This window comes from Cornus florida, unplaced genomic scaffold (genome assembly GCF_030987335.1).
Source record: "Cornus florida cultivar Cherokee Brave unplaced genomic scaffold, ASM3098733v1 CherokeeBrave_3.0.0_Hap2_Chr08, whole genome shotgun sequence".
NCBI lineage: Eukaryota > Viridiplantae > Streptophyta > Magnoliopsida > Cornales > Cornaceae > Cornus > Cornus florida.
This window is the reverse complement of record NW_026775578.1, coordinates 73,927,282-73,999,370: the sequence shown is the minus strand read 5'-3', so window position 1 is coordinate 73,999,370 and position 72,089 is coordinate 73,927,282. Positions and strand designations below refer to the sequence as shown.

At 36.3% G+C, this 72,089-nt stretch overlaps 1 protein-coding gene and 1 pseudogene across 1 annotated transcript; both read left to right on the top strand.

Annotated features, from left to right (window-relative positions):
• The first annotated feature begins 43,482 nt into the window (after positions 1–43,482).
• On the top strand, positions 43,483–47,956 carry LOC132268124 (beta-fructofuranosidase, soluble isoenzyme I-like). The gene is made up of 7 exons (XM_059768860.1): positions 43,483–43,971; positions 44,135–44,143; positions 44,538–45,394; positions 46,518–46,679; positions 46,768–46,997; positions 47,282–47,369; positions 47,694–47,956. The coding sequence occupies exons 1-7, from the start codon at positions 43,581–43,583 to the stop codon at positions 47,898–47,900; spliced, it is 1,944 nt and encodes a 647-aa protein (XP_059624843.1). The 5' UTR covers positions 43,483–43,580; the 3' UTR covers positions 47,901–47,956.
• A 5,760-nt stretch (positions 47,957–53,716) lies between these two features.
• Positions 53,717–62,741, top strand: LOC132270463 (beta-fructofuranosidase, soluble isoenzyme I-like; annotated as a pseudogene).
• The last annotated feature ends 9,348 nt before the right edge of the window (positions 62,742–72,089 follow it).

Here is a 72,089-nt window from a genome sequence, read left to right as displayed (position 1 = left end):
GAAGAAGACCTCAGGTGCGGCTCTTGGAAACTTTATGTGGATGGCTCCTCTAACCAGATGGGGGCTGGAATTGGGGTTAAACTGCAAACCCCAGAGGGTACTTCTTTGAGTCATGCACTCAGACTTGAGTTCCGAGCCACCAATAATGAAGCAGAATACGAGGCGTTGCTGAATGGGTTAAAGTTGGCCAGAGAGCTACAGGTCAGAAGTTTGACTGTTTATAGTGACTCACAGTTGATTGTTCGGCAGGTAAATGGTGAGTACGCGACCAAGGATGACATGATGGAGGCATATCGTTCTACCGTTCTGCATAAAGCCAAGGACTTTGCAAAGATTGAATTCATACAGTTACCGAGGGAACAGAACGTAGATGCGGACCGGTTAGCATGTAGTGCTTCGAGTTCCGGTGAAACATTGGCGAGGGTGATTCCAGTAGGAATATTGACCCAGCCATCTATTTTTGAAGAACCTTTGGACTCTGACCCTTGGCAAGTCAACGTCATACCGTATGAACCAAGTTGGATTGACCCCATCATTACTTATATTCGAGATGGCGTTTTGCCTATGCAAAGGGATGAAGCTAGGAAACTCAAAAAGAATGCCGCAAAATACGCCATCGTGCATAACTAGCTGTACAGAAGATCCTACTCTGGCCCATACTTGAAGTGTGTCACCCCCGCAGAGTCGCAGCAGGTATTGCGAGCTATTCATGAAGGTGTGTGTGGTAATCATTCTGGGGGAAGATCGTTAGCGCATAAAGCAATGACACAAGGGTATTTCTGGCCAAACATGTCAAGAGATACGGAGGAGTTCTCTCGAAGGTGCGATAAATGCCAATGATATGGACCATTGATCCACCAACCACCTGAGGAATTGCACGTAATGGCCTCGCCATGGCCTTTCGCGCAATGGGGGATGGATGTGGTCGGTCCTCTGCCAACGGCAAGAGCTCAGAACAAGTATGTGTTACTGGCCACGGATTACTTCACTAAGTGGGTGGAAGCAGAACCATATCCTAGCGTGACTCAGACTCATGTGAGACGATTTATTTGGAATAATATTATCTGCCGTTTCGGCGTTCCAAGATCAATAGTCATGGATAATGGCACGAACCTCGACAGCAAGCAAGTAAGAGAGCTGCTGGAGGAGTATGGAATTAACCAGAAGTTGGCTGCAGTAAGTCATCCTCAGGCCAATGGGCAAGCAGAAATTACAAACAGAATCATTTTCGCCTGCATTAAGAAGAAGCTGGAAGACCATAAAGGGAAGTGGTTGGATGAGCTCCCGAACGTCCTATGGGCTTACAGAACCACTCCAAGGCGGCCGACTGGGGAGAGCCCGTTTGCAATGGCATATGGTACCGAGGCGGTTATACCGGTTGAGCACTTGGTCCCAACTATCAGAAGCTTAGCATGGAGTCGAGATCAGAACGACAAGATGTTAAGATTGAACCTTGATATGATAGACGAAAGGAGGGACGCTGCAGCAATAAGGTTAGCATCATACCAGCAAGTATTGGTGAATAGTCACAACAAAAGAGTGAAACACAGAGATTTTGCCCCTGGCGATCTGGTTCTGAAAAGAAAGGTGGGGATAGTAAAAAAAATGATGCCACCCTGGGAAGGCCCATACAGAATTGCAGAAGTCATAGGCAAGGGGGCATATACGTTAGAAACCATGGCGGGAAGGTTGGTCAGCAAGCCCTGGAATGCCACGTCTCTGAAGAGGTACTACCAATAAAAGCTAAGTTTCGGCTTTATTGGGTGTTGTTTGTTGTCAATCAAGTATGTATGAATGTGCAAATTCCCAAAATTTATAAAAATAACTTTTCTCTTCAATGGGTTGCTAAAAATAAAAATAAAAAATGAAAAGCCAAGTGGCAAGTGGCATTCTAGCCGAGCGCCAGGCTCTTAAGCAAGATAAGTGGCAGCTGGCACCATAAGCCGAACGCCAGACATTTGCTAAAAAAATGAAAAAGCCAAGTGGCAAGTGGCATTCTAGTCGAGCGCTAGGCACTTAAGTAAGATAAGTGGCAGCTGGCATCATAAGCCGAATGCTAGACACTTGCTAAAAAAAAATGAAAAAGCCAAGTGGCAAGTGGCATTCTAGCCGACCGCCAGGCACTTAAGCAAGATAAGTGGCAGCTGGCACCATAAGCTGAACGCTAGACACTTGCTAAAAAATGAAAAGCCAAGTGGCAAGTGGCATTCTAGCCGAGCGCCAGGCACTTAAGCAAGATAAGTGGCAGCTGGCACCATAAGCCGAACGCCAGGCACTTGCTAAAAAATGAAAAGCCAAGTAGCAGGTGGCATTCTAGCCAAGCGCCAGGCACTTAAGCAAGATAAGTGGCAGCTGGCACCATAAGCCGAACGCCAGACACTTGCTAAAAAATGAAAAGCCAAGTGACAAGTGGCATTCTAGCCGAGCACCAGGCACTTAAGCAAGATAAGTGGCAGCTGGCACCATAAGCCGAACGCTAGACACTTGCTAAAAAAAATGAAAAAGCCAAGTGGCAAGTGGCATTCTAGCCGAGCGCCAGGCACTTAAGCAAGATAAGTGGCAGTTGGCACCATAAGCCGAACGCCAGACACTTGCTAAAAAATGAAAAGCCAAGTGGCAAGTGGCATTCTAGCCGAGCGCCTGGCACTTAAGCAAGATAAGTGGCAGTTAGGACCATAAGCCGAACGCCAGACACTTGCTAAAAAAAAATGAAAAAAGCCAAGTGGCAAGTGGCATTCTAGCCGAGTGCCAGGCACTTGAGCAAGATAAGTGGCAGCTGGCACCGCAAGCCGAACGCCAAGCACTTGCCATAAACAAGCGCACAACAAAGTTAATATAAAAGAAAAGAGAGAAAAGGTATATATATATTGAAAATGGGTTTGAACAGAACGCAACACAAAGGAAAAAGAGAAAAAGAGTTCTGTCATCTCATTCATAATAAGCATTGGATTTACAAAAAATGAAATATTCAAGTCACATTGTTACAAAAAAGTATGGAATCGAAGAGTCCGGAGGAGTCCTAGCTAGCTGCCTCAGTACCGACAGCCTCCTGGTTGTGCCGACCTGCCTCCTCGGTCCCATCAGCCATCTCACCCTCATGAGGTGGGGAATCAAGATGAATAACAGAGTCATTCTGCTGGGGGCCAACGTCAGCAGTGGCTATGGGAGGTACCACAGTTGACGATTGAGGAGCGGTTAGAGGCAGAGCGGTAGGAGGAGCTGTAGTTATCCTAGAGGAAGCAATGTCCTGGCACTCATCAAATATATGCTCTGCTTCGGTGGGTTCTGGGTCAACATAGACCCCCAGAGGGTCAATCCCTAAATCCTTATCGACCTCATCTGGAGTTGAGCTGGTCTGTCCCTCATCCGGAACTCGGTCGGAGAAACCTTCTCGGAATCCTTGAGCATATCTAAGAGCGCCGACCCTTGAGAACCGAGCATGAAGAGCCAGCATCCCACCGTTCACTCTGCTGATGGTATCAATCAGAGCAGTACGCTCGTCCAGAGCTCTCTTCTCAAAAGCTATCCGAGCAGACTGTTCATCAGCCAGAAGGCACTGGAGCTCTGCCTTTTCGTCTCTGATTGAATCACGCTCAGTCTGCCAGACGCTCTTTTCAAGCTGGAGGGCATCCTTCTCATCCTGAAGAGAGTCATTCTCCTTCTTCAAGACATCTCTTTCTTGTTCAGTTTTTTCAAGCCGAGCCAATACCTCAGTATTCTTGCTGGCGAGAAGGTCGTTTTCCTTATTGGCCACCTCCAGGCTATCAGAAAACTTACGAGCCCTGGCGTTCCCCATTTAAACCTGCTTCTGCATAGCCATCATTCCGAACAAAGTCTGCATAGATATACATTAATAATGGTTAAACCGATAGTCTGGTCGGACGAAGGCAAGACCAAATAATATGAGAGGATTCATGAGTTGGAAAATAAAAGTCACCTCCATGGCAGATTGGGGAAAGAGGCTGAACACATCCTTCTGGGATAGACCTTTCGCCGCCTTAAGGTCTTTCGGAGTCCACATGCTCCTATAATACGCCATGGCAGTCTGGCCATCCTTTAGCATGGTCTCATTCGGCTTCACGAACGTCCCATCCGTTCGGGTGTACCGAGGAGCCCATGGTGGTAAAGTGGGAAGAGAAGGGGAGCCTGAAGCAGAAGCAGAGGCACCAGCTGCAACAGGCCCGGAGGGGGCAGGAGCTCTGACCGGGCGATGCAAGAGAGCACCCGGCCCAGAGACCCGGGTCCTTCTTATGAGAGGTTCCTCCTCAGGGTCGACTCCACTGTCAGGATGAGGCCTTTTGCCTCGTTCTTTGTCCCGAGCGCCCCCAGCGGCAGTAGGGGCTATAGTGATTTGTGGAGACGCGCTCGGGTTGGTAGCAGGGGTGCTGACAACAGAGTCAATAGCCACCGTGCTCGGGATGGTGTCAGAGATGGTGGCTGAGGAAGAGGCTGATGCAGGAGAGGAGGTTGCCCCAGCAGCAGAAGTGGCTGGGGGAGTATTTTTCTTCCTGCCAAAGGAGGGAATCTGAAGCCTGCTCATGGTATAGCCGAGGGATGAGAGCGCTAGGAGGTTGTCTGAAGTGAGGAGGTCTGACCAGGAAGGAATATCGTTCAGAACGTATTTCTTCAAGTAATTACTCCTATCCCTGCAAACACTGTAGCTCAAGTCATCACAAGGTATTCCTAAGGAGCGGCATAAGAAAGTACAAAAGCGAGGAACACATGTTTCGCAGGGGCAATCATTTTTGTGAGATTTGAATTTCTTATATGAGGAAACAGAACAGATGCCAAAGGCGCTCGGGATTGGGTAATCCTTTGCAGCCGGCAAAGACCAAGCCCCACTAATGCCCACGATGTTATCCCTCCAACCCTTTTCAGATTTGATTGTGTCCGTACATATGGACATCTTCTCGATCGGGTAGAGGTGGTAGAAGGGCTCGTTAGTTCGGATCTTACTGACCTTATAACACAGAAGAAGATCTATGAGGTCAAGGTCCAGACTTCTGTCACGAATCAACAGTAGCATAACGGATATGATTCTAAAGAAATTGGGGTTTACCTGCAGGGGGGATATCCCCAGTCTATTGAAGACATAATTAAAGAAGGGGTGCAGAGGGAACCTAACGACATTCAGTTGAAGGTTTGAAAATAAAACTTCGCCGGGAAGGAGGCCGGCATCGGTCATAATATTAACATCCTTAGGGCAAACCCTAACTTGGACGTTGTCAGGAAGTCTAAGTCTCATACGAAGAACATCTAGATCTACAACCATGGTGGAAGTGTTTGAAGGATCTAAAAGGGTAAAAAGAAGCCTGCCGAAAGTAAAAAGGAACAAAACTAACCTCTGAGGTAGAAAGCAACAAAGAGCACTGCAAGACCGCTGGAAGAATGACTCTTGAAGGATTTCACCGGAAAAAGCTTAGCACTGTTCTAAAAAGAGAGAGATTTGACTGATGATGGAGACGGTAAAAAGGCATGAAGTGGTATTCTAGAGCCTTATAAAGGCGAGGGGGACCCGAGGGCCGAAGCGTCAGGAAGGCGAGAAACTCATCGAGCCCCGGAACATTGATTCTGGATCTGACCGTCCGTTCCCCCATGTGGGTTTCTCGAGCCGTCAACGTCATGATGAGACGCCTTCAATAATTACCCCCTTATTAAATAAGGGGTAATTATGGGGGCAGTTGAGGAGGCCCGAGATGATATGGGCCGAATATGACTTGCAAACGCGACATTCAGTCCGTACAGATGGGTCAGGCCCATAGAAAGACACTGCCATATGGGCCGAACGCGCATAAGCCCATCAAAGATGACCAGGACTCATGGAGGAACGGGCCTAGATCCAGCAGTCCATCAACATTTGTAAATATCTATAAATAGGAGAAGTAATGGAAAGAAAGATGAGATATTTTTTTGGTTGAAATACAGGAATTCTAGAGAGAAAAAGGGGGAAGGAATTTCTTGTATCTTCACCATCCTATTCCAGCCGATTGGGAAATTTCTAAAGATTTTCCTGATGAAGAAGTCTTCCTTGTGGACATCCTCCCTCCATGGATGATGTTTTTCGATGGGGCAGCACGAGAAGACGGGGTCGGAGCAGGAGTAGTGTTTGTCTCTCCAAAAAGAGATGTTATTCCGTACTCTTTTGCACTCGCTGAAAACTGCTCAAATAATGTAGCTGAATATCAAGCCTTGATTATCGGCCTTCAAATGGCAAATGAAATGAAGATCATAGATCTCGAAATATATGGAGACTCTAAGTTGGTAATTAACCAACTTCTTCAAGAATATGAGGTTAAGAAAGATGATCTAGTGCCGTATCATCGTTATGCCTCTCATTTGTTGGAACGATTTAATAGCGTCATGCTAGAACACATTCCCAGAAAAGAAAATCAAATAGCTGATGCTTTGGCAAATTTAGCTACAACATTGGCGTTAACTGCTAATGACTTGGTTGATGTTCTTGTATGTCAACGATGGGTATTGCCACAAGTCTTGGAAGGTAAATTTGAATAAAGTAATTTGGTTTCTTGTTGGACACAAGAGGAAGAAGACTGAAGACTCCCTATCATTGATTATTTGGAACATGGAAAGCTTCCCAAAGATCAACGCCACAAGACTGAAATATGAAGACGAGCACCTCGATTCATCTATTACAATGGTACGTTGTATAGGCGTTCATATGAGGGCCTTTTCCTTCGCTGCCTCACAAATGATGAAGCCACCCATACAATGAAGGAAGCACATTCTGGGATTTATGGAGCCCATCAGTCTGGACCAAAACTTCATTTTCGTGTCAAAAGAATGGGTTATTATTGGCCCACCATGGTCAAGGACTGCATGGAGTATGCAAAAAGGTGTCAAGCCTGTCAATTCTATGCTAACTTCATACACCAACCACCGGAACCATTGCACCCTACTGTGACGTCATGGCCATTTGATGCATGGGGATTAGATGTAGTTGGTCCTTTAGACAAGTCTTCAAAGGGCCACTTGTATATCTTGGCTGCCATTGATTATTTTTCCAAATGGGCGGAAGCTGCACCCTATAAACATGTGAAAAAGGAAACAGTGGTTGATTTCATCAAATCGAACATTATATATCGATATGGTGTCCCTCGATCCATTATCACTAATAACGGGACGAATTTCAAAAATAGTTGGGTAACTGACCTTTGTGAGAAGTTTGGTTTCAAACAACGTAAGTCCTCCATGTACAATGCCCTTGCCAATGGTCTCGCGGAAGTATTCAATAAAACTCTTTGTGAGTTATTGAAGAAGGTAGTCAACAAGACGAAGAGAGATTGGCATGAGCGAATAGAAGAAGCATTGTGGGCATACCGCACTACGCATCGTATGCCTACTCAAGCAACTCCGTATTCTCTTGTCTATGGTGTGGAAGCGGTTCTTCCATTGGAATAACAGATCCCTTTGTTAAGGATAGCCATACAAGAAGGTCTTACAAGTGAAGAAAATGCCATCTTACGTCTTCAAGAACTGGAAGTATTGGATGGAAAGAGATTAGAAGCTCAACAACAGCTAAAGTGTTATCAAGCTTGACTTTCTAAAGCATTCAATAAGAAAGTTTGACCTCGGTCATTTCAAGTTCGAGACTTAGTATTAGCTGTTCGTAGACCAATTGTCATGAATCGCAAGGGAAATAAATTTGTTTCCAAATGGGATGAACCATATGTTGTTTGTGAAGTTTATACTAACGGCGCGTATCTCATTATTGATGAAGACGGAGTAAGAGTGGGGCCAATTAATGGCAAGTTCCTGAAGCGCTACTACCCATGAAGACAATGCTTCTGATCGTACGAGCTTAAATTGCACTATGGTCCTGGCCCGCATGAGCTAAAACTGTGTACGGCCCCAAAAAAAAAAAAAAAAAAAAATCATACCCCTTTTGAACTACGTGATGACTCGATCCCTCGTTTGGGGTATATAGGCAGCTTAGAATTTCATTCTAAGTTCAGTATGATCTATAAAAAAAAAAAATAAAAAAAAAAAAAAAAATTCACTCTTGGCCCGCAAGAGTATAAACTGTGAATGGCAAAATAAACAAAACAAATTCATTACTTTGTCATAATAAAATGATATTTTATTACAAGGTATGCGGGAAAAAAAAAAAAAACAACTTCTCATTAAGGCAACAAAGGGAGATCCTCAATTTCAGTTTGAGCATTTTGTAACAGTTTCTCTATGAAATTCAAGGCTTTTATATCATCATCAGTGACAATGGAGGTCTCTTCAATTGAATTTTGTTCCTCCTTGAATTTTACAATGTTAGTTTTTCTTTGGAGAATTCGGTTATTAGCTTCTTCAATGGTGGCTTTATGTCTTTCCACACAAGCATGCAAAAGTTTGATTTATGTCTCACAATTATGCAGAGCTTCTTGAGCTGATTGAACTTGTTTCACGTCTGCACAATCTAAAACAAGAGCTTCTTTAAGGTGAGAAGCAACATCGGTTTAACATCGAGAGCGTACTTCTTCAGATAAGGCATGATCATGCTTAAATCAAACTTTGTTATATTCTTCACCATTCTGAATGTATGCATCAATTCTATGGCGGAACTACGGAAAATCCACACATTGTTTAGAAATTTCAAGAAAGATCTCGTCAAACTTTGGTTTAAGAGATGGAATCTTTGAAAGCGGTGTACACCTCACTTTACTCTTAATGATATTCCTAAATGCTTTGGCCGCCGTGTGCTTAATCTCAGAAATGGCACTCCTCGGGTCAAAAGTAGTTGCAGAGGGTGTGATTCGGTGAGATGTCTGGGCATCCCTAAGGTGATGACTCTTAGTCGATAATGCAGTAGCAGTTGCAGGAATCTCTTCAACATTCATAATCATTTGTTGGCTTTGGACGTCCTTCTCAGTCAAAGAGGATTAGGGTTGTGACTGCCTTTCAAGGGACTCCACCTCTTGTAAGAGAGGGTCGTTCTCATCTTGAGTAATTGCACAGTTTCTTTTAGCTGCTAAATCAAATGCATATGGTCCATAAATAGATTCCCCACTGCATACAGGATTAGTAACCATAACAACATCTTTTCCAAGAAAGCCTTCATTGCCTTTTGTCTGAAAAAAATTGAGATAATGAAAAAGAAAAACAAATAAAAAAAAAAAATCTTTACTTAGATGGGTTTCGAACTTCTATTAACTCCTTCAAACAAGCGGTCGAAATTATGAGGAATAACAACTCGATCATATGGGAAGTTATTTACACCTACATGTTTCCAGTTACGGTCTTCATTGTCAGTTTCTTTATCTGAATGGACTAACAATTGAGAATGTTGTCGAGATTCTACTGGTGACAGAAATTGCTCCGTTGGCGGGTCTGCATTGATATTGTTGATCTTGTGAGTTTCAATGGCTTCTTGTCTGCAACCAGAGTTTGACTTGAGTCCACTAATAATGACTTTTCTAATTTGGCTGGCGATTCCTTTGGAGAAATTGTACGCTTAGTCGACAATGAAGCTAGTCTTTTAAATGGATCAACATATATGTTGGACCACCATTTAGCATATGCTTTGGTAATTAAGGACTTCTGGTGACTAGATGTTGAAGGAAGCAACGTGTTGCAACCAGAAGAGTAATAAACGGAGGAAGTCCAACACTTTAAGAGTTCTTCTAAGGTACAATTACGAATATCGTTCTTCAATTTTCCAGGAACATCTTGGTGGTATCCAAATTGTCGACTAAATCTGTATGGACTATATGGCTCAATGCTAAGACGGTCATCTTAGCGCAATGTCAAATAACATGATTGAAGATTGATTAGGTAGTCAGAGTCAGGCTTTATCATTTGGCCATTATCCACAATGAGTCGCTGTTTTAAAGATCTTTTAGACAGATGAGTTAAAATTACTCCTTCACATGATCTGAATAAATTTTATGCTTCAAAAACTTCAAAATCTTTTACTCCTCCTTCTCCTGCATATAATGTCATTTGAGGCCAGTATTTGGTATGGGGAACGGTGAAATTAGTTTGGAAATAATCACTCAACCATCCGAATACATAGTGTATAGGAAATATCGCAGAGCAACGTCCAGGATCTGGTGAGGAAACAATCTCGTTCAAACCTCTATAAATACTGGCCAAAACTGGGATGGAAAGACAAATGTTGCAGCCATCTGCTAACATGATGGCAACCTTGAAGGTTCCAGGATGAATCATATTACCAGGGTGTGCAGGCAAGGCGAATTTACAGAGCCAACATGCTAAAAAAGCGGCTAGATAAGTGGTGTCTCTCGATGCTTCATCTACACCAAGGTTAATAAATACTTCCTTCTCTTTGGTGGACATTGGCCGGACAGGAGGGATTGCACCAGAAGGGTTTTGAGTCTCCTTTGGACGATAAACTTTATTTTTTTTCATTCTCTTTGAGGGATTGGCATGCCTTGATGCACCTTGAAACTAGAAACTAATCCAGTCAGATATCTTCACATTCTGTTCTCCTTTGCACTTTTTACGGAGTCTGTGGAAGGCCAAAAGTAGATGTTGACAACTCAAGGGGAGAGAACGTTTGTTATTGCCAGCTCTTGAGAGTTCATCTGCACACGGAATGACTTCATCACAAATTCTTCCTCGATGGGGGAGACCGCCTAGCGCATATAAATCTCGAAGGGAAATAGACAGCTCGCCAATAGAACAATGAAGAGTATTAGTGGCTGGACACCAACGTTCGAGGAATGCTTTGAATACCTCTTCATGGTGATCATATGAAAACAGGGAGGTGAATAGAGCACCATATAGATTTTGTTTTAATAAGAAGTCATTGAAGCGCGCCAAGACATCTTCTAACCATTCCCAATATAGTTCGGTGTGTGGCAATTCAGCAGAAGGTATACAGGGAATACTCCATGACACTTTCTTTGCTTGAACATTGTGACCCAATAGTGAAAACTGGTTCTCCTCCACTATTCTCTCACGAAGTGGAGAATTTAATATCAAGGCCTCCGAGACAAGGGATTCTTCATTAATGTGATCAAGACTAAAGTTGGTAAGGTTGCCTGTAGCCTTGTGTGTCCAATGAGAAGAACATTGTTCATTGTCGGGATCAGGCATTTGAATGCGTGTCCAATGAGACGAACAATGTTTATTCTCGAGATTAGGCATATGAATGGCATCGCAACCAAGAAGTGAATCGAATACGCTTAATGTGGTTTCTTGGCTTCTTCGACAATTTTCGCTCTCTAAGATAGTTACCTTTTGCTTCATAAAACACTTGAATGCCACCATGATGGAATAATACACAAATTTTGAAGCTCGATCAATGTTGTGAAGAAGGAAGATTTCAATTTCTGATACGGTTGGTGTAATCAAGTTGTTATATCCAACCAAGTCCTGGGAAAAAAAAACAAAAAAAAAAAAAAAAAAATTAATCTCCAGCAAGCGTGGAGAAGAAAATAATAATAATAATAATAATAATAATAATAATAATAATAATAATTTAGTTCTCCAACAAGCGTGAGAAGGGAAAAAAAATAAAAAATTTGATCTCCAACAAGCGTGAAGAAGAGAAAAAAGTATATATATAAAAAAAAATTTAATTCTCCAACAAGCGTTAAAAAAAAAAAATAAATAAAAATAAAAATAAAAATTTGATCTCCAAGAAGCGTGGAGGAGAAAAAAAAAAAATAGCAAAAAAAAAAAGAAAAGAAGAAGAAAAGAAAGAACAGTCATACCTATGTGTTTAAGCAGATGCCGCAATCCCATACAATCTTTAGAGGCTGCGATCTTACAAGTCCTTCAGAGATGATTGAAATTGATGTCAAAATCCTATGACTTGGGTGATATATATATAGGCAAGGGATTTGTATAAATTGGAAAGTAAAATTTCCGAAGTGGGATTGGAAAGGCACAAAAAAAAAAAAAAAAAAAAAAAAAAAAAAAAAAAAGGAAAGTTGGATAGTTTAAGTCCCACTTGAAAAAGGAAACAAATCCTGTTAAATATGGGACTCGAAGTGGGGGCAATTTGTAGACACTAAAAATTTAATGGACTTTGGTGTTGACAAATTGACCCATTCAATATGGGTTTAATGTTTAATTAAATTGTTTAATTGGCCCAAGCTTGGTCCACTTAAATTATTTAATCAGCCCAGCCCAGATGATTAAATGGAAAGATAATTATTTCTAATAAAATATATTTGAAATAATTATTTTTAAGGATAATTATCACAATTTAACCGGCCCCGCCCAGTTATAATTTTATCCTTATCAGGAGATGACACGTGTCATCATCCTATTAATCCAAGAAGCTTATAAATAGAGGCCTAGAGGAAGAAAAAGAGGGTACACAAATTCAAAATTCAGAAATCCAGAATTCCAGAGAGAAATACAAAAGCTTTAATCCCCAACAACCAAACCCAAAGGCGAAGAACACCAAGCACATCAAATCGTGCCGGTCTTCATCAAATTCCACGGTGATCAACAATAAGCACATCCAAAGTCGTGCCGTTCGTCATCCAAATTCCACAGTGATTCAAGATCAAGCCTGTGCAGCCCTTGGATCCAACCAACTAACAAAAAAATGAGATTTAATCAGAGGACCAGTTCTTTCTTTTGTAAAGAATATTACAGAGGATTGTACCTCAATTTCTCAAATTAATAAAATTATATTATTTGCTCCCTATTTTGTTTCTATTGTAGACTTACAATATTTGTGTGTACAGAGTCCATAGCAGAGAGCTCCGCCGACGGTCGTGGCCCACTTCTCGCTGACGCATGATGTTCTGCAGAGCTTCGACTATTCCATTGCAGAAAGTTCTGTCGACTCTAGATCTTTCGAATCCGACGAGGCCGACTCTAGATCCGCGAGCACAAAGGTTACTGAACCTTCAACAACCATTCATGGTTCTTCCTCCATGACCGTAGCCAAATTTCCATGGTGAATAGAACCGTGAGCTCTGAGCAACATCAAGCTTAACAACGAAGACCCAGATCCAGCAAAGCACCGAACAAATAGCGACCTAAAATAGAGAACTTCAACGCTCCAATTCCGATGGTGACGAGACCCATTTTATGATTTCAACCAAGCTTCTATCTAGAGAAAGAGAGGGGGGAGGGGGGACAAACCCATATATTCAATGGTGAATCAGGTGTGTTATGTTGGGGTTTAAGAAGTCAAAAATGGCGACTTTATAGTAGAAATCACCAAAAAAAAAAAAATAACAGAGCAAACGCTTCACAGTCAAATGCAAAGTCGTGGAGGCTCTGATTTCGTCATTCTTCACTGGAGACAACAATTTGAGAAGCAAATTAGACAAACAGAGCTCACAGGAAGTGTTTTAGGTTAATTCTTCAAAGTTATTTCCGAAAGATGCAGTACAGAAGTACCTAAAGGTGATCAAACCTTTGTACATTTAGGTATTAAAGTGGTACAACGAGAAGACGAAGTTTTCAGATTAGTCGTCGATGGTGATTCCGATGTCATCTCCCGCAACGGCGCTAGTTTGTTCGCCAAGAAAGCAAATAGAGGAGAAACTGGGGAGTCGACAGCCGTACTCTGCCTATTTTTTCTCGTTTATTCCCTCCGATTGCTCCACCAACGAAGACACCAACAACAACAACCTAATCGGTGTTGATTTTATGCAATCACTCGAATACTTACGCCTAATACTCTCGCTTTCTCGTCGGGCACCAAAACCTCGTCAGTCGCGACGATCTAAATATCTAATTAGAAACTAAATTAAGCTTTCTTCGATGAAAATTCAAATTACAATAAAGAAACAAGATGACCACAAATCACTGTTGTTAATATCGTTGCAAATTTTTTGGTACCAGGTAACTATGTTCGGAGAAGATGACCATATTTTATCACATGTTTGCCATGTCAAGGATGAGGGTATTTTTGACATAAAGATCATAAGAAAGAGGTTAGAAAGGTAATTTCAATATTCACATGGGTTAATATAAAATTTAAAGGGCAAAAATGTCAATTCATTACCATTGGGGTGTCTTTGGTTACTGTATCAAACTTGAGGGGGTGTCTTTGTCCCAAAATAGGCTAAGTTTCATTTGCCTGTCCTTCCCCAAACCTCAGGGGGTGTCTATGTACTTTACCCTTTTTAAATGTAAGAGACATAGCTGGGGCTTTTCGACTTGCCTTGATACACTTGGAGAGAGAAAATGAGGATAGAGAAAGTCCTTTATCACCCTTGCAGTGGGTGGTTTTGGACATTATTATCACACCTTTGTCTAGGGAGTGGTTTCGGACTTGATGGACTCGAAGTCTCGGACTCACCCTTCCCTAGTTGGGCGCAAATCCTTTAAAGTCATTTTGTTATGTTGTCCTAAGCAGAGCATATTACTTGTGACGACCCTGGTTTTTAGGCCAACGTGTCCTGTGATGAACTGAAGATTGACCCGATAACGAATCCAATATGCCGAAGTGAAAACAGAAAACAAGACTCTAAGAAGTTAAAGTGACCTTCCATGAGGTCGTGGAACTCAATGAGAACTGATGCGGAAGCAAAAGGTCAAAAATATGACAAATAAGCCCCTAGGGGCAAAATAGTCATTTTTAAAAATATGGATTCCGGTGCCATTAAGCACACCACTGGAAAGACAACGAAAAACTAACTAAGATGGACTGAAAAGTCACATGATTCGGGGTCCGGTTGAAGAAGATATGAAACTCCAAAGTTTCATAAAATCAAACTTTTGGGTTTTTAAAACAAGTGCGGCAATGGTACTTTACAAGGGGTAAACTGGTCTTTTTAGACAAAACCAGATGCAACTGAGAATACCATTAGATAGAAAAGGAAAAACCAATAAATCTAGACTCAAGAATCTCTTGATTCGGAGTTCGGATGAAGAAGATATGAAACGTCAAAGTTACAAAAAACTAGACTTTTGGGTTTTAAATCAATGCGGCAAGGGTACTTGGCGAGGGGTAAAATGGTTCTTTCAGAGAGAATTGAATGCAACCGTACATACCGTTGGATTGATAAACAAAAGTTATTAAACTTAGACTAAAAAATCACTTGATTTGGAGTCCGGATGATAAAGATATGAAACCTTAAAGTTTTAAAAAAAATCAACTTATTTTCTGGGTAAGAAATCTGGGCAGGAATAGTGTTTTTACAGCAAGCAACATTTGATTTTTTCCCCAGAACTGAGTCTAAGAACGGACCCTTAAACGAGTTTTTCTGGAAAAACACGAAGAAGAAACCCCCCTTAAAATCATGTTTTCTACCCGATATTGCGGAAGAAACAAAAAAATAACACGATGTAAAGTCCCTAAAATGCCCCTTGAACAGCATAGGTCAAGATGGACCCAAAAAGCGGCTACATGAATTTTTTCAGAATCTGCCCACAACTGAGAGCGAAAACGGGCTACCAAACGAATTTTTCTGGAAAAACACAAAGAAGAAACCCCCCTCAAAATTGAGTTATCTACATGAACCGCGAGAGAATTAAAAAAAAATGCAATGTAGAATACCCGAAATGCCCCTCCATGAAATCTGGTCATGGAGGTCCAAAAAGCTGCTAAAAAAAAAACAGAAAGCTGAACTTTGAGATCGATTTCTGGCACCAAGACGACATTTTCTAGAAAAACACGAAAAAGAAACCTCCCTAAAATCACATTTTCTAAGCGACCATGTGAAGACCAGAATTTATTTCCCTAAGGAAAACCCCAGGATTCCCTAAAATCAGATTATGCAACAAAAGTGCAAAATGAATCCATAGGAGGCTCATTTCACCAAAGGAGAAGGTTTGCTCAGAAACGACCATGCACGCAAACGTAACTTACCTATTAGGATGTGCTATAATAGTCAACGGCTTAAAAATACAACTGATGCAAAATTTGACCCCCCAACGGCCAAAAATGCAAAAATGAACTAGAAATGGGAAATTTGAAAACTAAAATTAGGAAATGGTTTGAAATGACCATTTGGCCCTTGGCCACACTTCATACAAGATAAATGAGACCTAGTGGAGGTGCCGGAACACATTTTGCGCCACCCGATTTGAAAATGAACCCTTAAAGGCTCGGTTTCTACTATTTTAGACCAAAATGCAATATGTGAATTGAAATGCAAAAATGAAAACTAAATGGTGTTTGGCCCTTGGCCATACTTCACATATGGCAAATGAATGCTAAAGGATAAATTACATACATAATGCACACACCGGTGCGAAAATGACATATTGAAACCCAAGTTTTCATACTTTTCTCATTAAAGGCAAAATTCTACATTTTTGAATATACATGGATTACAATGAAAAAAGTGTGCTTATGCACACTTTACATATATGGAATCAAAGAATACTAATTTTATCAAAATAAACGAAAATAAACATAATATGTTAACATGTGCCTATTCAATGTCATAAAAAATACTTCAAGACTTCTAGCATGTCTAAGAGAGTTGTGTATCCCACAACAAAGCTTCATTACCTGTAAAACACCCAGTAACTTCGGGGTGAATAAACAAGACTAACAAGTTTATTCGTAGGGGATGAGCATGCATCGACTTAATTTCTTTAGAGATTTTTAAGACTAACATGATATAATTCAAAAGGAATCATGCCACTTAACGTCTATGTTAAAGTGAGACTCAGGGATCATCCTAAGCTACTATGGAGTATAAGCAACAAGAATCATGATATATATACATATATAAAACAAGTCAGAGTTGGGATAATCCAAGAACACGATAAGAAGGATGCTAGAATACAAGGATCACATTATCAAATGCAATTAACATGATTGGGAGTGATAAATGAAATCAAGAACAAGGCATAATTTCTATGCAATTAACAAGATTAGAGCATTCCAATTTACACGATAAAAGTAATACAAGAAATCAATGACAAGGCATAGTATCTATGCAACTAAACAAGGATGGAACATTCCATGAAACACGAAAAGAGTTATATCAAGAGCAAGGCATAATATCTATGCATTTAAACAAGGATAGAATCTTTCATACAACACGAAAAGAGTCTTAAATCTTCAAGGAATACAGCACTTGAAATTTAAGGAGTTAAATCACAAATAAAGCATAAAATCTATGCAATGAGACAAGTTTGGAGCATTTCACATACACAACAAGTTTAAATCTTCAAGGAATAGCAACTTGAAATTTAAAGAGTGAAATCAACCAATGTGGAAACTCGGATATCGCCCGGATTAAAACCGTACTCTTGAGATCACTTTAGGGCTACTAACCCATGGGTACCTTTCCCCTAGTGCGCGCTATAGTTTAGAGGGACAATCCCCCGTACTAGAACCAAGTCCTAGCCATGTCAATTCTTGATTGATATCCCAAGTTCCAAAATCAACAAGTTGTGCAAGTCAAGATTGTATCAAAATACAAGAAATGCATTAACCACATATCATACACAACCAAGATTTTGGAACACATAAGTCATGCCCTAAGTTCTTAACTATGACGGCATGTGAAATGTCAAGAAATCAAAGTGTGCATTTATATAGACCACAACCAAGATAAATAGCACATGGAATCCATCGAAGCAAATATACCATAAGTATAAGATACATGATTCAATTGTATATTAAACAACACATGTGTGAATAAACCATTTCGAAACAATTGAGCATGTTCATTAAGCACATCAATGAAACCAAGATACAAGAAGTCTAGATACATGATATCAAGGCATGATTAACTCGAGGGAGACATAAAATGAAATTTAATCTACTTAAGGGATTAAATTATCAAGGTTACATGGCAAGTCCAAATGTTCTACAAACAGGTTATGTCAAGAATCATGTCAAGGCCAAGTTCAATGTCAAGTTTCAAGTTCATTTCATACACGGCACAACCATGTGAGTCAAGTTCCATACAAGGGAAATAAATAAATGTAAGTTTCAAAACTTATCCGATTATGCTCAAAGTAATACACGTGAAGGAACTTATCAAGAAAATCATGAATACAAGGTTAGAAACTTAATCAAGTGCATAGAACCATTAAATGGATTTTAATTATTTTATTTAATTAAAATCTCTAGATTTTGAAAGTCATCCAAATGACCTCAATTTAATATATGTTATACAACATGTCATAACTTGATTTAAGAATACGGTACAAGTACATTTCATTCAAGGTACGGCCACGAGTATTAAACTTTAATACTAGAAAAATAATAATTGAAAGGTTTCAAAACCTAATCAAATATTCTAGATTTAATATATATGAAACCATATGACATGCATATCAAGAATTTCAAGTCGGAAATGGGATGAATAGTACACTTGGAGCAATTTAATTAATCTAATTAATTAAATATTACTAGATTTCAAAACTTCTCCGATTACTCTCAAATTAATCTATGTTGAAGAGCATGCTAAAGCCTAATATAATATGCTATCACATGTTGATTTAAAGCTAGATAAGGCCACATGATTTAATATTTTATTCAAGATAAATATTAAATAAAATCTTCATTACTTGTCCAAATAATCTAGATTTAATATATGTCAATCTACATTTCAAGGGGTAATATTCTATCATGCCACATGATTAAACAAAGCTATGGACAACCGGAAAAATTAAATCCTTCACAAGAAAAATAAATAATAAAATCTTTAGATTTTGTGATTCAAGCATGTAATCAAGTTGTATAAGCATCACAAGCATGTAATAGAGCAAGAAAGTAAATTATAACACCCCCTACCTCAATTTGGATGAAAATCCCAAATCTCCACCGAAAAAAAAGTATTTCGAATCCGCCGAAATCGAAGGATTTTGTCGGGAACAACATGATCTACATGAATACCCAAAAAGCCCCATGAAAATCACAACTTGACCTCAAGCCCAAACTCAAGAAATGGTCAGAAATGAATTCTAATAAGGGGTAATGGTAGAGCACGACGAGGCGAACAACAAATGTTAAGGCCGAAGGATTTTCACTTAGGAATACAAGTGAAGGAGAAGGTCAAAGGGTGGCAGCCAAGGAGCTCCCATGGCTGCCAGCCAAGGAGAGGAAGAAGATGAAGAAAATTCTGATTTTCTTCTTTAAGGCACCTATTTATATTAAGTCTCAAAAAGTGCCCTAAAAGGGCCCCGTCGGGTCCGGAAAAGTGGAATTTGAGTAAATGTGCTCAAATGGCAAAACTCCATGAACAAAAAAGATTCCAAATGAGAAAATATGAACAACGGAAGAAACGGCGTCAAAAACTGAGTCCCGAGCAGAAAGTTATGCCCCGAACAAGTTCGTCGACAACGGGGTCTAGAAACTCTGAAACTGGAGAAAAACGACCAGAACGGAATTATAAGAGTCCACGACTCGGCGAAATTTGAAAATGAATCCCATACGAGGATCCAGGCTCCAGACGAGGTATTTTGCAATAACTTTCGTTAATTGCACAATGACCCCTACAAAAAGGGTTAACTGCGAAATTACCTCAGAATGAAAATATCTTCCAAAAGATATTTTCTTAGATATCCCTGAAAAAAAATATCTTCAAAAGATATTTATAAAAAACACTCCAAGAAAAAAAAATAATTCCAAAGAATTGTGCATCTATACCCCTATGGACACCGGGAGCAACTAGAGTACTTTCTTGCAAAAGTAAAGATACGTATTTCGAGGAAACCACTCAAGATGAAGGCACGTGAAGTCAAAAACCAACTCCGAGCATGAGAAGTGAGGTTGTGCCAACAATGTGACAAACGGGGAAAAGACAGAATAGGGAAAAAGACGAAACAAGGAAAAGGATGAAAAGCGCATAGTGTCCGAAAAGTGAAAATGCGAAAATGACTCGGTCCTCAAAGGAAGTTGTCAATTCACATGAAAGAGTCTCAGAAACCAATTCCAAGCACTCGAGATGACACTAAGCGACATGAAACAGAGTTCAGAAAAGAAAATTAAAAGAAAAAAATTCATTCGTAAAATTTCAAGAAAAAGGAAAGGGAGGCAAATGACTGGATCGTTACATTACTTGACCTATATTTGATCACGTTCTTATTTATTTAAGTGCTATTGAGATAGCGTTTAGATGCGATAATTACAAAAAGTAGCTTACTCCCTAACCACCACATGACCACCACATTCACTCTCAAAATAAGGTATTCACATAGTGGTGACTAACTAATATCACACATAAATCTAGTCCAAAAAATTAAAGATACCGGTGGACGCCTAAGGACCAGACGTCGACAGAAAGTTCATAATTGGTCGACGTGTAGCCATTTCACGTCAACCGAGTCCTGTATACATGAAAAAAAAAAAAAAAAAAAAAACACACCCACCCCTTTCATCATCAAAAGAAGGTATTCACATAGTGCCGAATAACTAATGTGACACATAAATCTAGTCCAAAAAATTGAAGATATCGGTGATAGGCACTGAAAAGTGCGCATTTAAACCCTTAATCTTAAGTATACTGGGACCTTATTCTATCTTATTTTTCTGCTTTAGTCTAATTTTATGTTTTCCTCCTTTTCAGGTACTTAGCCCCAAAATAAGCCAAATCAGCTAAATTAGAGCATTGGAGGAAGCAATCCAAAGTCTAGTGGAGAGAAGGAGCAAAGTGGAAGCAAAATGGTAAAAATTGTCTCTGTTCGATCGATCGAATTATGCTATGATCAATCATGCTGTGATAGTTCCAACCCTGTCTTGATGGATCGAGCTTTTGCCATTATCCTCAGGAAAATCTCCTCTGTAATTGATCCAACCTTTTCTTCTATTGATCGAACCCTTTGATCTTATCCTCATAGCCACTTTTGTCCTTTTCCCAATAAATATCTCAGCCTTGTCCTTATCCATATAAGTGCGCCGCCATGCTTTGATCGATCGAAGCAACAGTGTGATCGATCGAACTGCCATAAAAATTGTGCAAAACAGATTTCAAGCCCAATTGAAGGTGTGCTCATGGTGCAATCATTTGGAGGTCCTAGTGCACGAGGTCTGACCATTTGGGGTGGCATTTGAGCTACCTATATAAGGAATTTGGCTATTTTTAGTAAGGAGGTTTTGGTTAGTTGGATATTTTTGGCTAGAAATTAGAGAGAGAATATATACATTTTGGGGAGGATTCTTCCATTTTCTAGGGTTTCTATCAAGAATACCAAGAGGTGGAAGATGAATTCAACCATGAAGAGAGCCCTTGAGGGTTAGATGACAACAATCATGAGTAGCTAGATCATTCTCTTGGGGCTAGAGATAGCCCTAGGATTACCTTTTAAACTTTAATATTTTGTAATTAGTGGGGATTTATGTTGTAAATATTGTATTGACTTCATGTTTATATAAATCTTGTTTCTACATGATTTGTGTGGTTTAATGCTTCCAATTAATTTTTCAATTCTATTCATATGTTTATGTGTGATGGAATGGATGGTTATGTGTTTACACTTGATTCTTTACATTTGACATCATGTATATGTATTAAAATTATAGAACTAGTATTGGTCAATGCATGGTGCTTAATTGGCTACTCTTGTGGTTTATTTGATGGATTATGTTTATTTCTTGATGGATTGTGCAACCTCCATAACTTAATTAGTTTAATTTCCTTGTCATTAGTATAATTGTAGTGTAGTTGCTTTAAATTTCGAGATAGGTAGACAATCCATTCTTATTGTTTGATGATCTATGCTTATGAGTGCAAGTAGTACATTTCTCTATATTTATGTATGCATCAATTGTGTGTGGGTTTATTAAATGGTTAATGACTCAATTTGATAGGTTGTGCTACTCACTAGCTTGATTAGATAATGTATACTTATTTTGTTATCCATGCTTAGTATTTCAACTGATAGCACACACACTTGTTTTACAATATTTAATCCCCCTAAATTAACAAATATTAGATGTTTAGTGAGGTAAATCTTAGTGGTGAACTCTATGTTCCAAGACCCCTCCCTTATTCTCTACACCTCATTTACTTTAGCTTAACCAACAAACTACTCACTTTGATCATTCAACCTACTAACCCAACTTTGATTCCATAATACCTTGCAAATCCCTTGGGACGATCCTTTTTCACTCATACTACATAGTATAGTGTTAAGTGTTTTTTATAAATGTTAAATGTGGTGGCCACTTCACACACTCACACTTCTTACATCATTTGAGCACTCGGATAAGGACACACCAACCGGTTAACTCCTAAAGACCAGACATTGATCGAAAGCCCTCAATTAGTCAACGTTTGGCCATCTCACTTCGACAATGTGGCGACCTTGTGGGCAGATGTGCGGTAGGCGAGTGCGAGGCACTGGCAGACTACCACACTGGGCGAGCTATAGGTGCACAATCCGACATTGCTTGGGTAAGGAAAAGGTGGAGTGCTTACATGTGGTGGTGTTATCTCTAATTGGTATGAGGCCTTTTGGGGTAAAACCTAAGACCAAATCCGTGCGGGCTGAGGCTCAAAGCGGACAATATCATTCCATATGGTAGAGTGGGTCATTACAAATGGTATTAGAGCTTAAACTAGTCGAAAGTATGGTAAACGGGACGTTGGACCCCAAGAGGGGGTGATTGTGGCGACCTTATGAGTGGGTGTGCCATGGGCAGGTGCGAGACACTAGCAGGCTAACACATTGGGTAAGCTACATGTGCACAATCCCACATCGCCTAGGTAAAGGGAAAGGTGAAGTGCTTATATGTGGTGATATTATTTCCAATTAGTATGAGGCCTGTTGGGGTAAAACTCAAGAGCAAATCCATACGGGCTTAGGCCCAAAGCGGAGTGGGTTGTTACAAACCGATTCATGTATACATGAAAAAAAAAAAAAAAAAAAAAAAAAAAAAAAAAAAAAAAAAAAAAAAACCACACTCACCACCTTTACCATCAAAAGAATGTATTCACGTAGTACTAAATAACTAATGTCACACATAAATCTAACCCAAAAAATTGGAGATATCGGTTGACGTCTAAGGACCAAACGTCGACTGAAAGCCCCTGACCAATCGACATGTAACCACTTCACATCGACCGAATTATGTATACATGGATTAAAAAAAAAGGCTATGACTCTTTTCATTATTTTGCTAAACATTGAGTATTTAATTGATATATGACATTAGTTATTAAGTACTATGTAAATTCCTTGTTTTTAGGGTGAATGTAATACCAAATAACTCAACATTTTTCACTTTCATAATTGCTGCATCCAACCAAATGCGGTCTCAACTTGTGCGAAACAAAGACCCACGTGGCCAAATGTTAGCCAAGTAAAACAAACATCAGGGAACTTCATGACAAATGCACACAAAGGATTTTCTCCCTCCCTAGTTGGGGCGCGAATCCTCTGAAGTCACTTTACCTTGCTGTCCCATGCGGTGCACATTACTTGGCCTATATTTGGCTATGTCTTTATTTGTTTAAGTGCCATTGAGACCGCATTTGGATGCGGTAATTACACAAAGTAGCTTATTCCCTCACCACCACTTTCACCCTCAAAACAAGGTAATCATGTAGTGCCGCCTAAATAATGTCACACATAAATGTAACTCAATTCAACATATTATTTATGTTATTATTTGATATTAAATGTATGCGGCAATTACACATGAATGTATTCACATGTTATTATTTGATATTTATGAAAATAAAAATTGACAAAGTTTAATATTAGTTGCCACACTCATTATCTTCACCATCAAGAAAAGGTATTCACATAGTGCTGATTAACTAATGTCACACATAAATCTAGCCCAAAAAATTGGAGATGCCAGTCAACATCCAAGGACCAGACATCGACCGAAAGCCCCCAACTGGTCGATGTGTAGCCATTTCACGTCGACTGAGTCCTGTATACATTAAAAAAACCACACTCACCACCTTCACCATCAAAAAAGGTATTCACATAGTGCTGAATAACTAATGTTACAAATAAATCTAGCCCAAAAAATTGGAGATATCGGTCGGCGTCTAAGGATCAGACGTCGACCGAAAGTCCCCAACCGGTCGACCTGTAGCCACTTCGCTTCGACCGAGTCATGTATACATGAGAATTAAAGGCTATGAATCTTTTCATTATTTTGCTAAATATTGAGTATTTTGTAAACATCGAGTATTTTGTATGTTATCTAAAATTAGCCCAAACGACTTTAACCTTGGGATGAAACTCTTTAAATTAACTTATGACAATGATTTTTATGATGCTTTATTTTTTTGTGGTAAAATTTAAATTCAAATAATAACATAAATAATATGTTGGATTGAGTTATATTTATATGTGACATTATTTAACCGGCACTATGTGAATACTTTGTTTTGAGGGTGAATGTGGTGGTGAGGGAGTAAGCTAATTTTTGTAATTACGCATCCAAATGCGGTTTCAATGTCACTTAAACAAATAAAGGTGTGGCCAAATATAGGCCAAATAATGTACACCACATGGGACAGCAGGGCAAAATGACTTTAGAAGATTTGCTCCCTCCCTAGTTGGGTTTTTAATTACTAGAGAGAGTGAGAGAAAATGAAGAGAGAGAAATTTGCTCACATATAACAAGTACAAATAAAGTGCTTTGTGATGTTATTTTAAAAAATAGCAAAGGCACTAATCCACTATAGTATAGATTTGTAAAAAACAAGGTCGTACATATAGGGATTGCATAAATTATTATTATTATTATTATTTTTAATTTTTTTATTTTTTCATAATTGTGGTTGTATAAAAAAAAAAGAAAAAAAAATATTTATAGGTGTACAGAGGGCATTCCCTCAGATAAATGAACATGAAGACCTAAAAAGAAAATGGATACAAGCATCCACAAACTCCAAAAGAAATGTAATGGATAAAAATCTCCACTACCAAAGCCAAAAATCGCAAAATCAATGAATCCAAAACAACAACTCAAAATGCAAACCCTTGTAATCAGTTCATTGTAACAAAACTGTAGCATAAAATAGGGACCCCTAGAATCTCCACTTCAGCAAAGCACAAACAAAGACAGCAACCAAAAACCACTGCCAACCTCTTCAAACCATATCGAAACAAAACCATAGGCATAAATCTTTAAGAAAAATACCATTTCCAAAACCTCATAGAGATAGCATTCTGTATTGTGAGAACATAAAAAAAGATGTGTCAAGTCACTGAATTAGAAAGAGTGCAAACATCCAAATGCAGTCTAGCATTTCTTTCCTTCCAAATAGCCCATAAAGATGCTGTAAATAAACTTTTCAGAACCCTCGAATTTTGGTACTGAGAATTACTCCAGAAAAAAGTTCACAAACTGTGTTAACAGCTACAAGCAATTCCATATTCCAATGTAGGACTTCACCAATCCATTTCCAATAATTCTGAGAAAAGGCACAATTGACAAATATATGATCCATAGTATCTAAAGCTTGAAGACATAATGAGCATCTTGAAGCCAAAGACAACTTTCTTTTCTATAAATTCAACATGGTAGGGAGTTTATTCTGCAATACCAACATTGTAATTAGAGACCACCGAGGCTTAGCCTTACCCTAAACCAGTTTATACCACCATACTTCAACATTTGGAACTTTGCAACATTCCCATGCTCTCTTGAAAGAAAATAAACCACCATCCCATATCAGTTTATCTGGTTTAGACCAAATGTTGATAGTGTCAAGATAAGCCATGAGAGGAAGAAAAAAATCATCTTGCAACAGAGCAAAATTCCAGCCTCCATTCAGCATAATACTCTGGATTAAATCATCCTTGTGTAAACATAACCTTTTAGCCAACCTATAACCAAATTTTTGTGTAATTGTTAACCCCTTACACTAAGGGTCACAAAACAATTTAATTTCTTGGCCATTTCTAACTTAGTAAGAAACAAATGTCAACATAGTATCTCTAGCCTCCACAATAGCCTTCCAAATACAGAATTAGAACTTCTTGGTACCACATCCCAGAAAGTTGAGTTAGCACAATATTTTTGACAAAACCAAGATACCCACAGCCTATCCTTACTCAATAAAAATCCCAAGCCAACACAACTCTAGACACTCTTTGAAGATCAGACAGCTTCCTAAGCCCAATACCTCCTTCAAATTTTGTATTTGTAACAATATCCCACTTCAGTAGATGTATTTTATTAGCATGAACAGTACTCCCCCATAAAAAATCTCTACATAGTTTTTGAATTTGATTTGTCATAGCCATAGAGACAGTAAAACTACTACACCAGTAAAGAAAGATAGGATTCACCAGTGTTTTAAATCAACTCCAACTTACCAGCAAGAAACAACAGCTTAGTATTCCAATAAGAAATCCTTTTAATAACCTTATCAACCCGATCTTTACAATTATTCCTTTTTAGACCTGAAGAACACAGAGGTAGACCTAAATATTTGATAGGAAATACCTCTTCTGAGCACTTCAGCAGCCTCAAAATGCCCTGTTTCCTTTTGACAGCTCTAGAGAACAAAACCTTACTTTTCTGAGGATTCATTTGAAGACCAGAGATTTACTCAAAATTTTTGAAAATAAAAGCTAAAGCTTTAGCATTTGGGATAGAAGCTTGAAAAACAACCATGAGATCATCTGCAAAGAAGATATGACACAATGGAGACTGTAGTTTTCTTGTCAAATGTAAAGCAGTGATCTCCTTCTTTTGAACTACTTCATTAATTTTTTGAGAGAGCTAGTCTGTAACCAAAGAGAACAGAAGATGAAACATAGGGCAACCTTGTCTTAGCGCCATTACAGGCTGGAAAAAACCAGTAGGTGTGCCATTTAAAATGATAGAATACTTGGTTGAATGAAGAATAGTAGAGATCCACTTAATCCAAAGATCACTGAAACCAAAACCCTTCAAAGTTTTTAGCAAAAACTTCCAAGACACTGAATCATAAGCCTTCTTAACATCCACTTTCAATGCCATTGAAGCATGCTTAGGCATAGAGAAATCCCTCACCAGTTCATAAGACATGATAATTGCATATTGTAGTTTCCTTACTTTCACAAAACCACACTGCTCTATACTAATCAAATCAAGAAGAACCAAAGCTAATCTATTAGTTAAAATCTTAGTAATGATTTTATACACCAAATTACACAAAGCAATAGGTCTGAATTCAGTCATTTTTAAAGCATTACACACCTTAGGCAATAAAGTGAGAAAAGAACTGCTCATCCCCATGGACCAGAAAAATGTTTAACAGGTGCTACCACATTAGCACCTACCACTGGCCAAAAGGTTTAATAAAATCTAGCAGGAAATCCATCTGAATCAGGGGACTTATCTGGATGAAAACTCAGTACAACAACATGTATTTCTTCAGGAGAAACCACAGTATCTAATTGAAGAGCATCATCTGCACTTAGAGTCTTTCTAGGGGTAACCACAAAAGGAGGCTAAGCTGAGGTTTGAGAAAAAAGCTATTGATAGTATTGAGTAAATCATTCTCTAATAATCCCTATATCAGTGGAGATCACTCCTTCAACCCCTTCAACTTTGGTGATAACAATAAAATGCCTATGTCGTTTCATCTTTTGGTAAAAGAATATAGAGCACTTATCAGCCTCAGTCAACCAGGGCACTCTAGATTTCTGAACTATAATCATCTCTTGATCCATAATAGCAGCCTGATACTCCTCCTTAGCTTGTTTCTCTTGATAAAAAATAGTATCTGAAGGATCTTGTAAAAGAACCTGCTATATATTATCTATCTGCTGCCTTGTCTTCAACAAATTTTCCCCCACAGATCCAAACACATTCTTATTCCATTCCTTAATGATTTTCTTGACATTTTTGTGCTTCTTTAGAAGTCTGTGCATAGAAGAACCAGTAACTGATATGTCCCAAACCTGTTGAACTAGAGGAAGAACATAATCTTTCACACACCAGACTTTTAGCATCTTGAATGGTTTGGGGCCATCTGCAAACTTCTTTAAGATTTGAATAAGAATCCCATAGTGATTCGAGTGCTTGGCAGAAGAATAAGATACCTTAGTGCCAGGCATTTTATCCAACCATATGTCATTAACAAAGACCTTATCAATTTTAACAAAAATTCTCCTATTAGTTCTTTGTCTATTACACTAAGACCAAACCCCATTAACAACATATAACTCAAAAGGCCTGCATCTTGTAAACAATTATTAAACTTAGCCAACAGTCTTTGAGGAACCCTCCTACCACCTTTCTTATCACCAAAAAACCTGATTGCATTCCAGTCACCTAGAGTGATCCAAGGGCCAACTGCAATACTTACATAATGAGTCATTATTTGCCAAAGAACCTATCTTTCTTTACTTGTATTTTGAGCATATATTGGGGAACAATAAACCTCTTCCCCAGTTTGAACAACCTTACCTTGAGCAATATACATTAGGCTTGAGAATCAATAACTGAAATAGAAAAGACAGTTGGATTCCAGCCAACCCAAATTCTCCCCAAAGGATGGGTATCATAATTGTGTAACCAAACCCAATTAAACCTCATTCTCCTGGAAATAACATCAAAGAACTCCTTGTGCACTTTAGTTTCCAGTAAACAACAGAAGTGAGATGACTTTGAAGACAACCAATTACTAACCCCTTTCTACCTTTTAGATTTATTCATCCCTCTCACATTCTATGAACTAATCATTGAGAAGGAGGTAATGGGGCCAAAGACCTAGTGTGGCTACTTCTAGTTTTCCTGTCTGTAACTGCCACAGTTTTATTTCTTAATTTCTTAGTAGGTTCAGGAGAAATAAAGCCAGCTACTGGCTGATGAAAAGTCTCTTTCTGCGGACTTGAAACCTCCATATCCAGAGAAACATTATCAACCATTGCATAAAAAAAAAAAAAATTTAATCTGAATTTGAAGTAATTCAATTCTAAACCTAATTACCCGAAATAGGTCTTGTTAAATTTAGATTAAGCATGCAATTAAAGGAAATTAATTATACCAAAAATAAATAAAAGAAATACCAAGGTATCGAATTCCATCGGCATTAAACATGCAAATCTCTAATCTCTAAAACTATTTAATTATTGATTTTTCTTAGTTTCTTGCGTAATTTAAGCATCCTATGTATCCAAATAAAGAAAAACATAAGATCGTTAAAAGTTTTACTTGTAGAATTTATAGAATCAAGCTTAAATTAATTAATTTTCATTCCTAACAACCAAAAATTACATCATAATAATAGTGAATAAAATCTAACTAGCCACTTTCGCTGGTGCTCTCGATTGCATTTAGCGTATACATTTAAACCACAAGGTTATCCCTAGTAGACGAATTATATTCCCGTGAGAGTTTCCAGTGATGATACCCATAAGCAATATACAAAAAAACTAAATATATTACATATAAAACCTATAAATACCAAATTGTCATTATTCTAAGAAAGTATGCATATTTTCAGAGATTTTCAAATCATTAGCGTATTTAAAATTTCAAATCTATCTTTAAAGTAAAGAGTAAATTCAATTGAAGTTTAGTCCACTTATCAACTTTTAGTAAAATATCCATAATACACAACCTTGTTGTTTCGTGAACCGATCAAAACATTAATTTGAATTTGGTCAAAATCTAAAAATATATCCTCTCTATCCCAAGAATCAGTAGATTTGCAAAATATGAGTTAACAAAATTTAATTTATGTGAAATCCATATCATTTTAAAAGTTTTCAAAAGATCAATGTTTATTTTTATTTTATTTTATTTTATTTTTATTTGCTCTTAACCTTTGGTGGGAGGCGGGTTCCAATGAGGTAGATCATCTTTTTTTTTTTTTTTTTTTTTTTTTTTTTTTTTTTTTCAACCACAATTGTTTCTCATTGGTCTCTTTTTTTCTTCCAACAGAGACTCAAATGGGTTTATGTAATTATCAAGTGAAGAATTTAAGTCCAAGTTTATAAATAGAACCACTTCAAATTTACTACACCATTGATTTAATTTTTTTTTTTTTTTTGATTAATTAGGACTTCCTCTATAATTTACCATGTGAAGCATTACGTCCAGATTAGATCAAGAAAAGGATTATGTCCTATTTAATGTGTAGTTCTTAGAGATGTTCTCAAGATTACCAAGTGAAACTTTAAATCCATGTTAGCTCATAGTGAGGATGTTGGGAATACTAAAAGAAGTTTTAATTAGATTCTAGTCTCCCATGTGACGGCCAGAATTTCAAAGAACTCGGTGCATTAGCGAGTGACCTAAAAACTGATCCGATAACGAATCCCAAATGCGGAAGCAAGAAAAAGATAAGGGGTCTCTAGAGATGGACACCACTTGCAAGATTCCAAAGTGACCTTCTAAGAAGCCATGAAACTCAAAAAGAAACAAATGCGGAAGCTAGGTTTTAAAATGGACAAGGTATTGAACTAGGGGTAAAATGGTTATTTCAAATAGAAGTGGATGCTACTGTGTATACCATTAGATAGAGAACGAAAAATTAATAAATTTAGACTAAAAAATCACTTGATTTGGAGTTAGAATAAAAAAGAAATGAATTTTTAAAGTTTTACTAAAAAGTTGTCAAAATGTGTCTAGGTACGATCGATCCAAACCATTTACGATCGATCGTGAATTTTACGAACGATCCAAAATTTCAAGTTTTGCAGGTACGATCGATCCAACTGGGGTACGAATGATTGGCTGCAAGTTGTCATTTTTCGAAAACACGTGATTTTCAAGGCTAAAACGGGAATTTTTGGAAAAAATTGTGAAGAAACCCTCCCTAAAAATGAGTCCTCTGATCAACTATGGTCCAAACCAGGAATAAAAAGTAATGTAAAATGACCTAAATGCTCCCAAGATTATGTTATGTCAAAGAGATAAAAATATGTTATAAAATAACATACATTCCATACATAAAAAGTGTTTGGCCCTTGGCCTCATTACATATAAATTAAAGTAGCATCAAAATAGAGTACTTATGTACATATTACATATCCAAAAGAAAGTAAGGCACGTTTCTAAATACATTACACATTGTTAACCTCAAAGATAACTATCTCATGCTAACACTTGCATGTCAAAATATACAAACGATGTCTAATTGAAATACAAGCCAAGCTAGGGATGTTGTGCATCCAAAAAGAGTGTCTCATTGCCAAAAAAAAAATCAATTAGGGTGAGTAATCGAGTTACTCCGTAGGATGATGCGTATTCGTATACCCTAAAACTTCAATGGGTTTGCAAGTATAATATAAACGAATACACGTGGATCATGCCCCCTAACGTTTAGTCTCAAGGTGAAGTCAAGGGATCAGCCTAAAACTATCTTTAAAATAATTTTAAACATAATCCATAATAAGCAACGCAATTAAACAATAAGAATATACTTGCAAGAACAACTACCACAAAGCTAGAAGGATAACAAAGTTCGAACCACTCCAAGAACTATAACTCAACCCACACATGGACTCCACTATGATGTAACTTAATCATGTGACTCCATGATACAATGTGATGCTATGCCGGAAATCATATGTGATTAAAATGATTGGTGCACTTCCGCACCCCACTGGCCAGTGTGAATAGGGAATTTTAGCCCTCGGACTCGATGTCCACTTCTAAAGTTTGGATAGCTTCTATCCGTCAATCATGTTATGCATGTCGTACACACACAACTTATAAACTCATGAATTTCATGAACAAAATGATGACCACTATGCTCTTAAGGCCAAAGTGGCACACACACACACCATAATTAACTCACATGGAAAATATATCAATAAGTTCACAATACTAAAATAATGTAGACTACTCAATAGTCATTCAATCAAGTCCTTAATTTGTACACACTTAAACTAATATTATGTTATTCACATAGAGGATTTAATCATGCTAGTATTATAAGCCTTAAACATGTAACCACGCAATCCATACTCTAAGTTTTCAAAAGTACAATGGCCTTTTCAATAATAAATTCACAATGTGAATGAAGCTATGCTACTACAAAATTGTCAACATAGGAAATCCATTCATGCTAATATATAGTGAGTTTCAAATCCTAGAATTTCACATAACAACATAGTATTAATTTCACAGCTAATTCATTGACAAAAATCATATAAAAAGTCTATAATTACACTATAATAAATCACTAATATTTAATTCTCCATCAAATGAAATAACATTCATACAAGAAGTAAATCACATACAAGCCTTGAGCAATTTGAAGCCCTAGGTTAGTTACATACAACTTTCATCTATGTGCAACCCTAAAATTATCATAACATGCATACAATATATATTAATCTCAAATAATACATTATAACACTAAGGGTATAAACATAAAACACTCCCTACCTCACTAGAGAATTGTATCTCTAGAATACTTAAAGAAATGGAAGCAAAATGGAAATCCAAGCTAAGGAGTGGTGGACTAGAGTGTGAGGAACCTTTTGTTTTGCAAGACCCAAAGGTGAGGGGAAGAGGCTTGAAATCAAGCTACGGAGGCTAGGTTTTTAAGGTTTCAATGGTGTTTTTAGTGTTGGGAGTCTATGCGCAGTGGAATAATTGTGAAATATAATATGGATAAATAACCTAGAGGATGGTGAATAGATTTAACTTACTCTTTCATCCAATTTTTACATATTTTAATTTTACCGAAATAAAACTAAAATCAAACCACAAAGCAAAAATAAAGTACAAGTAAAGTAAATAGAGTTTGAGAGATGACACCAGGATTTTAATAAGGAAACCCCAATTGGTATAATAGACCAATTGTAACAGGAAAAACCTCGTTGGACTTTGCAGTCTAGAGATAAATGATCCACTATATTTGAAGCAAAGTATATCAAACTTTGACTTAAGCTCACCCTATCGTTCTACCAAAAACCAATTGTTGACGATCCCTAACTTTGCAACTCCCCCGTCCAATAGATCTCAACCTGAGGCTTACTCTTGATCTCTGTAGAAGAGTTGCAGGTAGATCAAACAACACTCCACGAATGCTTTGACTCTTTCAACGTGTGATCGCTTCACCCCTTTTCTTCTAGATCTGAATTTGATGAAGAACGAATGAATTCTGCTTTTCCAAAATTCTTGAATCTTCAATTATACTTTAATTCCGATGAGATAGAGATCAACACTACTAAATCACTCTTGTGTTTATGTGTATGCTCTTAAAAATAAAATCAGAAAAATCAGATTGATTTTATGAATAAAAATATCTCTTAAAGATAGCTCTCTATTATATCTGAATTTTGTATGCAAAAACCGTGTAAAAAATATCTCTCTAAAGGCTTTCTCAAAATATAGAATTGATGTTCCTTAAAGTTATGAATAAACCTAGATGACTAACAAGGTTTATATAGAGTTTAGAATGTCTTAATACCTCTGAAAATATAGAAAATTTCGTGTATTGGACTTGGAAGAAAGTTGGGTCCAAAAAGGAAACAATCAAGAAAAAGGAAACTGAAAGTTCTGATGCTACCGGGACTTCTTAAACTAGTTCAGCCCCCTTGAACCGGTTCAAGATGGCCAGTCTTGAATTTTGCTGAAGTTGAACCATTTCAGCCCCGTTAAACCAGTTCAAGTTGAACAGAATGTAAATTTTTGCTTAAAAACTTCCAAAACCCTTTCTAAATGTTCTCACTACCTCTCAAAACTTTCTAAAGCATTGTTCTCATCATCTTGGAGTGTAGTATAGCATGAACACTTGAACTTCTTCAAATCCGCATTCGATCTTTAATCTTGAAATTTTGAATTGAAAAATTACAACTCGATCGAATTTGTTTTGACAACGAAATTTGCCAATTTACAATATATATATATTTTTCATAATCTCCCCAAAATATATATTTCACAATCTCCCCCTTTGGCAATTTCGTGACAAAACCCTAAAAACAACATGTAATCAATCCAAGCAGAAAAGGAAAATTACAATGATTGTTAAAGAAATAAAACGCAGGATTTTTTCTTGAACCTCATGAAGCTTTAACACATGTAGCAACATGTAATCTGCACATTAGTTCAACAAAACTACCCATGAAGCTTAATCAAGAAAGATAAACAATTAACATATATCAATAGTATATGTATATGTCTCCCCCTCAATTCTAGAAACTCTCCCCCTAAAATATGCATACTTCTCCCCCTTTTTGTTACAAATTGACAAATAAAGCTCAAGAAAGAAAGAAAAGAAATAATGTGGGAGAATTAACAAGAAAAGATATCAAAACTATCATCTATGCATAAGATATTGTAATAAGCACAAAAACATGATGATAAATAGTAGCAGTGGAACTAAAGATGATTATCCAAGCTAACACAAGTTCCATCCACATGATAAATAGAACCAATCATGCTCAAAATCACACACATGATATTTCCATCCAATCAAGAACAAAAATTCTTAATAAAAACTAAAAGGAAAATCTTTTTGGATTTTTTTTTCATTTTTTAATTTTTAATTTTAATTTTTCTGATATTTGAATAAAAAATATGAGATAACAATTTCCATGAATTTTAAGCATACATGAAATCCAAAAATTTCTGAAGAATTTTAGAGAATTTATAAACACGAAATTTTTAGACACCACAAAATATTCAATCAAATCAATTCTCAAGTTCATAAAAATCAAATCAATTTTTATGAAGATTTAGAAATTTACCTAACAAGTTCATATGTGTGTGTGCCCAATTCAATCTCGTCAAATTTTAATCAAATCACATTGACCAACTGTCCATATTGATTGAAAAACATTAAGATAAAATTGTTTTGAGCAAATTTTACTAAGCAAGACGGCTTTTACTCTAAAGAGTAGACAACAATTCCCTATTTTAACTTGTCTACTTTTTTTTTTTTACTCAATTAGCTCCTCTCCAAAGTCTAGTAAGAGCTTTCGAACTAGTCTCAATAGGTAGCATTTTCCGTAGCAAAGATTTTCAGCATTCTCTTGATTTTTTTCTTTTATTTTCATGTTGAAATTTTATCAATTTTTTTTTTTTTTTTAAACACATGTTTTTTTTTATTTATTTAAAAAATATAACCTTTATAGCTTTTATGAGCAATATGACCTAGTTAACTTCACAATGATTTTCAATTAAGTTTTCTCAGAGTTGGACTAGTACACATAAAAAATATGAACTCAAGAGACTCATCTCTAAAAAGAAATAAACAAAGCAAATTGTCTTTCAACATATATATTACACATCAATAATCTTTTCATTAAATAATCATATGTCCCCAATTTGCATTCAAAAATAATTAATTCAAGAGAAATAATTATCACTCATGCATTGACAAGAAAAATATGATCATCACTTTCTAATGAAAGAAAAACAACCTAAATCCTAAACTACAAGATAGGGTCTAATGGAAACAAGATTTTCATTAAAGCATAGTCCATAACCATAAAACTTTTTTAGGACTTAGTTAGGGGGGTTTGCACCCATAGATCTACTAGGAACAAGTCCCATAGTATCAACAGGCACATAATTAACCAAGTCTTCCTTTTTGATCCGTACAGTCTTTACATTCAACTTTTGAAAAGACTCTTCAATTCTAACCTTTTTCTTGTTTGAGTAATTTTTAGCATGAGAATTTTTGGGTTGATTCATAAAATTTGCTTTTTAGCATGAATCCTATTCTTAACATAAGAACCATAAGCATGAAATTTAGAAAAAGATTCTCTGCTCTTCCTATAGCAATAATATTGGCTATGTCCATTCTTACCACAACAAGTGCAATGCAAAAGAGTAGGCACGTAAGAAATATTAGTATATGATGAATCAACAACCTTAGACTTTTTTTTAGGTATATTCAAGTTATTGGGTTTCACAAAAATAGTTTTACCCTTACTACTAGATGAAGCCTCATTAAAACCTAAGCTAGTTTTGTTATTCACATTCTTACCAACATTAATAATCTCATCAAGTTTAATCAGCCCAGAAGTAAATCTAATCAATTTCTCTTGTGACTTTTTTAATTCAATTTCAAGAAATTCCAATTTAGAAACAAGAGATTCTTTTACAGGATTAACTTGACTTACCTCACCTTCTAAGAATCTTACTTTTCGATGAACATCTTCAATCTCTTTCTTTTTCTGTTCATTTTCCTTTTTCAGAGCATCTCTTTGCTTCTTAACTTCTTTTAATTATCTACCTTGCTTATTGAAGCCTTTCTTTGTTTGAACATATGTAACATATAATTCATTGAAGGCTTTATCATAATTCTCCTTTGTTTCTTTCTTGTAACAATCTTCATCATTAGGTTTTGCTATGTCCTCAAAATTTAAGTCATCTGTGTCAGACAAAGAAAATCTTTTAGAAGTATCATTATTCACAGAAGCAACAAAAGCAAGAGGATTATCATCATCATTAGAAAAAGAAGCATCATTATCCTTAGAAACTGAAACTTTCATTATTTTACCCTTATTTTTATCTTTGGACTCTTTCCTAACAACAAAGCTATTTTTAGGACTTGGACAAACTGTTGATGTATGACCTATACCACCATATGTCTAGCATTTAATCTCAGTTCCTTTATACTCCTCTTCTCTCTTTTTATCTTGTCTCTCACTTCCCTTAGATGAAAACTCTCTATTCTTAAACCTTGACTCTCCCACTTTCTTAAATGCATTAATCTTTTCAGATTTGATCAAATTTCTGAACTTCCTAGTGATGAGAACAATTTCTTCATCAGACTCACTATCATATCTAACCTCAGACTTGAAAGACTCAGACTTTGAACCTTTTAGGGCTAAGCCTTTAGGCTTTTGGGAATTTCCATAGTACTTAATCTCATAGTTCTTAATATGACCTACAACCTCATTAACTTGTATGGTTGTGATATTTTGAGTTGCTTATAGTGTTTCAACTTTGATTCTGAACATTTCAGGCAAATACCTAAGAATTTTCTTATTAATTTTCTTATCTGTCACTTTCTTTCCTAGGTTTCGAAGACCAGACACAATATGGTTGAGTTTCATGTAAAACTCATAAAAGGTCTTATCTTCTTCCATCTTAAGATTTTCAAATTGAAACACAAGCATCTCAATCTTTGAAGATTTGACTTCATCTGTACCCTCATGGGTAAGTTGAAGTATATCCCATGCCTCATTTGCAATTTTACAATGAGCAATACGAGCTAACTAGGATTGGACAACAGATTTGAATAAAGAAATCAAAGCTTTGGTGTTTCCTTCTTGAACATTATTCTCAGCTTGAGTCCACTCAAACTCTCCATTTTCAATGGTAAAACCATCCTTTGTGACTGTAGGTTTTTTATAACCTTTTTTAATTGCAACCCAAACATATTTACCTTGAGTCATAAGAAAAAATGTCATGTTAGGTTTCCAAAAAGCATAGTTATCACCATCAAACAAAGGAGTACATTGAATAGATCCACCTTCCTTAAGAACACTATCCATATGAAAATTTTAAAACAAAAACAGAGATTTTTTTTTTTTTTTTATTAAAAAAAATTCCACAAGGAACAACTCAATGTATAGAGGATGGCTCTGATGCCACTTGTTTGGAGTTTGTGTGCAGTGGAATGGTTGTGGAATATAATATGGATAAATAACCTAGATGATGGTGAATAGATTTAACTTGCTCTTTTATCTAATTTTTACTTATTTTAATTTTACCGAAATAAAACTAAGATCAAACCACAAAGCAAAAATAAAGTGCAAGTAAAGTAAATAGAGTTTGATAAATGACACCAAGATTTTAACGAGAAAACCCCAATTGGTATAATAGACCAATTGTAATAGGAAAAGCCTCGTTGGACTTTGCAATCCTGAGATAAATGATCCACTATGTTTGAAGCAAAGTATATTGAACTTTGACTCAGGCTCACACCCTATCGTTCTACCAAAAACCAATTACTGATGATCCCTAACTTTGTGACTCCCCCGTCCAATAGCTCTCAACCTCAGGCTTACTCTTGATCTCTGTAGAAGAGTTACAGGTAATTCAAACAACACTCCACGAATGCTTTGACCCCTTCAAAGTGTGATCGCTTCACCTCTTTTCTTCTAGACCTGAATTTGACGAAAAATGAATAAATTATGCTTTTCCGAAATTTCTGAATCTTCAATGCCAATGAGATAGAGAATAATACTATTAAATAACAATTGTGTTTATGTGTATGCTCTCAAAAATAAAATCAGAAAAATCAGATTAATTTTCTGAATAAAAATATTTCTCAAAGATGGCTCTCTATTAGATTTGAATTTTGTATGCAAAAGCCATATAAAAAATATCTCTCTACAGCCTTTCTCAAAATATAGAATTGATGTTTCTTAAAGCCATGAATAAACCTAAATGACTAACAAGGTTTACATAAAGTTTAGAATGTCCTAATCCCTCTGAAAATATAGAAAATTTCGTGTATAGGACTTGGAAGGAAGTAGGGTTAAAAAAGGAAATAATCAAGAAAAATGAAATTGAAAGTTCTAATGCTACCATGACTTCTTAAACTGGTTCAACCCCCTTGAACCGGTTCAAGATGGCCAGTCTTGAATTCTGCTGAAGTTGAACCAGTTCAACCCCGTTGAACTAGTTCAAGATGGACGGAATGTAAATTTTTCCTTAAAAACTTCCAAAACCCTTTCTAAATGTTCTCACTACCTCTCAAAACTTCCTAAAGCATTGTTCTCATTATCTTCAAGTGTAGTATACCATGAACACTTGAATTTCTTCAAATCCGCATCCAATCTTCAATCTTGAAATTTTGAACCGAAAAATTACAACTCGATAGGAATTGTTTTGAAAAGAGAAAATCAAAAAGCTAAGTCTCTAAGAAAATCTATCTCACTGAGCAAGTCAGTGCAATTATTCGGCACAACACTCCTCCTAAATTCAAAGATCCTGGTGCTCCTACCATTTCGTGCATCATTGGAAACCATATGATAGACCGAGTACTTCTTAATCTTAGAGTGAATGTTAATCTTCTTCCTTACTCGGTGTATGAACAATTAGGCTTGAGAGAGATTAAACCCACGTAAATGGTGTTACAACTTGTCGATTGATCTATGAAGCAACCACGTGGGATAATTGAAGATGTTCTCATTAAAGTGGACAAGTTTTATTTTTCGGTTGACTTTTTTGTCCTGGATATAGAACCTGTCCATGATCCCAATAAATATATTCCTGTAATCCTTCGTCATCCATTTTTAGCTACAATGAATGCTAACATTAACTGTAGGACTAGGGCTATGGATATTTTTGGAAACATGAAGCTCAAATTAAATATCTTTAACGCCACTCCTTATTCCTCAGAGAAAGATGAGTGCTTCTTTATTGATGTCATTGATAAGGATTCAGTTACCATCTTTCCAACAAAAGATCCTCCTCCTTTGATTTTGAGTCCTCCTTGTCCTTCTTGTGAGTCTTCTCACAAACTTAAGCCTAAGCCACGACCGGATAAGCTTGAGTATTCTTTCTTGGGTCTTGATGGAACCACATTAGTTCCTCTTGTTTTGAATTTCATAATCTCCTATAAGACTGATTTTAGGATGAGGGAGGTAATTGAATTGTTGTATACAGGCTAAGGAGTGGTGTACAATCGAGCTAGCGGCATTAAACTTAGCATGTTGTCAATCTATCGACGTTAAACTTAGCATTTGTATGTTTGTACTATAGTTTATTTTTATTCTTTTCAGTTTTTCTAGGTTATTAGTTTATTTGTATATTTTTCTTTATTTTTAGATTAGGTTAGTTTAGGTTTGTTTCAGTTAAAAAAAAAATAAACAAACTTGACTTGTGCATAATGATATATATCTATTTTACTCCATATACTTGATAATTTGATGTGTGTGATGTGTCTCTCGCAATCGTACGATACCGTGTAGGATATAGCTCTATGCAAAGAAGATGTCGAACCTACAGGGAGAAGAGATTTGTAGTTTAGTTTTTAACTTTGTTCTATAGTTTACAAGTAACTCAATTGGGAAGTTTGTTGGTTATCACGGTTTAACAAACTTAAACTATAAAATAATCAATTAAAACAAATTAACTAAATTAAATGATCAGAGAGGGAAAGTCTTAAGGCTTTGACTTTACCACAATCGTTATACTATGGTCAATTGAATCAACTCTGGGACTTTAACCAATTCTGTTTTCAAATGAGATGAACTCAATAACATTCATTCAGTTCGGAGTTTAAAGAAAGATGTTTTACAAAATTAGCTAATTATAACCTATCTGCGGTTAGCGTGGACTATTTGCCTACCTACTCTACCTACTTTAACTACTTTATGAATGAACCACCTTTCCTAAGCATAGATTATGAAAACATTCTTCTGTAAAACACGTTGGAACACCATTATATGACCAATACTCTCGTGTCCAGTAAGGCTCCACCAGATACCGTACAACGAGTTAGGTTGAGAATAGATTATAAATTATTATATCTAAGACAAAGTAATAACAATTTATATTCTACTACAGCATGAAAAACCACTTGAATTGTCTCAAGTGCTCGTAGTCATATAATCAAGAAAACATCATATATTAAAATAAACCTAGAGTCAAAACAATCAAACCATAATATAACGTTGGGTTACATCAGTGCCCTAAGAAAGGGTTTAGCTACTCATGACAAGGTTGGATATCATTTGTGTTGAGTTCATCTCCATCGTCACAGACGATACCTCTCTTCTCAGAATCTTCACTTTCAAGGTTGTAGGAACCCTAAAAGTCACGACACCTTCAGCCTTCTGAATAACACCGTAAACTAGATTGAAATTCCGGACCTCTTCTCTCAAGGCTAACGCCTTCTTTTATAGAAGAAAATATATATTTGGTGGGCTTTTAGGTCTCCTGGCCCAACTGGGATGAGATACGGCTGAAAAGATAGTAATCATGCAGCTTTTAATCTGACATGTCATGCAATGCTCGAGCTTTAGGAACAGATGCTCGAGCTTTAGGGCTCATGCTCGAGCTTCGGGAACAATTGCTCGAGCTTCTCTGGATAGATGCTCGAGCATCAGTGAATGATGCTCGATCATCACATTGACACTTAGCCAATTTTCTTCAACTATTTTCCGAAGCGTCTTTTTCTTTAACACTAAGAACATTTTTGGGGTTGAACTCCTTTAACATTGCTCGATCTAAGCTTCATGGGTTCGAGCACTAGGTACCATGTTCAAGCATCAGGGGTTCAATGCTCGAGCTTCAATGGATGATGCTCGATCCTCTGTGGATAGTGCTCGATCATGGATGTGATGCATGAGACCTGGGAGCATACAAGTGTAATACAAATCCATAAAGACATGAGGGTAAAATATGCAAGGATGAAATGGAAGAAGTGTCGGGAACTATTCCCGAGCACTTGACTTGATCCAATCCGACAAGACCCGAATTCGAAAAATAAACGGAAAAAGAAAATACAAAAAAATGAAAAAGGGACAGGTCCTCACAAACTGTTATCTATCTGACTCCTTGGGCCCTAATGTCGCTTGAACTTTGTAGACAATAATAAAAACACAACACATGGTACTGACTTTCAAAAAAATTGCACAAAAGTCCTTCCAAGAAAATATCTAAAAAAATAGTCGCACTATTGACCCAAATGAAAATATCTTCTAAAGATAATCGCACAAATAACCCCCAAAATTAAAATGTTCCAAAAATATAATTGCACAAATAACCCCAAAATGACAAAAGCTAAAATATATACAAATACAAATCTATAAAGACACGAGGGTAAAATACGTAAGGATGAAATGGAAGAAGTGTCTGGAACTATTTTCGAGCACTTGACTCAATCCGATCTGACAATATCCGAATCCGAATAATAAACGAAAAAAGAAAAAGGGACAGGTCCTCCCAAATTGTAGTCTATCTGACCCCTCGAGCTCCAGTGTTGCTTAAACTTCGTAGACAATAATTGAAACATAACACATGGCACTAACTTTCAAAAATTGCATAAAAGTTCTTCAAAGAAAATATTTAAAAAATTAATCGCACTATTGCCCCAAATGAAAATATCTTCAAAAGATAATCTCACAAATAACCCTAAAAATGGAAATGTTCCCAAAATATAATCGCACAAATAACCCCAAAATGACAAAAGGTAAAACATATACAAGTGCACTACAATTCCACAAAGACACAGAGAGTAAAATATGCAAGGATAAAATGGAAGAAGTGTCGGGATCTATTCCCGAGCACTTGACTTGATTCGGTTCGACAAAGTCCGAATCCGAAAAATAAATGGAAAAATAAAATACAGCTATGTGACACCTTGGGCACCCATGTCGCTGGAATTTCCTAAACAATAATTATGACAAAGTCTATAGGACTTATCGTAACTAATGAAAATGAGATTATTATTATTATTAGTAATATTATTATTATTATTATTTCCTTTGTCCCACTTTAAGGCTCAGTTTGGTAGAGTGGAAATGGGAGGAAAGGAAAGGGAAGGTGATGGAGGGTGATTAAAAAATTGTGTTTGGGTAAAATTGATTGAAGGAAAGGAAAGGAGAGGGAAGGGTTTGGAGGGTTAACATAAGGCTTCTACAGTAGATTTCTTAACCTCCCAAAAATGGACGAAAACGGAAGAAAAAGGAAGGAGAGGCTTGGTGAGTGATTTCTTATGCCAAATTTGCCCTTGATTACACACAAAACCCATACGTACAAGTTAGCAGTTGCAGAGAGAGAGGGGGGCAAGCTTGAGAGTTGAGAGAAAGAGGGCCGGCTGAAGCTTGCGAACGGCGAACCCGAATTGGAAGGGCAATGGAAACTGAAAGATCGATATGGCTGAAATTGGGTTTTGATTTTTTGAACAATCTGAAATGATGCCGATATGCATAGTTTTGATTCTTGCAGACAAATATATAAACTGAAAGAAATGGATTTTGAACTTCTGATTCTTGTATTTGCAGTTGTAGAGAGGAGAGAGAGAAAGAGAGAGAGAGGGCAAGTTCAGAGTTAGGACGAGAATAGAGATGGAGGCAGGGAGGCTAAAATGATTTGCCCTAAAAATATTATATATATATATTACATACGTTTTGTTATAGGTTTTTTATTTTATTTTTATTTTTTATTTTTTATTTTTTTTTGCAAATATTACATACTTAAATTTATAAATTTTTCTTTTAAAAATTAAAAGGGTATAATAGTAAATTTACTAAAATACTTCCCTTTCATTTCTTTTCCTAAACATGATCATTATCCTTTCATTTATTTTCTTTCATTAACCAACCAAATACGACAAGGGGTTAAAATTATCCTTTCCTCCCCTTTCCCTCATAACTAATGTTATTTCCCCCATTTAAACTCATCGTACCAAACATAGCTTAAATGTTGCCTTCGGGAAAACGACATTTAAAGTGGGATGGAGGTAGTATTATTATTATTTTATTTATTATTATTATTTTATATTTTGGGGGTTATAAATTGTGAATAAGATGAAGTTGGAACAGCATTTAGAATGCTAAGATGTACACCTAAGCTTAATAATTAATTCTGCACAAGCCAAGACAAGGATGTCAACAAAATAGTCGGTCCCTTGCGTGATCCAAAGTGCCACGTAGTGTGTATATTTATTTATATAATGATAAACTCAAGATTCCAACCGAGCTGGACAATCAACCACCCTAGCACGTACCACCGGGCAAATCCATATTTGACACAACATCCTTTTTCTGACGCCATTCCACTTAAACTAGTCTAACTCTCACTCCCTATTCATCTATATAACACCACAAACTCCTTCAATTCTTAATGCACTAGCACCTCTATATTCTATCAGCTCAATCAACCAAAAATGGACACCCACACTAGCACTTCAACCCCTGATGATCTTGAAAATGCAACTTCTTACACTCTCCTACCGGACCAAACTCAATCAACTGGATCTCCGGCCAATCAACGCCGACCCAAGAAGGGTCTCACCTGTATGTTGCTCTACACATTGGGTCTGCTGTCTTTGATCGTTTTGATCCTCAACCAAGCTACGGTCAATACCGATCCACCTTCTTCGGTGTCCACGCCGGACACCTTGGAGCTGCCACCCTCGAGAGGGGTATCATTGGGAGTGTCGGAGAAGACTTTCCGGCAGTTTCCCGGCTACGGGAAGGTGTACCCGTGGACCAATGCTATGCTGTCATGGCAAAGAACAACCTATCATTTTCAACCCCAAAAGAATTGGATGAATGGTGGGTACAAAACACAATCACTTGTAACTTTTTACCCGGCCTTTTGTTATTTTATAGTACTCCATTATTGATACATATAAATATATATTATGTTTTTCTAATCCAATTTTATTGTCATTTTTCATGGTTGCTCTTGCGGGGAATCTGGTAATTTCTGCATCAGATCCTAATGGTACGTTTTCACATTACTTTGCGTTTGTCCCATAAAAAGTTCTATGTTTGGGAAATTTGTAAATCACGGCTTCCCAAACATGACACTTTTTAGTGAGTTAGGATTATCCAAATATAACACTTTTTATAAAATATAGAAAATAATATTTACGAACAATTTTCAAATAAATGTGTCAATTTTATTTAAATTTTTATTTATACATCAAGTTGTGATTAATTAACATCATATAATTTAGACCATATAAAAATTTCTGTCTTTAAATTCTACTTCCATGTAAAAAGGGGCTAAATTACTCTAATTGATCTAAAATTGATGAATACTATATATACACACAGTTATGCAAGTATAATAATGTCTACATGTTTGAAATGGGGACATAATTGCATTTTTGTAGGTCCATTGTTCCACATGGGGTGGTACCACCTTTTCTACCAGTATAACCCAAATTCTGCCGTTTGGGGCAATATAACGTGGGCCCATGCGGTGTCTAAGGACATGATCCATTGGCTCCACCTCCCTTTTGCTATGGTTCCAGATAGCTGGTTTGATTGTAATGGTGTGTTCACGGGGTCCGCCACGATTCTTCCCGATGGTCAGATCATAATGCTCTACACTGGGACCACCGATGATTATGTGCAGGTGCAAAACCTTGCGTACCCTGCCAACCTATCTGATCCTCTCCTTCGTAATTGGGTCAAGTATGCGGGTAACCCGGTCTTAGTCCCCCCATCCGGTATTGCTCCCAAAGACTTCAGGGACCCGACAACGGCATGGCTTGGCCCCGATGGGAAATGGCGGATCACAATCGGGTCAAAGGTTAACACCACGGGCATTTCGCTAGTGTATCAAACCACCAACTTCACAAGCTATGAGCTGTTGGATGGAGTCTTACATGCGGTTCCGGGTACGGGCATGTGGGAATGCGTGGACTTTTACCCGGTTTCAATGACCAGGAAGAATGGTTTGGACACATCAGCTAATGGACCGGGTTTGAAGCACGTACTTAAGGCAAGTTTGGATGATGACAAGCATGATTATTACGCCCTTGGGACATATGATCCGATTAATGGTAGATGGACACCCGATAACCTGGAGTTGGATGTGGGTATCGGCTTACGGGTGGATTATGGAAAGTACTATGCATCAAAGACATTTTATGACCAAAATAAGGATAGGAGGATCCTTTGGGGTTGGACTGGAGAAACTGATAGTGAATCTGATGATCTTTTGAAAGGTTGGGCATCTCTTCAGGTACTAAATTTTTTTGACTTATTATATTTATGAATAATAATTTAGATCAATAAGAACTTACGTGTCATTAGTATTTTTCACGTGATGCATCGACTTCTCCAACATATATAATCACTCTATATTTAATTATTAGTACTACCATTTCAAGCAATTATTTGATCTCATCCACTAAATACACTGACATTAATGCTATTTTTTGGACACTTGTTCAAATATAAGGTACTAAAGCTTTGTTTGACTTGCTCAAGTCCAATTCAAGTTAAAGTGGGATTGGTTCAAATTCAATCAATCAATCAATGAATTTTATGCTTTTAGTTTTTAAGTCTGTCTCACCACTTTCTGAGTAAATTATTTACTTTGATTAATATTCTCTAGGCATAATCAGTTATCTTTCCTAGTCATTGCAATAATTGAATTTGTGAGAAGCATTTCATACTGTTTGTGAATGATTTTTTTTACCTTTTCGAAGATTTAGTTAATCAATAATTATGTCTTCTGTAGTCATTTAGTAAGAACATTGTTGCCTGAGAATGTTTCTCTTTCATATCTGATCTAAATTTATTTTCAGCCATTGATGAGAGTGTAAAAAGAATTCCCAAAAATAAACTGATAGGCCCCATTGTGATTTAAATCGCATCTGACCATATATATATATATATATATATATCTATATATATGCATCATCATTGAAGAATATCATAAGCACTTTACAACGGGTGATGATTTGCTTTTGGGACTGAGGATTAAGTGGTTAATTTGGTCTTCACCTGGTGTAGTTGTGGCCTCGTAATTTTTTTATTTCAAAATACTCCTTGCAGTTGTTTATGAGATGATTAATCATGAACTCTAGCACTTAAATATGTGAACCCCAACAAAAAAACACATATATAAACACACACGCACAAAAGAAGAAGACGACGAAGAAGAAGAAGAAGAAGAAGAAGATAAACAAGAGAAAGTGATATGAAGAAAAGTTAAATCATGAACTCTAGCACTTAAATATGTAAAACCAAAAATATTCAAATAAGCGCCTCTTCATCTCATGTGTGTTTTTTTTACTTGTACCAACTAGTAAATTTTATTTTATTTTTGGGGTAAATTGACTTCTTGTTGTGTTTCACAGACCATTCCCAGGACTGTATTGTTTGACAATAAGACCGGAACCAATTTACTTCACTGGCCTGTGGACGAACTGGAGAGCTTGAGAAAGAAGAGCACCGAATTCAATAAGGTGGAGGTTGGACCTGGATCAGTTGTGCCGCTGAATATAGGCTTAGCTACTCAGGTCTCTGATTTGTTTTGCTAAGATTTCTAGATTATTACTGTTAAATTGTATATTTGCTGAAAAATTGGTAGTTTGGCAATGGTTGCAGCTGGACATAAGTGCCACCTTTGAAATAGATAAAGAGGCACTGGAGGCGACAGCTGAAGCCGACGTGAACTACAATTGCACCGGTGGTGCCACAGCAAGGGGTGCCTTGGGACCATTTGGCCTTCTGGTTATTGCAGATGAAACACTTTCTGAACTAACACCGGTTTATTTCTACATCGCCAAAGACGCTGATGGGAGTGCCAACACTTGGTTCTGTGCTGATGAAACAAGGTATGCTTCTCTTTTACTTGAAAGTATATCTTAAGCATTTGGTCCCCTTAATTATCTCTCGAATTAAATTACTACTATACCAATTATCCGATTTTTGAATTGCACATGCTATTATATAATTCAGTAGTCTGTGTTTTTGGAGTTACTATTTCTTGAATCCAGAATTATTTCATGCTTAGAAGTAGCTATTTTTCTTAGGTTTTTGATGATTTAAAATATACTGACATGGTTGAAATTCATCCATGCGAGCAAAATATTGTAACGCCGTATGTTTATCTATGCAGATCATCCAAGGCTTCCAATGTTTACAGAAAAATTTATGGAAGCATAGTCCCTGTGCTTAATGGTGAAAACTTCTCCATGAGGTTATTGGTATGTCACAATCTCTTATTATTTTTATTTTATATATATTTATATGTAGTTTAATTGGAGCCTAAAGCTTGAAATATACTAGAAAGGAAACTATTAAGAGCAAAAAAATGTTGATCAGTTTTAGATCCATTTAGATGTAAATAAAAGTTATAAGAGTATATAGTACTTCTAAATCAAAATTCTGCATCAGAAATGGCTCCTTACCAAAGGGGTTGATACTTGTTATACTATACATGAATTCTCCTAAAAGTTTTCGATAATCAACACAATCGGATTTAACTAAAAGAGAACATTCAACAAATTTTCTCCCGAAATTGGATTCAGGTTGATCATTCCATTGTGGAGAGCTTTGCCCAAGGAGGGAGATCAGTGATCACATCAAGAGTTTATCCAACAAGTGCGATTGATGGGGCAGCGCGGGTATTCCTGTTTAACAATGCCACAGGATTGAAGGTCACAGCTTCACTCAAGATTTGGCAAATGGATTCAGCTTACATTCACACTTTCCCCTTAGATCAGATACAATACTGAGTCCAAACTGTTGTATATAATTCTTCTTTTTTTTTTTTTTTTTTTTTTTTTTTTTTTTTTTTTTTGTTTGGTTAAAAAAAAAAAAAAAAAAATTCAGAATATCAAGAATCTTGTGGCAACCGAACATTAGATACTGTATCCTTTCATTGTATCCTTTCATTTTTCTGCAGAATTTGAGGTCTAGGCATTTCCATTGGCAATATCTATTGTAATTCATCTGGGAAATAATTTTGAGATTTTCATAATTTGTGTTATTCTTAAAACAAACTTCTTCTTTATTTTTTATTTTTTATTTTTTGATATTGAATTTGCTTATTTATCTAACCACGATGCTTGATGATCATCTAGTTACCATACACATTCACTATAACAATCAATTACTTCTTCTTCTTCTTCTTCTTCTTCTCACATTGTTACTTGTAATCCTCTCTGAAAAATGTAAAATGACATTGTAGATTGCTTCATAGGAATTATCCCTCTTGAATGGAATTAGTCTTCCATTTACATTGTAGAATAAAGTAGATGTAATAAAAGATATATAGTACAAGAGAATTTGAGAGTGGCAAAATATAAATTTAGAAGGTTAAAAAGACAACAAATTGAGAGAGGAAGAGTGAATTGCTCCTTTTCTATTATTCATGTATGTTCTTTAGGTTCCTTACACATATATATAGATGGTTTCTACCACTACAATTTTGCCACCTCATGTTTTTGGGTTTAAACCAATTCCTTGCATTCATATGCACAGTCAATTGCTTTTTGACATGAGATTACTATGTGTTAATGGGATGATGATCAAATAGACCCAGCCACGTAACCTGGCCGTGCTAACGGGGTCGACTCAAACTTTTGGTGCCTATAATTCCTAATGCCAGCATAGCTGCATTCACATTGTGATTCTTTACTGATACAAAGAATTCCTTAATTTTCAATTTGATTAAACAAGGAGTGGACCCCACACAATTATACATATAATATAACACTCCCCTTGGATCCACTAGACTGCACTAAGAATATGGCTCGTAAAAACCTTGTTAGGAAAAATTCAATTAGAAAAAACCATAGCGAAAGAAAAAGAATGCAATATTCTTGTGTGTCTGAAAATGGCATTCTATGAGTTTTAATTGCTTTATTAAAACCTTGTCTAGGAAAGTTTAGTGGGACAAAATCTGAACAAAGCAAAAAGAGTACAATATGCCAATACATTTTCAATCAATTGCTCCCCCTCATTCATGCATTAGTTCAACACTAAAGAATCTTGAGTTGACGTATTCCAATATTGTGCACCAACTTTTTGAACGTCGTACTTGGTAGTGCTTTAATGAATAAGTCTGCAAAAGTTTCACATGAACGAATGTGTTGAATGTCAATATCAATATTCTTCTGCAGTTAGTGTGCATAGAAGAACTTTGGTGAGATTGTTTGGTTCTATTTCATATAACCTCTTTTGATCTATGAAGGCATGCAACATTATCTTCATGTTATATGATTGTGCTATTTTTTATTGATGAGAAACCACATGTTTCTCTAATATGTTGAATCATAGATCTTAACCAAATGCATTCCATGTTTGACTTATGAGCTGCAAGTATCTCATAATGATTTGAAGAATGTGTAGTAATTGTCTGCTTCACTGATACCATGATATAGAAGTGCGTGCTAATTAGTTGACTGAAAAGCTATGTCAGGCCGTGTGCAATTTATAAGATACACAAGAGCACTAATTGTACTGATATATGACATTTCAAGGCCAAAAAGTTCTATATCATCCTCTTGAGGACAAAAATAATCTTCCTTCGCATCAAGTGCTTGGACAACCACTTTAGGAGCTCCATAGATGAGCTTCATCCATATAAAAATCGCTCCAGAATATTTTCTGTGTATGTTGATTGGTGGATGAGAATTTCGCTCGATATATGTTTGATTTGCAAGTGAAGACAATTTTTTTTCTTTTCAAGATCTTTCATCTCAATTTCTTTCTTTAAATAAGTGGCCGTATTTTTGAACTTTTGAGATGTGCCAACAAGATTCAGATCATCAACATACACTACAATAATAGCAAATCCAGATTTTGATTTCTAAATAAAAATGCATGGACAAATTGGATTATTCATATACCCTTCTTTACTCGCTGAGGCGATTATACCACATACGCCTAGATTGTTTTAATCCGTACATGGATTGTTGCAATTTTATCGAGTATATACGTTGTGGTTTTGTTTCAGGCATTTTAAATCCTACTGGAATTTTCATATAAATGTTATTATCTAGTAATCCATATAAATATCCCATAACTACATCCATTAGATGAATATATAGTCTTTCTGTGACTGCCAAATTTATTATAAATTGAAATGTGATCGCATTTATCATAAGAGAATATATCTCCTTATAATTAATAAAAGTCTCTGTGAGAAACCTTGAGCTACCACTCGGGCCTTATATCTCATAATCTCATTATTCTCATTATGTTTTCGTAGAAATACTCATTTGTACTCAACTTGATTGATACCCTCAGGTGTCTAGAATAGAGGTCCAAAGATTTCTTGTAACAATCTTTACCAAGTTTCTGTGAGAAACCTTGAGCTACCAATCGGGCTTTATATCTCATAATTTCATCATTCTCATTATGTTTTCATATAAACACTCATTTGTGCCCAACAGGATTGATACTCTCAGGTGTTTAGACAATAGGTCCAAAGACTTCTTATAACAACCTTTACCCTATCCAGACACAATATTGTCCGTTTTTGGCTCTCCCAAACCAGAGACTTCCTAAGGGATCACCTATCCTAGTATTACTCTAGGTTAAGTACGCTTAACTCCGAAGTTCTGGTAGGTTCATGACTATCACGGCTTTAAAACACGTTATATCATAGAAGGGTGTTGAATCTACATATAACACTTGCCTTTTCCACACCAGGTGATGTGAGATTGTGCACTTATAGCTCGCCCAGTGTGGTAGCCTACTAGGGCCTCACAGCCGCTTACATAGGTTGCCACAATCCACCCCGTAGGAGGCTCGATGTCCCCATCGTTACACTTCTGGTTAGGTAAGGCCGTGATACCATTTGTAACAACCCTCACCCTACCTATAATACACAATATTGTCCGCTATTGACTCCCTCGGACCAGAGACTTTATAATACTCCTAATTTTCAGAGCATATATTTAATTATTTTAATTGCATTTAATTTAATTATTTGACTATTTGTTTATGTGTTTACCTGTTTAATTGGTTTAATTATTTATTTAGTAATTGATAATTTATTTGTAGATGCTAATTGACTTGTTATGTGTTTTATTTGTGATTATTTGTATGTATTTGTTTAATTATTTAGGTTTTTTAATTATTTATTTAGAAGAGGTGGATTGGGCTAAGTCTTTGGACCAATTTAATGGGTCTTGGACTACTTGGAAAGAAGTCTAGGTGGGTGTGGATTTTAGGCCCATGGGGTTGAGGTTATATATATATATAGAGAGAGAGAGAGAAATAAATGGAGTTCCTAGAATAACAGGAGTATTGAGGTCTTTGACGAGGATAAAAGGTGTCTTGATACAAAAACCTTGGTTGCAAACATGGGATATGGTTAGCTTGTACTGAACAATAAGTCGTGAACCATTAGCACCTTGAGGTCATTCTTTGGTTTTCTCAAAGTATTTTGTAGGAACAAGTCCTTCATTAATACAGTTGAGATCAATACCAGAATCAGTAAGTGCTACAGTTTGAATGGTAAAGGTTTTGTTGATGACAATTTTGAGTTAACATGCCATTTCTGGAATGTTATTTGGGTCAGGAGGTTGATATAGGCCTCATTGTCTTTGGTAAGACTTCTAGAATCTTGCTATTCAAGTTTGGAAAAAGACATAGGTTGTAGGGCATCTATCTGGGATTGTTGAAAAATGAGTTGGCTTCTGAGAGTAAGAATGTCATGAGTAGTGAAATCATTCAAAGCTTTATTCTTTTAATTTAGGATGGAAATCTCTTGCTTGGTTTGCTTGATTTCTTTATGGAGGTCTTAGATCGTAATTGGCATCTGGAGCTGTGTACCAAATCTTTTAAAGATATCAGTAAGATTGTAAGTGTTTGGTATAGCAACTGGAGTTTTGTCACTCCTTTGGCCAATGTTGTTGGTGAATTTTGCGTTGATCGAGATCCTCAATTTTATCAATAAGTTCTAACATAAATTCTTGATCTTTAGTAATCATGCAAATGCATTTCGTTTTGATAGGCTGGTTATCAAAAGATTGGTTTGAGGAGTCAGAATTATAGTTTGTATCAGCATGATAGTCATCCTCTTAGATATCATTGATATCATTCTCAGATTCCTCATTAGAAGTGTTTAAAGCATTTACATCAATTGGCTTCTGACAGTTTCAGGGAGATCGAGCTCATTGATTTTCTGATTGGCTTTGCAATCACGTTTGTAGTGACCCATTTTGCCACACTTGAAGCATTTTATTGTTGCTTTGGAAGGAGCGAGCTTCTTCTGGAATTGTTTCAAAGGAGGGACGCGTTCTTGTCTATTTTTCTCAGAAGAAAGGTATTTGTCCACAAATGAGGGCTTGTTCTTGTGATACTTTGATTTGTTGTTGTACCTTTTGGAGAAAGGCTTCTTATAGCGGTTATGACTTTTTCGTTTGGAAGGAGAGGTTAGGTTTTCAAAGCCGAATTATTTACAAAAAGATCCTAATTCTTTTCTGCTTGTGGCATTCTCATGCTTGATTTGTTATTGAAGTTTGAAATCTGTACAGAGAGCTATTCTTTCAGCTGTGATGGTACTAATGATGTCACTGTAAGTAAACGAATCATAAGAATATGACCATTGTGTTTTGATCTGAAATGCTTACGAATTCTTTCAGCAAAGAGATTGGGGAGTCCAACACTGAACTTTTCTTTCCAAAAGGCTTGGTTACAATCAGTCTTGGTAAGAACCTTTGAAAGGAAAACATCTTTATACCATCTGAAATCCTGGAGTTTGTAGCACCTAAGGTTGGCTAAGATCTCTGAGGTTTTGTCTTTAACAATTGAGAGGTCGCCAAGGAATTGTTTGGTGAAAGAGAAAATGAGTGTAGCAACTGCATCTTTTATATCATATCCTTCTTTTGTTTTGATCATTGTTCCTTTGGGAGTTGTTTTAACAGAATAAAGAATGGCATGGCGTTTATTAGGAGTAAGGATGTTGTCCCACCATCCTTTGAGTTATCCTGTAAAACCCCCTACTAAAAGTTGTGATATGGTATGATTAGATGAGTCATTCTTGGTCTTGTAAGTAGTACTAACCACGGTTATTTCTTGGAGGGTATTGAGAATGAGATTCTCAGCCTTGCCATCTATGTTCCATTTATAAATGGTGCCACTATGGTAAACAGCTTGAGAGAATTGTCCTCTTTCTTCGATATGTAGGTCTGGAAAAGTCGGCCTAGGATAATAGTTTCTAGAAGAGGTGGGTTCTAAAGCATTGATGTGCTGGTTTTGGAAGGTTTATGTAATTTCATCAATTTTAGTGTCAGTACCAATTTCTTGGTCTAGAGTATTGATGTTCTTAATGGTCATCGATCGATCTGGTGTATCAGGAATTGTAAATGTGGAAACCATGAGGGATTCGATTATCTTAATCCTATCCCGTGCTTCTTCAATAGCGCTACGCTTGGATAATTGTTTAGACAAATGTAGGGGAATTTCATGGGTAATGAAAGGTGGAGCATTGTCTGACTGGATGGGGATAATTTGTTCTTTTTGAAGCAAGGTTTCAACTCGAGAAAGTTGAGCGCCAAGAGTTTGTAGGTGCTGGTTTGTATAGTTATTTTGTTCCATGATACTTCGTACATCACGAGCAGTGGAAGGTGTATTATCGACGGCTGTTGCCTTCGTCTTAAAAGGGGAAGCAGTAAGGTTGACAGTTCCTTCTGCCTTTGTCTTGAATTTGACTGCTTCAGCTGGAGGGTGGATGGCTTCAATGGTTTCACCGCAGGATGTTTGCCATGTGGTTATGGATTTGGAGGTGACGTTTAAGGATTTGATTGTCGAGAAAGGAAAATCAATATCGTTATCAATACGGTATTTTTCAAACCATGTAAAGAAAGGGGTTGAGAACTTGTGGTGTATACAAAAAGCATACCATTCTTCTCTAATTTCAAGGGTCCTTTATGTCGAAGAGGAGGGATGTCTTTTTCTTCAGTCTATTCGCTTTCATCGTCCTGGTAAACTGGCTTAGCAACTTCTTTGCTTTAAACTCCAATGAGATTTGGATTTTTTGTAGGTGTTCCTGAAAATGATTTTCTGGAAGGGACTTTTGAATAGTTTGTTTAAGGGAAAGAAGCTTGAGAAAATGATGATCTAGGTGACTCTATTTCTCTGATGGAAAGTCTATTGAGCCTGTTAGAATTAAATCTAACTTTTACCGTTCCATCAAAAAATTGAGATATTTATTCTAACCTTTTATTCTCAATCTTTGAAGAAGGAACTACATGCTTGAGAGTCCATTCTTCTGGGAAGGTGACTTCATTCCAAGTTATGGTTCTTCGAACATAAGTGTGTGAATTCTCATTACTAGCATGGAGAAGGAGGGTTTCGCCTTTGGGAGACTCACGAAGAGCTTGTAGGCTGACCTGAGTAGTCATGACTTTGTAATGGACTCTATAAACAACATTGAAAGGTATGGCTCCATCCATCATTTCATAACCACTACTTGAGACATTGAGGGTTAGAGTATGGAGGATTGTTGGGTCATCAAGAGCTACTGAGTAATTCGAAAAATAATTGAAGTATTGCCGGCCATCGAAAAGGCTAGTTTGGCAAACTCCTAACAAAGAGGTTTCAAAATTGAGATGCCTACAATCTTTAAGAGTAAGCATGATAGAAGTGTTAAGTCCTCCTGAGGTAAGAGGTTTGACTGCAATTTGGACAAGTCCTATATGTAGGAATTTGTATTTCTTCTGGTGTTCGACTATGGCTCTTTTTTGCAATAGTTGGATGATTTCAAAAGGGTTTTTGAGAGAAATGGTTTGTTATACAGTTTTGATAGAGTATCCTATTTTGAGGTTGAAAGTTGAGGATTTATAAATATCTTTAATGGGAACCTTGGGTATATTCCAAGTATCCCACTGATTATTCTGACCGCTATCAATATGTTGTTCTTTTTGGTTAACTATCATTCTTCCTCCTAGAGGAGGTGACGATCTCGAAGACATGCTTCTTTTGAATAAACTTATTGAACCTTTCCTAAATGACTGTTCATCCGACCAACCCTAAATGGCACACCTAGCCTAAACGGGATCCAGGTTCGGAAACAGAAAAGTAAAAAGGTTAAACTTATTTAATCACCACGCATGGCTTTAATACCATAAACACCCAGGATAAATGATTGATAATAAACTATGATAGAAACATAATATTAAAAACAGAAAGATAATCAATGAAATACAGAAATATGTAAGATATTATATAAATAATAAAATTTGAATAATTTTGAAGAACTTTGGATTGAAACTTGAAACTTACAACTTTGTTCTTTGATTACAATACTTTGGTCTAAGCTGAGCTCCTTGGAGAAACTAAACTAGAAATTAAAAATTACAATTTGGACTGAGAATTTGAAATGAAACTAAGAACTCAAACTTTGTTATAGCTTGAATCGAATAGCATGAGAAGCTGTTATTTATAGGGCCTCGGGGCAGCCTTGGAGAATGGTGTGATTCAGCCACGGTTCACCCAAAGTTTGCAAAGTGGACTATGATGAGTGTGGCCAAGTTTTACATTTATAATTTGCCACTACTACCTTTCACTAAAAATATAGTTAGGGCGAGTAGGGATCGTCCTAAGGGATTGGTGGGTCGTATTAAGCTGTGGAATCGAGATTAGGGTTAGTAGGTCGAGTGATCAAAAGATTGGTTGGTGATTAAATTATACTAAGATGCAATTTAAACTTAAGTAAACAATTAAATGCAATAGAGAGAAAAGAAGAGAGAGAGAGATCTTGGGGTTTAGAGATCACCACTAAGTATAGCTTTTCTACACCCTTAATGAATGATTAATGAGAGGGAAAACATGTATTGCAATAATAGTGTGTGTGTGTGTGTGGTTGTTTCAACAAGCATGGATTACTAATTAAGTGTATATTGTCTAAGCAACATTGTGGATAGCACAATATATCAAACTAAGCCATTAATCATTTCTTTAAGCTCACAATCCAAACACATCACAAGGTTAGAGACATATGCTACTTGTTTTCATAAGTATGGAACATCAAACAACAAGCATGGATTGTCCTCCCATTTAACATCTAAACTACAACTACATTACAATTAACCTAATGACATGAAATTAAACTAATTAAACTAAGGGAGAGACACAATCCATCAAAAAATGAGTATGAACCATCAAATAAATCACAAGAGCATTCTATTAAGCACTATATCTTGACAATCTCTAGATCTATAGTATCAATACACATAGACATGCATCAATAACACCAAAATATAGAGACAAACACATAAACATCTATTCTAGCATACATAGACATATGAATAGAATAAAATGATCAATTGGAAGCATTAAACCACATAAATCATTGAATAAATAAGATCTATGTATATAAAAATGTCAAAACATATATCACAATACAAATCCCCTCAAAAATACATAAATCAAGATGTAGAAAGCATGCTTAGGGCTAACTCTAGCCCCAAGAGGATGTCTAGCCACTCATGGATGGTGTCCTCCAACCCTCAAGGGCTAACTCTACGGTAGAAATTGCTGCTCTTCTTGGTTGATGGAAGAACTCCGAGCTTGTGTCTCTAGCCTCATCTCTTCTTTTCTTCCCCATTAAGAATATGATATATCAATTGTGTCAAAAGTTTCTCTAGTATATCTTTCAAGAATGGCTCATATTCCTTATATAGGTAGGTTAAAATGTCACCCCCGATGACCTGGGCTCGTATACCAATATTCCTCCCAATGATTGGATATGAGATAACTTTTAATAAGCTTGAAATTGAATTTTCTCGCACTTCGGAAGTTCGATCGATCGAATATTCTTTGAGATTGATCGAACATAGCTGAGATTTATCGAACTTAAGCTGGATCGATCCTCTATAGCGGCGCCTTTTTGGATAAAGACAAGTCTGAGATATTTTGGAGGTATTTTTAGGAAAGAGACAAAAGTGGTAGGTGTGGTGGTACAACTGGATAAGATGAAATCTTTTCGATCGATTGGAAAAAAGTTGGATCGATCAAACTTTGTGGGAGTTTTGGATAAGGACAAAATAGCTCAGATCCATCTTGAAATGCTGAAATCGATCAAAGTTGGATCGATCGAATATTTCCTGAGATCGATCGAACTTGCTGAATTTCCACCACTTGCTTCCTTTTGCTCCCACTTTGCTCCTTTCTTTAATTCATCTCAAGATTGCTTCAATTATGCTCTTATTTAGCTGAGTTAGCTTATTTAGGGGATAAGTATCTGAAAATGGAAATAACACGAAATTAGTCTAAAATGGGAAAGTAAGATAGATAAAGGTCCTAGAATACCTAAGCTTAAGGGGTTTAAATGCGCACTTTTCAGTGCTCATCAGAGAACCTTGGATTCCTTTAGGATAAGGAAAATGCCGGTTGCTATTGAAGACCATGTGCAATGGCTGAATTGAAGTGATTGAAAGATGGCTGCTGACTTCCATGTGCTATGAGAATAGAACTATAGCTCGCCATGCGTATTTAAAGTGGCTTTGGGTTCCTTTAATGAAATACGATTTAAAACTCATCTGCCATGAATGCCAAAAGGTGCCAGAAGGTTAATAATGGAGCACTGTGGATTAACTTTTTTAACTGAGAACTTTTGCCTTTATTTTATTTTATTTATTTATTTATTTTTTTTTGTCGCTAAGCTGTGGCGTTGACTGATTGATGTCTGAAACTTTAGAAGGGTAATAAAGACCATTTGAACACTTTGTTACTAGAGCTGTTGGCTGAAAATACCAAAACAGTCATCTTCATTGGCTTGGGCCTCTTCATTGGCTTGGGCCAGATCTATTTGGGAACTATGAAATGAAGAAGAACCATCACTTCTGTTATAACCCATTCTTAAGAAGGCTATAGGATTGACTTGGGCTAAAGCTTCTATTAGGAAAGCTTCATACTCATCTATGGATTTTGCTAAAGAAAGCCTTGGTTGTGTCTGGCTTTTGGACAGGAGGAAAGCTGAGGACTCTCCCAAACCAAAACATGAGATTGCAGGATGTTTTGAAAACCATTCTGAAATAGCTTCTGGAGTAACATCTTTGATCGAGAATTGGTCCCACCATTTAACTTTGAAAATTCTTCCTAGAAGAGGAAGATTTGAAGGAGAATTGACAATTTGGAATTACCAAAGAACTATCCATGACAATGCAAAATTTGCACAGAATAAGAATGAGCTGAGAAATTCCGAAAGCTCAGAAGGAGTTTGGAATTTTTCTTGGAAGATTGAAAATCCCTTAGACACAGAATCAGGGATAATTTCTTTGCAAGGACCAAAAATATACCACCAGTCAATAAATCATCTGGGGACATTCATGTTGAAGTTCTTTTGGAAAAGGATAAGCCAAGAATGGCTATAATCCTAGTTTTGGAAATAAAAGGAATTGTACCAAGCGTTTTGATAGTCCCAGTAATTGAAAGTTTGAGGATTGCGAGGTTGAGAAAATTGCCTCGGGGCATTGATGTTTTTACCCCAGGCTGCTAGAGTAAGAACTTTTTGAATTGTATAAGTGGTGTGAGAGAGCAAAGACTCATCACCAGGTTTTGAATGAGTTCGAATTTTGATGGACTCTGTGTCCACTAAAATAAACTCACAAAAATTTTGTATTTTTTCTAAAATCTGATGTAGGATATTGAAATCTTTTGACAAAATGATTTTGAGAAAGCAAAATTGGGTTTTTGTTAAAAAGCTCTTTTTTAACCACACAAATGGTTGATGGATTTGGTTTTTGAAAATAACGAGATTTTTTAGGAGTGGAATTACTTACCACCACTTGTTGCTTGAGGTTTCTTGAGGAAATTTGTTTGTCTGATGTTGAAGAAATTTCGGCATAAGATTTTTGCAAAGGAGGGAAGACTGGTTATTGGGATTGTAAGTAGGTTTGGATGCGGTCATATTGGACTAGGCCCATGTCTATGACATGTTGGGGAATTTTTGTTAGGGCTGAAAATTGGTTTGTATCCATTGGTGAGTGACTAACGGAAATTGCTGCTTCATCAAGTTGGACCTTATCGTACCAGCTTAATTTGAGAGGGGTTTGGAAAGTGGATGATTGTGCATTTTTTGTTTTATGGGGTTTTGTGTTTGCAATTGAGGCTCCTCTACCTGTCTTAGGAGGCATGACGACCGTCCCTAAACTTCTGTTTTTCCCTGTAAAAATTCTCTGGTAAGAAAGTCAGGAAGATAATTGTTTTCACCTTTTATATACTTAATGTCAAACTCAAAAACAGAAAGAATGGCTTGCCATCAGGCAAAATTTTGTTTTGAAGCTATGTTATGAACATCTTTTTGTAAAATAGTTTTTGCAGATTAGCAATCAACTAGAACTAAAAAATTTTGATTTAATAAATCACTTTGAAATTTGGAAATGCATAAAACTATAGACAAAATTTCCTTTTTGACAGTAGAGTAATTGCGCTGGGCTTGATCCCATGTGCCATATGCAAATTGGACTAATTGTTCTTTGCCATTTGTTTTTTTTGCTTAAGAATGCCTCCGTATCCTAACTCTGAGGCATCAATTTCTACAATTTTGAAGGCTTCAGGATCTGCAATAGACAGGCAAGGTAGATTCCTTGCTTTGCTTTTGAGGATTCTGACTATTCTAGTATGTTCATCAGACCATGGTGGAGATGACTTCTTAAGTCGTTGGCGTAATGGTTCACAAATAGGTGAAAGATCTTTGAAGAATTCAGAGAGGTAGTTTAAGCACCCTAAAAATCTTTAAAACTGGGTTTTGTCATTAATTTCATCAGGGAATTTGTCAGTAAATTGGATAAATTTGTGAATTGGAATGATAATACCCTGGTGGATCTGAAAACCTAGAAACCTAATTTTTGTCTGAAATAAGGTTAGTTTGGATAAAGAAAGTACAAATAAGGTTAGTTTGGATAAAGAAAGTACTAAACCATTATGCTTGATCGTCTGAGCAAATATATTGAGATGCTTCCAATGCGTTTCTATGGAAGAAGAAAAGATTAGTATGTCATCAATGTAAGCAATTGAAAAATAAGGAAAGGAGGATCCTTTGGGCTTGGACTGGAGAAACTGATAGTGAAGCTGATGATCTTTTGAAGGGATGGGCCTTTGTTCAGGTAATAATACTCATTCTAATTATCATTAAAAAAAATTTATTTATTTATTTTAGGAAGGTATCATCATACCAACCTTCTTATTATACTCCCTTCGTCCCAGTTTAAATGTCGTCATTGGAATTTGTGAGTCACAATTTCCAATAATGAGAATTAAATTGGGACGAAAGGAGTATTTAATTATTGGTGCTACCATTTCAAACCATTGATAATTCTATATCCTTCAGGCTTAACCTAATGACTTCTCTTTCCTAGTCATTTTGCAATAATTGAATTTATTGTCTGAAAACATAGTAAGAACATAGCAATAATTGGATTTATTGTCTAGCAATAATTGTCTCTGAATGTTTCTTTCATAGTTGATCTAAATTTATTTTCAGCTATTGATGAGTGTCAAGAAGAATACCCAAAAAGCTGAGAGGCCCCACATTTTTTTTAGATAGCATCTGATATATATGGATAATTGAAGAATATCATAAACACTTCACAACTGGTGATGATTTCAATAGAGGAAGTGATAGGAAGAAAAGTTTAAAATTGGTCAAAATTTTATCAATTGTGATACTAGACTTCCATTTTGCTTATTGACCCCATTGATAATCATGAACTATTAACACTTAAAATATGTGAAATAAAAATATTCAATTTAACCAATAAAATATAAAATAAAATTAACACCTTTTCATCTCCTGTATATATATAATATATATATATTTACTTATACCAATTAGTTTTATCATAAGCTAATTTTAAATATGCAACAAAACAGAAGTAAGTACCATAAAGAGCTCAAGAAAGACCCGAGGGGCCTTGTAGCTTAGTGATACTTGGTTACCTTCCTATGAGAGTTCAAGTTCCAATAACGGCAAAAATTGGCTGTGTGAGTAAGAAACGAAAAGAAAAATTAAGCATAAAGAAAAATTAATTTCTTCTTGTGTTTCACAGGCCATTCCCAGGACTGTTTTGTTTGACAATAAGACCGGAACCAATTTACTTCACTGGCCTGTGGAGGAAGTGGAGAGATTGAGATTGAACAGCACCGAATTCAATGAAGTTGAGGTTGAACCTGGATCAGTTGTGCTACTGAACATTACTTCAGCTACTTAGGTCTTTCGTTTATTTTGCTAAGATTTCCAGATTATTACTGTTTTATATTTCCCGAAAAAATTGTTAGCTTACAATGTACTTGTTTGGCAATGGTTGCAGCTAGACATAAGTGCCACCTTTGAAATAGATAGAGGCACTGGAGGCAACAGCTGAAGCCGACGTGAACTACAATTGCACCGGTGGTGCCACTGCAAGGGGTGCTTTGGGACCATTTGGACTTGTTATTGCTGATGAAACACTTTCTGAACTAACACTGGTTTATTTCTACATCGCCAAAGACACTGATGGGAGTGCCAAGACTTGGTTATGTGCTGATGAAACGAGGTATGCTTCTATTTTACTTGAATGTATATCTTATGCATTTAGTCCCCTGTATTATCTCTCGAATTAAATTACTACTATACCAGTTATCCGATTTTTGAATTGCACATGCTATTATATAATTCAGTAGTCTGTGTTTTTGGAGTTACTATTTCTTGAATCCAGAGTTATAACACCATATGTTTATCTATGCAGGTCATCCAAGGCTTCCCATGTTTACAGAAGTATTTATGGAAGCATAGTCCCTGTGCTTGATGGTGAAAAATTCTCCATGAGGTTATTGGTATGTCACAATCTCTTATTATCTTTTTATTTCCACATATATATATATATATATATATATATATATATATATATATATATATATATGTAGTTAAATTGGAGCCTAAAGCTTGAAATATAGTAAGGAAACTATTAAGAGCAAAAAAATGTTTTAGATCCATTTAGATGTAAACAAAAGTTATATGAGTATATAGAACTTCTAAATCAAAATTCTGCATCAGAAATGGCTCCTTACCTAAGGGGTTGATACTTGTTATACTATACATGAATTCTCCTAAAAGTTTTCGATAATCAACACAATCGGATTTAACTAAAAGAGAACATTCAACAAATTTTCTCCCGAAATTGGATTCAGGTTGATCATTCCATTGTGGAGAGCTTTGCCCAAGGAGGGAGATCGGTGATCACATCAAGAGTTTATCCAACAAGTGCGATTGATGGGGCAGCGCGGGTATTCCTGTTTAACAATGCCACAGGATTGAAGGTCACAGCTTCACTCAAGATTTGGCAAATGGATTCAGCTTACATTCACACTTTCCCCTTAGATCAGATACAATACTGAGTCCAAACTGTTGTATATAATTCTTTTTTTTTTTTTGTTTGGTTATACAAAAAAAAAAAAAAAAAAAAAAAAATTCAGAATATCAAGAATCTTGTGGCAACCGAACATTAGATATTGTATCCTTTCATTTTTCTGCAGAACTGCAATTTGAGGTCTTAGGCATTTCCATTGGCAATATCTGTTGTAATTCATCTGGAAAATAATTTTGAGATTTTCCTAATTTGGGTTATTCTTAAAACAAACTTCTCTTTTTTTTTTTTTTTTTTGATATTGAATTTGCTTATTTATCTAACCACGATGCTTGATGATCACCTAGTTACCTTGGGCTTCATACACATTCACTATAACAATCAATTACTTCTTCGAGTTCTTCTCACATTGTTACTTGTAATCCTCTCCTAAAAATGTAAAATGACAGATTGCTTCATAGGAATTCTCCCTCTTGAATACTCGGGGAACAAATAAAAAGAGTTAATTTTGGAATATGTTTCTGATTATAAATCTTGTCTAAATAGTTGACATCTGATTTACTAGACATTTAGTTAAGAATATGATTTGTAAAATGACTAAAATGGATAGTTTCTTAAAGAAAAAAAGAATCAATTTCTTCAATCTCATTAATTTTGAATTGCCATAGTCGCCTCGATCCGTCGCACCACCACAACATTGCCACCTCCTCCACCACCGTCGGCGCCGCCACTGATGGTGGAGATGGTGGTAGTGGCAGTGCTGTGGTGGAGGTGGTCCTTTCCATTTTTCTATCATATTTTTAATATCACTCTTGCTCATGCCGTAGAAATTGGTGTTTTTGCAAGTTTTACATGGATTGATGATTTTCTTTGATCTTTTGATTCATCTTTATGCACACACATAAAAAAAAAAAAAAAAAAAAAAAAAAAAAAAAGGTATTACATGATTGATGGAGGAGGCGGTGTGATACAATCACATTAAAGAAAATTGAATTTGTTTTCCCTTTTAAGAAACTACCCTTTATAGTCATTTCACAAATTAGGACTAAATTAAAGAATGATAGTTTATAACAACTATTTTTCCTATTAACTGTAAAATTAAATTCTAAGATTAGGATTAAAAGTAAGTATACTCTTCTTGTCCAAAATACAACCAAATCAGCTAATTTAGTGCTCAGGATTAATAGAAAAAAGAAAAGACACTTTTGTCATACTTTAATGAGTTGATTGACCCGGATAATAGTGTCCTCTTGAGGAATCACTCCCATTGACATCTCTATCATGGGTACGAGTAATTGTGTCCTCTCGAGAAGTGCTATTGTTCGTTTCAAGCTTGCTTGTAAAACGTTAGTGGGTTCGGAGTCTTTTCCCTAATTACCAATCCTAAGATTAGAATTAAAAGTAACTATACTCTTCTCGCTCAAAATACGACCAAATCAAGTGCATTTCCATGGCTAATTTAGTACTCAGGATAAATAGAAAAAAGAAAAGACACTTATGTCATACTTTAATGAGTTGATTGACCCGGTCTGGATAATAGTATCATCTTGAGCAATCACTCCCATTGACTTCTCTATCAAGGGTATGAGTAAATAGGGTTCTCTCGAGAAGTGCCATTGTTCGTTTCAAGCTTGCTTGTAAAACGTTAGTGGGTTCGAAGTCTTTTCCATAAATACCGAGTTAGGTAAACAATAGCAGAGAAATATAGATCCCGCATTACTAACATATAAAATTATATAAATTGAATAACTCCATAGATAGAAAAAAAAAAAAAAAAAAAAAAAATTAATAAAAAAAAAAAAATCATACGTGTATATGACCTGGGAATATTTCTTTATGGTATTATTAATGATGTGATGCAGGAGAAAGAGTTTTAAATTTTTATTTATTTATTTTTTAAACATTTCTTGGAGGTGTCAATAAAGTCACATTCAAAGTGTGACACATGTAGTCTTTGCCGATGTGTGGACACGTGGTAAGGATTGGATTGTTACAAAGCAAAATTCATATTCAATGAACAAAACGTGGATATACATTTACATTCCTATGCAATCCTGATGCTTTGCCACTTGTCAACCAAATAATATATACTCTTGTTATTCTAATGCTATATTATTGCGAACTTTAGTCTATTAACAAATATATATGTAATTGAGTGATGCTACCTTTCTTGGAAGTCCCTGTCACTCAGTTGTTGGTGAATCATTTAGGAAGCTTTTAGGCAGGGCTTTTTATATATACATGTATATATATATATATATATATATATATTTTATCTATTTCTTTTTTTAAATGTAAGAGACATTGCTGGGGCTTTTCGACGTGCCTTGATACCCTTGGAGAGAGAAAAGGAGGACAGAGAAAGTCCTTTATCACCCTTGCAGTGGGTGGTTTTGGACATTATTATCACACCCTTGTCTAGTGAGTGGTTTCGGACTTGATGGACTCCGAGTCTCGGACTCACCCTTCCCTAGTTGGGACGCGAATCACCTGCAATGAGGTTCTCAAGCAATTTCTTGCTGTAATTTTTAAGTGGTCTATATTTAGCCACATCATCCTTCAGCTAACGAACACTAAGGCTGTGTTTAGCTAATTACACCATAACATTTCACCACCATTTATAAGTAAAGTAATATCACCATTTGTAAAAAGAAATATCACCACTTTTAATTTCAAATAACACTACTATTTATAAGTAATATTTCACCGCCATTTATAAGTAACATCATAGAATCTAAAAAGTAACATCACCACCATTTAAGTAGTAATTGCACTACTAGTTATAAATAACATTTTATCACCATTTATAAGTAACATTACAGAAGTCTAAAAGTAATATCACATAATCTAAAAAGTAATATCACCATTTGTAAGAGGGTAACATCACTACTTAAATAGTGGTGATGTTACTTTTTAGACTATGTGATATTATTTTTAGACTTCTGTGATGTTACTTATAAATGGTGGTGAAATGTTACTTATAAATAGTGGTGTAATTGCCAAACACACCCTTAGTGTCTGTTAAGTGGAGTAAAATATGGCCAAACCAAGGCCATTTACCGCTCACTGTAGAAAACAACATGGGAATCGCACAGCAGGTGATTCGCGCCCCCCTAGTTGGGCACAAATCCTTTGAAGTCATTTTGTTCTAATGTCCCATGCAGTGCATATTACTTGACCTATATTTGGTCATGTTTTTATTTATTTAAGTGCTATTGAGATCGCGTTTAGATGCGATAATTGCAAAAAGTAGCTTACTCCTTAACCACCACATGACCACTACATTCACCTTCAAAAGAAGGTATTTACATAGTACTAACTAACTAATATCACACATTAATCTAGTTTAAAAAATTAGAGATACCGGTGGACGCCTAAGGACCAGACGTCGACTGGTCGACGTGTAGCCATTTCACATTGACTGAGTCTTGTATACATGAAAAAAAAAAAAAACAACACCCACCCCTTTCACCATCAAAAAAAGGTATTTGGTGGTTGAGAAAATAAAAAGAACATATTCACATAGTGCTGAATAACCAATGTGACATAAATCTAGTCCAAAAAATTGAAGATACCGATGATAAGCACTGAAAAGTGTGCATTTAAACCCTTAATCTTGAGTATACTAGGACTTTATTCTATCTTATTTCTCTGCTTTAGTCTAATTTTATGTTTTCGTCCTTTTCAGGTACTTAGCCCCAAAATAAGCCAAATCAGCTAAATTAGAGCATTGGAGGAAGCAATCCAAAGTCTAGCGGAGAGAAGGAGCAAAGTGGAAGCAAAATGGTAAAAATTGTATCTGTTCGATCGATCGAATTATGATATGACCAACCATGCTGTGATCGTTCCAACCCTGTCTTGATGGATCGAGCTTTTATCATTATCCTCAGGAAAATTTCCTTTGCGATTGATCCAACCTTTTCTTCGATCGATTGAACCCCTTGATCTTATCCTCATAATTACTTTTGTCCTTTTCCCAATAAATATTTCAGCCCTTGTCCTTATCTAAATAAGTGCGCCGCTATGCTTCGATCGATCGAAGCAACAGTGTGATAGATCGAACTGCCTCAAAAATCATGCAAAACAGATTTCAAGCCCAATTTAAGGTGTGCTCGTGGTGCAATCATTTGGAGGTCCTAGTGCACGAGGTATGACCATTTGGGGTGATATTTGAGTTACCTATATAAGGGATTTGGCTATTTTTAGTAAGGAGGTTTTGGTTAGTTGGATACTTTTGGCTAGAGATTAGAGAGAGAATATACACATTTTGGGGAGGATTCTTCCATTTTTTAGGGTTTCTATTAAGAATACCAAGAGGAGGAAGATGAATTCAACCATGAAGAGAGCCCTTGAGGGTTGGATGACAACAACCATGAGTAGCTAGATCATTCTCTTGGGGCTAGAGATAGCCCTAGGATTGCCTCCTAAACTTTAATATTTTGTAATTAGTGGGGATTTATGTTGTAAATATTGTATTGATTTCATGTTTAAATAAATCTTGTTTCTACATGATTTGTGTGGTTTAATGCTTCCAATTAATCTTTCAATTCTATTCATATGTTTATGTGTGATGGAATGGATGGTTATGTGTTTACACTTGATTCTTCACATTTGATATCATGTATATGTGTATTAAAATTTTGGAACTAGTGTTGGTCAATGCATGGTGCTTAATTGGTTACTCTTATTCTTTATTTGATGGATTATGCTTATTTCTTGATGGATTGTGCAACCTCCTTAACTTAATTAGTTTAATTTTCTTGTCATTAGTATAATTATAGTGTAGTTGCTTTAAATTCCTAGATAGGTAGACAATCCATTCTTGTTGTCTGATGATCTATGCTTATGAGTGCAAGTAGTACATTTCTTTAGATTTATGTGTGCATCAATTGTGTGTAGGCTTATTAAATGGTTAATGACTCAATTTGATAGGTTGTGCTACTCACTAGCTTGATTAGACAATGTATACTTATTTTGTTATCCATGCTTAGTATTTCAATTGATAGCACATACACTTGTTTTACACTATTTAATCCCCCTAAATTAACAAATATTAGATGTTTAGTGAAGTAAATCTTAGTGGTGAACTCTATGTCCCAAGACTCCTCCCTCATTCTCTACACCTTATTTACTTTAGCTTATTTTACATTGCATTGATTTTAATTAAATCATAGTATAACTTAACCAACAAACCACTCACTTTGATCATTCGACCTACTAATCCAACTTTGATTCCATAATATCTTGCAAATCCCTTGGGATGATCCCTTTTCACTCATACTACATAGTATAGTATTAAGTGTTTTTTATAAATGTTAAATGTGGTGGCAACTTCACACACTCACACTTCTTATATCATTTGAGCACTCGGATAAGGACACACCAACCGGTTAATGCCTAAGGACCAGACGTCGATCGAAAGCCCTCAATTGGTTGTCATGTGGCCATTTCACGTTGATCGTGTGGCGACCTTGTGGGCGGATGTGCAATGGGCGGGTGCGAGACACTGACAAACTACCATACTGGGCGAGCTATAGGTGCACAATCCCACATTGCCTGGCTAAGGAAAAGATGAAGTGCTTACATGTGGTGGTGTTATTTCTAATTGGTATGAGGCCTTTTGGGGTAAAACCTAAGAGCAAATCCGTCTGGGCTGAGGCCTAAAGTGGACAATATCATTCCATGTGGTGGAGTGGGTCATTACAAATGGTATCAGAGCCTGACCTAGTCAAAAGTGTGGTAAACAGGGACATTGAACCCCAAAAGGGGGTGATTATAGCAACCTTGTAAGCGAGTGTGCCGTGGACGGATGCGAGACACTAACAGGCTAACACACTTGGCGAGTTACATGTGCACAATCCCACATCGCCTGGGTAAGGGAAAGGTGAAGTGCTTATATGTGGTGATGTTATTTCCAATTGGTATGTGGCTTTTTGGGGTAAAACTCAAGAGCAAATCTGTGCGGACTTAGGCCTAAAGCGGAGTAGGTTGTTACAAACTGATTCATGTATACATGGAAAAAAAAAAATAATAAAATAAAAAAAGAAAAACCACACTCACCACCTTCACCATCAAAAGAATGTATTCACGTAGTACTGAATAACTTATGTCACACATAAATCTAACCTAAAAAATTGGAGATATCGGTCGACGCCCAAGGACCAAACGTTGACTGAAAGCCCCTGACTAATCGACGTGTAACCATTTCACGTTGACCGAATTATATATACATGGATTAAAAAAAAGGCTGACTCTTTTCATTATTTTACTAAACATCGAGTATTTAATTGATATATGACATTAGTTATTAAGTACTATGTAAATTCCTTGTTTTAAGGGTGAATGTAATACCAAATAACTCAACATTGTTCGCTTTCATAATTACTGCATCCAACCAAACGCGGTCTCAACTCGTGCGAAGCAAAGACCCACGTGGCCAAATGTTAGCCAAGTAAAACAAACATCAGGGAACTTCATGACAAATGCACACAGAGAATTTGCTCCCTCCCTAGTTGGGGCGCGAATCCTCTGAAGTCATTTTACCCTGCTGTCCTATGCGGTGCACATTACTTGGCCTATATTTGGCCATATCTTTATTTGTTTAAGTGCCATTGAGACTGCGTTTGGATGCGGTAATTACACAAAGTAGCTTACTCCCTCACCACCACTTTCACCCTCAAAACAAGGTAATCACGTAGTGCCACCTAAATAATGTCACACATAAATGTAACTCAATTTAACATATTATTTATGTTATTATTTGATATTAAATGTATGTGGCAATTACACATAAATGTATTCACGTGTTATCTGATTAACTAATGTCACACATAAATCTAACCCAAAAAATTGGAGATACCAGTCAACACCCAAGGACCAGACATCGACCGAAAGCCCCCAACTGGTCAATGTGTAGCCACTTCACGTCGATCGAGTCCTGTATACATTAAAAAAACCACACTCACCACCTTCACCATCAAAAAAGGTATTCACATAGTGCTGAATAACTAATGTCACAAATAAATCTAGCCCAAAAAATTGGAGATATCGGTCGGCGCCTAAGGATCAGACATTGACCGGAAGCCCCCAACCGGTTGACGTGTAGCCACTTCGCTTCGAACGAGTCATGTATACATGAGAATTAAAGGCTATGAATCTTTTCATTATTTTGCTAAATATTGAGTATTTTGTAAACATCGAGTATTTTGTATGTTATCTAAAATTAGCCCAAACGACTTTAACCTTGGGATGAAACTCTTTAAATTAACTTATGACAATGATTTTTTTGATGCTCTATTTTTTTGTGATAAAATTTAAATTCAAATAATAATATAAATAATATGTTAAATTGAGTTACATTTATGTGTGACATTATTTAACCGGCACTATGTGAATACTTTGTTTTGAGGGTAAAGGTGGTGGTGAGGCAGTAAGCTACTTTGTGTAATTACACATCCAAACGCGGTCTCAATGTCACTTTAACAAATAAGGGTGTGGCCAAATATAGACCAAGTAATGTGCACCACATGGGACAACAGGGAAAAATGACTTTAGAAGATTTGCTCCCTCCCTAGTTGGGTTTTTAATTACTAGAGAGAGTGAGAGAAAATGAAAAAAGAGAAATTTTCTCACATTTAACAGGTACAAATAAAGTGCTTTGTGATGTTATTTTAAAAAATTGCAAAGGTACTAATCCATTGTAGTATAGATTTGTAAAAAACAAGGTTATACATATAGGGATTGCGTAATTTTTTTTTTTTTTTTTTTCATAATTGTGGTTGTATAAAAAAAAGAAAAAAAAATATCTACAGGTGTAAAGAAGGCATTCCCTCAGATAAATGAACATGAAGACCTAAAAAGAAAATGGATACAAGCATCCAAAAACTCCAAAAGAAAAGTAATGGATAAAAATCTCCACTACCAAAGCCAAAAATAGCAAAATCAATGAATCCAAAGCGGCAACTCAAAATGCAAACCCTTGTAATCAGTTCATTGTAACAAAACAACAGCAAAAAATAGGGACCCCTAGAATCTCCACTTCAACAAAGCACAAACAAAGTTAGCAACCAAAAACCACTGCCAACCTCCTCATACCATATCCAAATAGAACCATAGGCATAAATCTTTAAGAAAAATACCATTTCCAAAACATCATAGAGAACCCAAATTTATATAGTAATATCTTGTAAGCTAGGATTCTGTACTGTGAGAACATCAGAAAAGATGTGTCTAGCCATTGAATTAGAAAGAGTGCAAACATCCAAATGTAATCTAGCATTTCTTTCCTTCCAAATAGCCCACAAAGATGTGCAAATAAACTTTTCAGAACCCTCGAATTCTGGTACTGAGAATTACACCAGAAATAAGCTCCCAAACTGTGTTAACAGCTGCAAACAATTCCATATTCCAATGTAGGACTTTACCAATCCATTTCAAATAATTATGAGAAAAGGCACAATTGATAAATATATGATCCATAGTATCCAAAGCTTGAAGATATAATGAACATCTTGAAGCCAAAGACAACTTTCTTCTCTATAAATTCAACATAGTAGGGAGTTTAATCTACAATACCAACACTGCAATTAGAGACCACCGAGGCCTAGCCTTACCCTAAACCAGTTTATACCACCGTACTTCAACATTCCCATGCTCTCTTGAAAGAAAATAAACCACCATACCATATCAGTTTATCTGGTTTAGACTGAATGCTGATAGTGTCAAGTTAAGCCCTGAAAGGAAGAAAAAAATCATCTTGCAACAGAGCAAAATTCCAGCCTCCATTCCGCATAATACTCTGGATTAAATCATCCTTGTGTAAACATAACCTTTTAGCCAACCTATGACCAAATTTTTGTGTAATTATTAACCCCTTACACCAAGGGTCAAGAAACAATTTAATTTCCTGGCCACTTCTAACTTAGTAAGAAACAAATATCAACATAGTATCTCTAGCCTCCACAATAGCCTTCTAAATGACAGAATTAGAACTTCTTGGTACCACATTCCAGAAATTTGAGTTAGCACAATATTTTTGACAAAACCAAGACACCCACAGGCTATCCTTACTCAGTAAAAAGTCCCAAGCCAACACAACTCTAGATACTCTTTGAAGATCAGACAGCTTCCTAAGCCTAAAACCTCCTTCAGATTTTGTATTTGTAACAATAACCCACTTCAGCAGATGTATTTTATTAGCATGAGCAGTACTCCCCCACAAAAAATCTCTACATAGTTTTTGAATTTGATTTGTCACCGCCACAGAGACAGTAAAACTATTACACCAGCAAAGAAAGATAGGATTCACCATTGTTTTAATGAACTCCAACTTACCAGCAAGAGACAACAGCTTAGTATTCCAATGAGAAATCCTTTTAATAAACTTATCAACCCGATCTTTACAATTATTCCTTTTTAGACCTAAAGAACACAGAGGTAAACCTAAATATTTGATAAGAAATACCTCTTCTGAACACTTCAGCAGCCTCAAAATACCCTACTTTCTTCTGACAACTCTAGAGAACAAAACCTTACTTTTCTGAGGATTTATTTGAAGACCAGAGATTTGCTCAAATTTTTTGAAGATAAGAGCTAAAGCTTTAGCATTTGGGATAGAAGCTT

Bases quoted from the DNA above. Each gene is read 5' to 3' on its own strand.
- LOC132268124 (XM_059768860.1), top strand. From the start codon at position 43,581: ATGGACACCCACACTAGCACTTCAACCCCTGATGATCTTGAAAATGCA. The intron at 46,680-46,767 runs GTCTCTGATTTG...CAATGGTTGCAG, and splicing joins ATATAGGCTTAGCTACTCAG to CTGGACATAAGTGCCACCTT. The intron at 46,998-47,281 runs GTATGCTTCTCT...TTATCTATGCAG, and splicing joins TTCTGTGCTGATGAAACAAG to ATCATCCAAGGCTTCCAATG.